This window comes from Cucumis melo, chromosome 3 (genome assembly GCF_025177605.1).
Source record: "Cucumis melo cultivar AY chromosome 3, USDA_Cmelo_AY_1.0, whole genome shotgun sequence".
Classification (NCBI taxonomy): domain Eukaryota; kingdom Viridiplantae; phylum Streptophyta; class Magnoliopsida; order Cucurbitales; family Cucurbitaceae; genus Cucumis; species Cucumis melo.
In genome coordinates, this window is record NC_066859.1 from 4,377,275 (window position 1) to 4,449,363 (window position 72,089).

At 35.3% G+C, this 72,089-nt stretch overlaps 4 protein-coding genes and 2 long non-coding RNA genes across 19 annotated transcripts in view; 3 read left to right on the forward strand and 3 right to left on the reverse strand.

Moving 5' to 3' along the window:
• LOC103485620 (uncharacterized) overlaps positions 1–658 on the reverse strand; it is an 8,140-nt gene extending 7,482 nt beyond the window's left edge. For all 5 annotated transcript variants that reach the window (XR_007819339.1, XR_007819338.1, XR_007819340.1 and 2 more), the window contains exon 1: positions 1–658. This exon is cut by the window's left edge and continues 1,477 nt beyond it. The gene's annotated coding sequence lies outside the window, so the exon portion shown is untranslated.
• A 9,422-nt stretch (positions 659–10,080) lies between these two features.
• LOC103485621 (sm-like protein LSM3B) lies at positions 10,081–12,103 on the forward strand. The gene is made up of 3 exons (XM_008443298.3): positions 10,081–10,388; positions 11,086–11,181; positions 11,712–12,103. The coding sequence occupies exons 1-3, from the start codon at positions 10,272–10,274 to the stop codon at positions 11,790–11,792; spliced, it is 294 nt and encodes a 97-aa protein (XP_008441520.1). The 5' UTR covers positions 10,081–10,271; the 3' UTR covers positions 11,793–12,103.
• A 954-nt stretch (positions 12,104–13,057) lies between these two features.
• On the reverse strand, positions 13,058–15,567 carry LOC103485622 (protein WHAT'S THIS FACTOR 1 homolog, chloroplastic). Of its 5 annotated transcripts, none has more exons than XM_051081907.1 (3): positions 15,365–15,567; positions 13,438–14,757; positions 13,058–13,159 (listed from the first exon to the last, which is right to left on the reverse strand). In XM_051081907.1, the coding sequence occupies exon 2, from the start codon at positions 14,699–14,701 to the stop codon at positions 13,445–13,447; it is 1,257 nt and encodes a 418-aa protein (XP_050937864.1). In that variant the 5' UTR covers positions 14,702–14,757; positions 15,365–15,567; the 3' UTR covers positions 13,058–13,159; positions 13,438–13,444. The 5 variants fall into 5 exon arrangements, with proteins under 5 accessions (XP_050937864.1, XP_050937863.1, XP_050937862.1 ...); XM_051081906.1 differs by having other exon boundaries at positions 13,442–14,761; XM_051081905.1 differs by having other exon boundaries at positions 13,438–14,761.
• Positions 15,568–23,309: 7,742 nt separating this feature from the next.
• On the reverse strand, positions 23,310–25,375 carry LOC127148383 (uncharacterized). 4 transcript variants are annotated; one of them, XR_007819343.1, is made up of 5 exons: positions 25,132–25,375; positions 24,941–25,025; positions 24,755–24,854; positions 24,459–24,508; positions 23,310–23,654 (listed from the first exon to the last, which is right to left on the reverse strand). It is a non-coding gene; the product is annotated as an uncharacterized LOC127148383 (long non-coding RNA). The 4 variants fall into 4 exon arrangements; XR_007819344.1 differs by having other exon boundaries at positions 24,755–24,865; XR_007819342.1 differs by having other exon boundaries at positions 24,755–25,025.
• A 4,166-nt stretch (positions 25,376–29,541) lies between these two features.
• LOC127148384 (uncharacterized) lies at positions 29,542–31,284 on the forward strand. 3 transcript variants are annotated; one of them, XR_007819347.1, is made up of 4 exons: positions 29,542–29,625; positions 29,701–29,811; positions 30,058–30,107; positions 30,940–31,284. It is a non-coding gene; the product is annotated as an uncharacterized LOC127148384 (long non-coding RNA). The 3 variants fall into 3 exon arrangements; XR_007819346.1 differs by having other exon boundaries at positions 29,570–29,625; positions 29,712–29,811; XR_007819345.1 differs by lacking the exon at positions 29,542–29,625 and having other exon boundaries at positions 29,654–29,811.
• A 1,569-nt stretch (positions 31,285–32,853) lies between these two features.
• LOC127148602 (uncharacterized) lies at positions 32,854–36,654 on the forward strand. Its single transcript, XM_051082694.1, has 8 exons — positions 32,854–33,001; positions 33,718–33,952; positions 34,313–34,367; positions 34,457–34,518; positions 34,588–34,780; positions 35,341–35,849; positions 36,120–36,379; positions 36,500–36,654. The coding sequence occupies exons 1-8, from the start codon at positions 32,854–32,856 to the stop codon at positions 36,652–36,654; spliced, it is 1,617 nt and encodes a 538-aa protein (XP_050938651.1).
• Positions 36,655–72,089: the final 35,435 nt, after the last annotated feature.

Below are 72,089 nucleotides of genomic sequence, written 5' to 3' on the forward strand. Positions count from 1 at the left end.
TCATCCCTAAGATTACAGAATGGACAAATCAAGCACACCCAAACCGAAATTTCCCCACTAGATAATAGGAAATTTCTTTCAAACAAACCCCATTTGCCCAGAACCAAGAGAAACCCCTTCAAACACAACTAAACTCAAGTATTGGACAAGAGCGATTAAACTGGAAAAAGAGGTAAGATAAGAGAAAGAACCCTTGAAAGAGCAACACAATCAACAATCAACAAAGAAGCAAAATCACTTATCTGAGCAAAATCCGCCAAGAGCTGAAAACCCAGATAGAAGGAAACAGATCCAGGCGCTTATTGGGTGAGTGTGGCGATCGAGAAGGGAAAAGGGGAAGAGAGGGATATGTGTTTTATTGTATTTTAAGAAGGAAAAATGGAAAAATGTCAAACGGGTGGGCGAAAGAACCGATCAGAGAAGCCAATACGGATGCGTAGGTTAAATGAATCGAATGGGAGGATCATTTTTAAATTCGACGTCACAAATGCTGACAAAAACTTGTTGCGTGCTATTGGGTTGTGTTTAATCATATCAATCAATACGCCATGTTTGGGCAGCATCTCCTCAATAAGTATTAACGTCCGTTTCTTTGATTATGGCTGCTTCAATTTCAAGACTTTGATTCCCATACTTTAACTTTTCATCCCTTTTTTTTCTTTCTGCACTCTCTAGATTCAACTGCGTATTGAAAGGTGATTCCTTTTTTAAGGAGTAAAGGTTCTGTTTTTTCTTTCTTTTGTTCTCAATAGGAAAATTTTTGTCCCTTTTTGAGTTAAAAGAGTTTTTGTTTTTCTTTTTTATTTCTCAGTCACATCCTTCCAAAGTTTTGGTGTAAATAATTTGTAAGACCATTCACCCTCACACTCACCCTCACACTAAGTGAGTGTACTTAAACATATCGATTAGGACATCGAGTATTTTAATTTGGTTAACCACATATAAAAAATTTCAATGGTGTGGGTTAATTTGCAAGATTTATCATTTAACACTTACTTAGGATATTTGCAATGTCAACAACGTCAAAGTAGTTGTAACCTTCAAAGTTGCACAGTGCCACTAAGAAGTTTATTTCGACCATTTTCCTTTTGGTGAAATGAGTCGAATTAGGTTGGTCTTCAAGTGTTTGATTTTTCTCTTCCGAATATGAAAACCTTATGTTTCGTACAAGGTATCTATGAGCTTTGGATTGTCCATAGGCTTGACCTTGTCTCAAACAACCCACGATAGGGTTATTGAAAGGTTTGTTTAATTACTGTTTTATTTTCCTTCTTCTAATTTTCTAAATGTATATTTCTCTTAAATTCATTATCATGGTTTTTATAATTATGAAAAGAAAACACTAAAACTATTTTTTATTTGATTTATTAGAAATGAACAGAAAGTGAATTAAAAAGAAACAATGAAATTATGTTTTATTCGGTGAGTTATTAGCTTTGAACCTTTTCCTAAATAAATAATAAAAAGAAAAAAGACCACTATCTATTTTTTTAAAAATACATGATTTCTCATAAATTTATACTTTTGTGTTGGGATAAAGATTTTAATTCATACCCAAATTTCATCAACCAACTTATTTAGTTTTCAAAATTTTTGATTGGGAGTTTGAAAATATTGATAACTGTTAATAAATTTTAAAGTTTGGCTTAGGATATTTATTGAAACTGTTATTAATATTTATTGATTTGAAATTGAGAGGGATTTGTTCCAAGTATATTAAAAAGAAATAATAATAATAACAATAATAACACCCATTTATTTTTGACAGTTATGAGAGAGAGAAGAAATGAAGAAAAATAATAAGATTTTTTATTTGTTCTAAAAGTAAATTCTCCAATGTGAAAATCATTTCTTAAGGTGACTAATACTTATGTGTGTGGCTGAAGCTAAGTTGTTGCTTTCTTAGGCAATATCCTTATAACTGTGTAAAAGCTGTCAAGAGACGACATCTTTTTATTCTCAATAATTTACTTGAATTGAAGGTCACCAACTTTTCAATAACAAAGTCCAAGTTTTTGTTTACCACATCATATGCTAGCTTTGCTTTTGTTGATGACTCCTTATGGAATCCATTTGTATTCATAATAAAATATAAAATAAAAATCGAGTTCATCACCCAACACTTTAAAATTTTCAGGAATAACAAATTAACAAGTTCAGTACAATCGAAAATTGTCTTATAGCTAAACATGCGAAACTTCGTTTGATTACCATTTGATTGTTATCGGATTGTCATCTGATTATCACTACTTTTCAATGATATCGATTGTTATTTGATTATTATTTAATTATTGTATGATTGTTATTTGATTTCTTTGATTATTATGATACCAATTTACCATCTCATTGTTATTTAATCTAATATTAGTTGCTATTTAATTGCAAATGATATCGATGGTTAATTATTAAGTAGCTTATGATAATCATTTCTTTACGTTCCATCTTTTGTCAATTATTAAGTAGTCTTAAATTATCATTATATTGTTATATGATTACCTTCCATTTTTGTCAATTGAGATTTTTTCATTGCGGTACTGTCATCTAATTATCTTTACCTTTTTATTGTAGAAAATGACCATTGGAAACTTAACCATGATGAAAAGAATATTAAGATGGTCATTTGATTAACTTTTTATTGTCATTTGATTACCTTCTATTCTTTTTTCAATTTTAGTTAGCTTTGTGAATACTTTTTTTTTTATAACTTTCTAATTGTCACCTCCTACTTTTGATTTTTTTTTAAAAAGAAAAATTATAACCTCCTAAGATAACCATTTAATTTGATTACCTTGTGATTTTGATTTGTGATTACTTTGTGATTACTTTCTAACTTTTTCTCCCTTTTCAATTTTAGTTAGTTTTTTTGTGATAACCTATAATTAGCTTCTAACTGTCATCTATTACTTTTTTTGTTGTCACAATAATTTTTATATTATTTGGTTACATTCTTGATTGTCATCTGATTAGTTTTTATTATTTAACACATCTAATTTCTATTTGATATTGATAATTGTTATCTAATTGTTATATTATCTTATAATTATTTGATTGGTGTATGATTACAATTTGATATAGTTCGTATGTTGTTGCACTTCGGTCTTCAATGCAAAAAATTGTCCAAGTCTGGCAAATAATGATGAAGGAAACGAGGCAGCAACTGAACGAATTGTTAAAAAAAAACAAAGACTGCAAAACAAAAACTGGATTAGTGAAAGACTGAGTTCCGGAACACACTCTCTTTAAGACGTTTCGCGGCTCTGCTCTGAATTGTGCAAACAGAATTATGTCTCGTCGTCCCCAGGATAAAAGAGCCCTTTTTTGTCAATTAGTTTTGCACAAAAACTAATTGGAACCGAAACACTCTAAAAAAAACAGCTCGAAAAACTTTTAAGAGAATGAGAATTTGAGAGAAGATTGTTTGTTGTGTGTTGTGAGAATGAGAACGAGGGATCTATTTATAGTGGTGGAGGATTAGTAACGGTCAAAAGAATTTAATTGTGAAACGTTACAAATTTATTATAATAAAACTTTTAACGGTCAAAAAATTAATTTTGTAATGTTTAACGGTTAAAAAATTAATTTTGTAACGTTTAACGATCAAAAAATTAATTTTGTAACATTTAACGGTCAAAAAATTAACTTGTAATAAACGTTTCATAATTCCTTATAATTTTTCATCCAATAATCCCCCACTGGAAAATTTTTAAAAACATTTCCATCGAGCAATGTCTGTCTCTATAATCCTGTGCTTAAGTAAAGGTGTCTGGTTGACTTGAACCTTTACGTAGTGACAATAGTTTAGAGTATTGTAAAGTAACTCGTAGTTTTGAACTTTACTTCTAACGTTATTGCACACACGACATTATTTGAGTGAAGTTCTAAAATAGCCCGTGCTTTATGGCCTTGCACGTATATCTCAGTTTAGCGAATGCTCTAGGAATCTGTCCAAAATTTCATAGAAATCGGCCCTCACTTTATCATTCACAAAGGTGAATCTATCAAAGGTACTCTTGTAGCTAAGTACCCTACTTGATATCAAGTATAGATTTAATTAAGAACAAAGTTCAGCCTCATCATACGCTTCAGGATGTCATGCTAATCACTAAACCATAAGAATGAGACTTTTAAATATTTAGCATGATTCTTATCATATTACTTGTGATCAGTTATTACCTATTGAACTTGTTTCTTGGGATCTTCAGTCTTTCAAGTTGGGTTTACCTCACAGTAATTTAAGTTTTAATAGGCTTGAGTCCCATTCTTTCTGAGGTTTTAAAAACCTTTTTCTAGCAAGTCCTTTCGTCAAAGGATCAGCCAAGTTATCGTCAGATCGTACATAATCCACTATTACTGCACCAGTAGTAAGCAATTATCTAATGGTACTGTGCTTACGACGTATCTGTCGTCTCTTACCATTATAGTAACGATTTTGAACTTTTGTGATAGCTGCAGTACTATCACAATGGATTAGTATGGCTGGTATCAGTCTTTCCCATTGGGAATCTCTGATAACAAGCTTTGAAGCCAGCTTGCTTCTTCACTAGCAGCAGCTAGTGCTATCATCTCTGACTCAATCGTTGACTGGGCTAAGATTGTTTGTTTCTTAGATTTCCAAGCCACAGCTCCTCCTGCTATATTAAAAATATAGCCACTTGTAGCCTTTGAGTCATCTGAGAGGGAGTTTCAATCAGCATCGCTGTAACCTTCAAGTACAGTGGGAAACTTGTTATAATGTAATCCCAGGTTTTGAGTTTTCTTAAGGTATCTCATTACTCTCTCTATCGCATTCTAATGTTCTAGACTGGGTCTGTTGGTAAACCTACATAGTAATCCTATGGCGTAAGCTATGTCTAGTCTAGTGCAATCAGCAGCATACCTCAAACTATCTATGATACTAGCGTACTCAGTTTGGTTAACACTATCACCAGTGTTCTTGAATAATTTCACACTAGGGTCATAAGGTGTATAAGCCGGTTTACTATCGAAGTAATTGTACTTCTTTAGAATCTTTTCTATGTAATGAGATTGATCTAAGAAAATTCCATTTTCAGTTCTTGTAATTTTGATGCCTAAGATTATATCAGCTTCGTCTAGGTCATTCATGACAAAATTTGCATTCAACATAGATTTTACATCATTTATGACGTGCAAGTTTGATCCAAAGATTAACATGTCATCTACATATAGGCATATGATAATACATAGTCTACCTTCAGTCTTAGAGTAGATACATTTGTCACTTTCATTTACTTTGAATCCTTTTGACATGAGTAAGTTGTCAAACTTTTCGTACCATTGCTTAGGAGCTTGTTTTGGGTCATAGATGGATTTATCTAGTTTGCAAACTTTGGATTCTTGGTCGTGAACTATGAAACCTTCAGGTTGTTCCATGTAAATCTCTTCTTCTAAATCACCATTTAGGAAAGCTGTTTTAACATCCATCTGATGGATTAAGAGATTGTTTAGGGCAACTATAGATACCAACACTCTAATAGAGGTGATTCTAGTGACCGGGGAAAAAGTATCAAAGAAGTCTATGTTTTCCCTCTGCCTAAATCCTTTTGCAACTAATCTAGCCTTATACTTATCTACTGATCCATCAGGTTTTAGTTTCTTCCTTAAAACCCATTTGCAGCCTATAGCTTTACATCCAGGGGTAAGTCAACTAGGTGCCAAGTTCTATTGGATTCAAGAGAGTCCATTTCATCATTGATAGCTTCTTGCCATAAATTGGCATCTATGGATGATAATGCTTCTGTTAGATCTTTTGGATCTTCTACGTTGTACATTTCAAAGTCTTCTCCAAAGTTTTTTACTGTTCTAGCTCTCTTGCTTTTTCTAGGTTCAGGATCTACTTCCTTGTCTTGGGTTTGGATCCTAATTGAAGGTAGACTATCGGAACTTGAGCCTCCACTAGTTTGACTATATAGGCCCCCACTATTTCTAGATTTAAAAGGAAATTTGTCCTCGAAAAAAATCTACGTCATTAGATTCTATAATTACTTTGTTTTCTAAGTAATAGAATCTATAGGCTTTACTATTTTCAGCGTATCCTATGAAGACACGTTCATAGGCTCTACTTGCTAATTTCCTTCTTTTTGGATCAAGTATTCTAACATAAGCTAGACAGCCCCAAGTTATAAGAAAAGTCAAGTTTGGTGTTTTATGTTTAAGAACTTCGTATGGTGAAGTTTTACTGTTAGATTTAGGAATCCTATTAAGAACATAATTAACAGTCTTAATTATTTCACCCCCACCAAGATGGTGCTGCTCCTGACTCAAGTAAGATAGCAACTACTAACTCAGTTAGAGTTCTATTCTTTCTTTCTGCTTTTCCATTCATTTTAGGAGAATAAGGCGCAGTAGTTTTATATATTATTCCTTTTGAGTTATAAAATTCATTAAAAGCAATTGAATCATATTCAGTTCCTCTATCACTACGAAATCTCTTAATTCTTTTGTTAAATTGGTTCTCTATTTCAGTTACAAAGACTTCGAACATTTCATAAGCATCACTTTTATTTTTAAACAGATAAATAAAAGTGTATTCAGAACAGTCATCTATAAAGGTAACTACATACCTTTTACTGTTTCTAGTTAAAATGCCATCAAATTCACATAAGTTAGAATGAATTAATTCTAAAGGCTTTGTTACTCTAATTACAAACTTATGCGAGATTTTAGTTATCTTAGCTTGACTACAACATGCACATTTCTCAAAATCATGCAGAGATAACTTAGGTATAAGATTTAACCTACTCATGTTACTAATTAATCTTTTATTAACATGACAAAGTCTAGCATGCCAAACATTAAAAGAAGTCAACATGTAAGCAGAAGATGCAATCTTATTAATTTCTAGATTCAATTTGAACATGTCATCAGTAGTGTAACCCTTCCCCACAAATACATTGTTTTTAGTTAAAGTAAACAAGTCTGATCCTTTGTGTGAATCCAGCTTTGTTGAGGAGATATCCGGAGACCAAATTCTTTCGAATTTCTGGAGTATGCAAAACTTCCTTCAGCACAAGCGTCTTACCGGATGTAAATTTCAATTCTACTTCTCCAATACCGGCCATCTTGCTTGTGTGATGATCTCCTAGAAGGATATTTTTATCCTTAACTTCATTATATTTTCTAAAAAGACTAAGGTCGTGGCAGACATGGCGGGATGCACCGGTGTCTAGCCACCAACCTTTAGACCCCCCAATCACATTAACTTCAAATATCATAGCTACTAATTCATCTTCTATTAGGTTTGCCTGCGCAGCAGGACGACTCTTGTTTCTACAATTTCTAGCTAAATGACCAGGCTTATTACAATTATAACAAACAATTTGTACCGTACTTCTAGACTGTGGGTTGTTTTGTTTGTTGGATTCTCGTTTCATCTTGTTTCCTTTCGACTTCAGGTCCGGTTTCAGTACTACAGTGGGCTTCTTTCTAGGGATAACGTTCACCTCTTCTTTTTGATCATGCTTCCTTGCTTCCTCATCTATCCTTAGCCTCGTGATTAGACTTTCCAGTGAGAACTCCTTGGTTTTGTGCCTTAGGGTGTTCTTGAAATCGTTCCGCAGTGGAGGTAATATTTATCAATAATAACAGCAACTTGAAATTGATCATCGAGTGTATACCTTCACTGATAATCTCATGAGCTATTTTGTGGATTTCATGTGACTGTGCCTCCACGGATTTGTCATCAGTCATTTGATATCTCAGGTATCGACTGACAGCGTACTTCTTCGACCCTGCTTCTTCAATATCGTACTTCTTTTGTAGTGCGTCCCATAATTCTTTTACAGTAGTCATGGTACTCTAATAATCATATAATTTATCAGTAAGACCATTAAGAATTAGGTTCTTACAGATGAAGTCAGTTTCTGTCCAGGTGGCAAGGTTCTCCAGTTTTTCTTCTATAGGATCTTTTTCTAAAACCTTCGGCTTTTCAGTAGTACAAGCAGTGATCACCTTCTTCAGCGTGAGGAAAAATAACATTTTCTGTTTCCACCTTTTGAAGTATACTCCTTCAAAACGGAATGGACAGTTGAGATCAGAAGACATCAAGTCAGATTGGATTTGTTCGGCCATCATAACAGAAAAAATTATCTTAAAGTTGTTGCACTTCGGTCTTCAATGCAAAAAATTGTCCAAGTCCGGCAAATAATGATGAAAGAAATGAGGCAGCAATTGAACGGATTGTTAAAAAAAACAAAGGCTGCAAAACAGAAACTGGATTAGTGAAAGGCTGAGTCGCGGAACACACTCTCTTTAAGACGTTTCGCGACTCTACTCTGAATCGTGCAAACAAAATTATGCCTCGTCGTCCCTAGGATAAAACAGCTCTTTTTCGTCAATTAGTTTTGCACAGAAACTAATTGGAACCGAAACACTAAAAAAAGAACAGCTCGGAAAACTTTTAAGAGAATGAGAATTTGAGAGAAGATTGTTTGTTATGTGTTGTGAGAATGAGAGTGAGGGATCTATTTGAAGGATTAGTAACGGTTAAAAGAATTTAATTGTGAAATGTTATAAATTTATTATAATAAAACTTTTAACGGTAAAAAAATTAATTTTGTAACGTTTAATGGTTAAAAAATTAATTTTGTAACGTTTAACGGTTAAAAAATTAATTTTATAACGTTTAACGGTTAAAAAATTAATTTTATAACATTTAACGGTTAAAAAATTAATTTTGTAACATTTAACGATAAAAAAATTAATTTACAAAATTAATTTGTAATAAACCTTTCATAATTCCTTATAATTTTTCATCCAATATCGTATATCTATTTTTATTTTTTTTACTTTCATGTAATTTCAATTTCTTTTGCCAACACCAAATACGAAATCACTATTCTCAAGGTTTAACTTGGAAATTTGGGGTTTTAATTAGTGTAGGAATTAAAATCCTTTAGATGTCATTTAAGATAAAATTTGTAATACGTCAAATTTTAATTTGGGATGAATTTGAGGTTTTATCAAAAACCTAAACTTGAATTTGAACCGGAGTGAACTTCTCTCATCACTCCGATTGATACTGATTTTCAATGATTCTTTAATTACTATCTACTACCGAACCAAACTCAAAGTTATTAGGGACTATTTGAGGCAAGGATTATGCAAGACTATACTAACCATCTCTAGTTACAGTGGATACTATTTAAGAATCCTCAATTAACTATAGTAAACATTATTTCAAAACTCTCAATTTGGTACGATATTTGCTATTTACTAATTATTTTTTTATTATTTACTATTGTGTTTATTATTTACTTCCCAAATTAAAATAATATAACTTAACTATAATAACCTAAGATGGTAACAACTAATTCGTTATCTCAAACATCCGCTCACACCCTAAAAAAACATTTTATATGTTGTAAACAAATAATAATAATAATAAAAAACCGAGCAATGTTAAGTTTAATGCAAAAGAAGGTTAAAGTTTATTTAGTTTAGTTTAATTTTTCCCTTAAAAAAAATATATTGTTCTTAGTTTGCAAGCCGGAGACCTCCTCTTTGTCTATTTCATCATCAACCAACGTCGCCGAGTAAAGCTATTCTTCCCTTTAAAAAATCAACGTCACTTGCTCTCCACTGCTCTGCTTGTCGCTGACCACAAATGCACAATTCGGTTGCTAGTCTCTTCGTTTTTCTCTTTCTATTAGTCGCCTTCTTCAGTTTTTTCTCTCTATCACTTGACATCGACCACCCCTCCTAGATAATTTGTTTCTAGTTAAGAATGTGAGAATGAGGGTAAGAGAGAGACTACTAGGGTTTGGGTCTCAAGAGTGTGTGGAAGGAGAAATAAATTTTGAGGGTAAAATGGGAATACATTAAAGATTTAAATGAGAAAAACTGAATCTTTTGCTATATGTGCAAAATTTTAATAACCCAAGTTACATTCTTATTTTTTAAATAGTTTCTATACTTACACTATTTTTTAAAATAATTCTATAATAACACTTAATTCAAGAACAATTTGAAACAAAAGAAACCTAAAAACTTAACCAAAACGAAATCGAAATTTACGTTTTAAGTTTAGTTTTGAGTTAAGTTTTTTTAAGCTCAATCCAAAAGTAAAACCTATTTTTGTCGAGAGAAAAGAAAAAAGGAAAAAGAATAGGAACTAAAAACAAACGTGGATCGGGTCGGGTCGGGTCAATAAAGAGAATTAGGGGATCGGCGTTGGCATTTGGTTTTGGGGATCGGAAACTCATAAACCCCAACTCCTCAGTTTGCGATTTCAGAGCTTTCCAACACAACCAAAAATGGCGACCGAAGAAGAAAGCACTGTTAAGGAGCCTTTGGATCTCATAAGGTTGAGTCTTGACGAGCGTATTTACGTCAAGCTTCGCTCTGACCGCGAACTCCGCGGCAAACTCCATGTACATCCTCCCAAATTACTTCTGTCTTTATCCCTTTTTCTTTTTTCTTTCTTTTTTCTAATTATTATGTTCTCTTTCTATCTCTCTATCCTCTTTAATTGACTACCCCCCAATTGTTATTGTTTTTTCTTTCGATCAAATTAATGCCTTGGAGAACTAGGGTTTTGTAATTGTTTGAATTTCTTGACGGGGTTCCCTAGAAATTTCATTCTGTTGAAAAAGGCGGTATTTTAGCTTCTTCCAGTAAGTAATTAACCTTTCTTCTATTCATGTTTTGCGTTTGGGATGGGGCAGAGGCTGCTTTCGAACTTCTCTATTTTTGGGGGAATGGAAGTGCCCTAATGGTGAAACGTATCGAAGTTAGAGCAGACGCGTTTCACGTAAATCTTACCTTTGGAGATCAAGTAGAAAGATGACTATTTTAGCATGGTCATTATCTACATACATGTTCTCTATTGTGAATGTGTTTAACAGAGGCTCCAAATATTACAAATATTTAACGAATATGGTCAATTGTTTTAGATTAAGATGTTGATTATGATTAGTAGCTGATCACTCTGTTGCATTTCTTTTAGTTTTGAGATGCTATTGTGAATGCAAATTTTTTAGCTTTTCATTCCTTTTATATCATTGATTGATGAGATTTTCCTTTCCTGGAGTTTTAACTGCTTTCTGTTGCGGGCTATCAATTTTGCAGGCTTATGATCAGCATCTTAATATGATTCTAGGTGATGTCGAAGAAAGTGTTACTACAGTAGAAATCGATGATGAGACATATGAAGAAATTGTTCGGGTATGCTTGTTTTCTTCATTAGGGTTGCTTGTAACTTTGTACCATTCTTGGCGTTTAATTTGAATGTAGTAGAGTTAAATAATTGACCTATGAGAACAGTTGAAGTGCATGCTAGTTGGTCAGAACGTCACGGATTAAAAAAAGACGTGTCTTGGTATTTAACTCCATTGTCATGCTATAAAAGAAATATGTACCACATACTAGAGTCCATTCCATAAGAACTTAATTTACAACCATGGCTAGAAAACTACAGCCCAGAAGATATTTGAATGCTCTCTTATTGTCAATTAAATCAGCTGAATTGACAGAAGTGAACACTGGATTACAAGTGTACATTGTGTTTTTAGAGGAAGTAGAAACCTATAGCTCAAAAGTTTGAAGTTCAATACCAAAAGAACAAAAGAAAAGAAAATCCCTGGCCCTCAAGCTGGTTCATTGAGTCTATCCCATACTTTATGTGTCTGAATCCCATATTTTCCCTGTATATACCTTAATTGAAATTTCACTTATTTGTCTATGTTCCTTTCCAGACATCCAGGCGAACGGTTCCGTTTCTCTTCGTTAGAGGAGATGGGGTCATATTGGTTTCACCTCCACTGAGGACTGTGTAACTAAGCCATCAGTCATTTGCGTGCATCTTTAAAGGGAACTTCTTATTCGCCTTCTCTACCAAACTGACTGGAGTTGGAATACTATCAAGTACTCGACCCCATTCATAGACTAGGCTTATCATTTACTTGTTATGCACATGTTCTATTACATAAACTAGTTAGTTGTTTTGATATATTTGAGTGGTAACTATAGTTTTCTGACACTTCAATTGACTGCACAAGTTTAGGGCCTTTCGATTTTGAATGCAAGGCCAAGTAAACAAAACTTGTAATTGTGCATCTATAAGCTAAGCCTTGCTTGGTTTCTTATCCGTTTTGATTTGTCTTCATTCTTATTGAAAAGCATGTTTTGTTGGATTCTTGCACTCATTTAATTTTACTAGATGAATTTGGTGTATTTGTTAATGAATATCGCCAATTGATCTCAAATGACCTCCCAGAACTGTTGTCATGACCTTCATTGTATACTAGTTTCTTTGTGTCAGATTTGTTTCAGGCACAATGGCATGAAATTATCATCCTTTGTATTTCTTTATTCCCATCATATCTTGATTTTCCTTCCCTTGGTGAAATTACGAAATGGTATATAATGAACCTGTCAAATTTTGTACTTGAATAGCTTTTCAACTCAGGCCATCACCACTTAGTAACATTGATAATAACAATTAGCTTTTCTTTATTCAAACCCAATTCCTCTGTATATCAGGTCGATAAGGCAGGTGTAGCACCGACCCTTTAAAACTGGACTCTCAATCACCTCAACCAAATTAAAATTAATTTATAAAAGATCGTCTCCATAAATATTCAGGCACCATATTCTTCATTAAATCAGAGATATCTATGGTCGCTTAATAGTAGTTTAATTTGGCTCAACTAATAACATTCACATATGATACAGCTCCCTCGTTGATGCCAAACTCATTGCTTTGAACAGTGTAAAGAAAAACCTCAATTCCATACTAAGGCAAATATTAAGTTCATGCATTCCATTGCCGTTTTCGAGTCATTTTGATCAGCCACTCAATGTTAAACAATCAATTGTAATAATCCTGAATTGGCTTAGTGTGGGTTGGTTCAATAGTATATAAAGGGTACACAATCTCAATAATCTCAATAACTAACTAAAGATTATGGATAATAACTAACTAAAGATTATGGATTTCATCTACGATGACCATTTATCTAGTAATTAATTTTTTATGAATTTTCATGACATTCAAATGTTGTAGGATCAAGTGGGTTGTCTCAAAAGATTAATCGAGATGTGCATAAACGAGTTTGGACACTCGTGGATATATATAGAAAATAACTTGATTACATTATACGGAATGATGCTGGACGCAACGATCAAATAAGCCGCACATGTTCTGCCGTACAAAAATCCACAACTTGTCATTACATTAATGGAAAAAACTAAAAGAATGTATAAGCAGTACCAATCATTTTGATGATATGAAAATTACATTTTAAAATAAAATATTAAATTAATTTTGATTTTGAGTGATTAAATATGTATTTTGAATTGATTTTGAATATGACAAATGGTTTTAACTTCCAAACATGAAACAAACAGTGGAATGAGGTGAAGTACTATGAACGCGATGACAGAAAATTAAGACTATACGAAGTTCCAGCGAGTACCCACCTACCAGTCATGCAGGACCATCATCAAAAAGAGACTGATAGAATCTTTTCCTTTCCTCTGGCTCAAGCAAACCTCCTAGATTGTTTCCTTGACCATTAGAATCATCTGTTTCAAAATCTTTCCTCTTGTTTTTTTCTGATCTGCCCAAAAGCATTCCCTTCATTCTCTTCTTTTCTAAATTCATCAAATGATGTCTCTTGTTATATTCATGAAGTCCCTCCTGCATCAATTCTCCAAACTTCTCTTTAACAACCACTAATGGATCTTTCTCAACCAGTTCTGATCCATTATACCCTTCTCTAAGAACAACAGTGTAGATCTGATACTTGTTTGAGACATAGAATATGCCAGGGTGCTTAAGCAGTAATGCATTCAACTTCAATGGCAGACCAAATTCCTTGCTGAAATGTCCAAGCTTTATAATTGATGCTTTCTTCCATAATGTCAATGACAATATCTCATGAATCAACCCCACTGTCCTCTTTTCCATCTCTCTGGTACCTTGCACCAAGCCTGCAGGGTTTACATATGGTGAAACATATGGAGAGGCATTAAATTCATTAAACTTTTCCCATGAATTTACCCAAGTTGTTGGCAGTGAGCATGAGAAAGCTGGCTCAACCCCATGCTTGCAAGCTGAAGATTCTATGCTGGAAATTGCTAGTTCTGGTTTCCAAGATATGAGTTCTATTTCCATTGAGTTCTTTTTTCCAGTATAATTTACAATCCGAAAAATATCTGAATGTTTGGGAATGATTCTTATCAAGAAGTCGTCCGGGAGCCCAAAATTCCGCCTCAATTCGCTGAGTTTTAGGACATTTAGTCTCTGATTCGAAGCCATCATCAGCAATTTTGTCAAACGCTTGACAATAGCAGGCTCCTGCATATCTTTGACAACTTCTTCCTCTTCAACCAAAGCCATCATCCTCTTTGTCAGCCGGAAGTAGTGCTCGTCATTGTTGAGATAAACTTCAAAGCAGCAAGGGTATTTTTTCAGCCAGTTAAGGGCTTTTCCTTGAAGGTCGAGGGTTTTAAACTTCTTTTGGAGAAATTTTACAGGTGCTGCCTGATCGGGGCAGCGAAGGATGATATTCTTGATTTGGTTATTGGCAATCCATCGACGATTACGAGATAGAGCTGATTCAAGGTCAGGATCTTTCTTCATTGACCATAAAGAAAAGTTCCTAAGAACGTATTTGAGGGGGCAAGGAGAAGAGAGCCCAGGATCCCAATACCTGGACTTCTGCAGTACTTTATACAACATCTTTTCCTATGGTTAGAACACCATCATACGTCTCGATTCTGGTTGTAGGGACAAGCCTGCCTGGGGGAAGACGATTAAAATGAACAAAAACAAATGAAAAGAATTTAAATGAAAGAGGCAAAGAAGAAAGAAGAACCAATTCCACGAAAGCAATTAAAATTTAAAGGGATGACCGGAATCGGTCTTAGTCATCAAGAACTGAAAACATGAATTTTCCTTATCCCGTAGATCACATTAGCCATTAAAATGGCAAAGTTAAATGGTTTGGGATCAAGTCCACCATAAAATTCAATGACAGGTCGTGCCACCAAGGTGATCCTGGAAGCAAGCCATACAATGCCTAAGTTAAGTGAGAGTTTTTCCATCTTCTTTATCTACCCCTTCCTTTTCAAATTCTAAAACCAACTGTAACTAAGCTCCAGAATTATTTGGGTAAGATCGACCTAATTTAAAAAAAAAAAAAAAAAAGAAACTCCCACAAATTAAATTTGAAGATTTGACGATCCTAATCTAAGTATTTAACTCATTCGGTCCAGTTTCTCAAATTAAACACCAGGTAACAACTCTACTTAATCCAATTGAGTTCATTTGAATTAGAAAAGATAAAATCTTAAATATGCTCAAACAGTTAAAATAGCTTTATTTGAAAACACAAGAAGTTACACAAAGCATAAAAAACGGCAGAGATTTCAAACGGCGGACGGCGAACGGAAGCTTCAACGGAGGCCGACCGGTAACCGGACGGCAGGGGCAGACTGATAAGATACAGTGAGAGTGCCGTGCGTGAGATCTGAGGAGCAGAAGAGGGGAGGGGAGGCTATATCGTGGGTGGGAGACTGGAGTTGGGAGGGAGGGTTTGATAAAAAAACAAAAAATATATTTGGTTTCTTTTATTCATTGATAGGGTTCAGGAGTTTGGGCTTGGGAGATTGGGCCTATAATAACAACAAGGGGTTTTAACTAGGGGTGAAAAAAATCGAATTGAACTGATGACCCGAATCGAACCGATTTGGTTCGGTTTGGGTTGGATCGTTTAGTAACAACACTGTTACCTAACCGAACTGAACCAAATCGAACCGAACCGATTTGGTTCGAGTTGGATCGGGTCTAAAATTAACTGATTACATTAAAATTAACCACGTCTGCATTTCATTTTCATCTGCTTCATTTCTCCGTCTCTTCATTTCTTTGTCTGCTTCATTTTTTTGTCTGCATCATTGCATCATTTCTTCGTATGCATCATTTCCTCTTCACCTCTTCGTCTGCATCATCTCTTCGTCTTCATCACTTCGTCATTTCGTCGTCACTCGCTAGGTAAGTTTCAACTGAGTTTTTGGGAGGTGGGTGTGTTTACAAGTGTTGTTTTTGCCTTCCTTTCCGGTCTTTTCTATGTTTACCTAACCATGTCGGCCTTCGATTACAGCTTCCTCAAGCTTCTTCATAACCTTTAAGATCTTCAGATTCTCAGGTATTGTTGTTATGTTTAAGATCGTTTCATTTTTCTGTTTGTTTGTTGTTATTGGATTTTGATGATGGATATAGGAACTTGGATGTTGGGTTTTTTTTTATTGGCTATAATCGGTAAACTGTGTCATTTTCCTTGTGATTTGTGGAATTAGGTTTGGTTGTGTTCTTCTTCTTGGAGTAGGAATGGAATGAATTTGCACCCACATTGGCTTGGCGCCTATGATTTGTGAAGCTTTCATTGGCTTCTCAATTTGTCATCTGGGTTTGTGTTATTGTTGTAGCTCTTCAATGATTGAGAACTTATTGAATGAGTACTAAAAGTTTTTTTAGAGATGTCTTTCAAATCATTTTTATGGTTATTGAAACTGTGAGGGGAGGTTCTTTCAAATTCAAGTGTTTGTATCAGAACTCATAGTTATTGTTTATGAGAAATCATTTAGATCTGGCTTGTTCCTTGAATAAGCCAAAATTTCTTTTTGTGACTATGGCAGTATAGTTAAATGAATCAAATAAGATTGCAAAAACACAAAGGCATGCAGATTTGTGACTCATTTCTTTTTGTGTCATTTTGTTCAAAAAATCTTCTTGTTCAATGATTATTAGTTAAAATTTGAGTGTTTTTTCTGTATGTTTTGTTTGATAATAATTATGATGACTTCATTCTCGGTAGACGAGACTTCAAGCCAGAGTTGTTCTAGTCCAGTGCTAGGAAAAAGAAAACTGGTTAAACCACCATCATCAGTATGGGAACATTTTATAAAAGTAGAAGGATGTGATCCTAAATATCCTAGGGCTGCTTGTAAACATTGTGGGACTGCATATGCTTGTGATTCCAAAAGAAATGGTACCACTAATTTAAAAAGACATTTAGAGAAATATAAGATGTATGTAAATCCATTGGAAGATAATATTGAAGGAGAGAGAGATTTCGAAAGTAGTTTGATGGCTGCATCTTTCATTCAAGAAAATTGTTGAAAAATGCTTGCTAGAATGGTTATCTTGGATGAATTGCCATTTAAGTTCGTAGAAAGTGAAGGGTTTCACCAATTTTGTCGGGCATTAAATCCAAAGTTTGTGATTCCATCAAGAGTAACTGTTGCAAAAGATTGTTTTCAAATGTATATGAGGGAGAAGAAAAAAGTTAAAAAATGCATTAAATTGAAGTGGCCAATAGAGGTGTAAATGGGTTGGGTTGAGAGATATTCCCAACCCAACCCATATTTTTGGGTTGGGTGAGTTACCAACTCGAATAACTTGAATTAAGTATCCAACCCAGGGTTGGGTTGGGTTGGGTTGTCAGGTTGATTTTTTTTTTGTTAATGTCTAAATTGCAGAGTTTATAAAGTTCAAACTTGTTCTTTTAAAAAAAAAATTGAAAAAATTGTACATTCAAATTTCAAACATAGATAAATTCAAAGTGCATACGTACATAAATTCGAATTTTCAAGTGTTACAAACATAGATAAATTCAAAGTTCTTAAACATACATAAACCGAAAGTTTCAAGAGTTACAAACATAGATAAATTCAAAGTTCTTAAAGATACATAAATCCAAACAAATTACTCATAAAAGAACATCAAGTACAACTTTAATAATAAAGGAATAAAAAAGTTCTTAAACATAAGAGAAGCCAATTATAAATTTTTAAAATCCAATAAGCATTCTAAGCAATCAAATTTGTCTTGAAAATTAAAAAAAAATACCAAGTTAGTAGTTTAAATATATAAAATAAACGAAATGACGAAATACAAGTATTCAACTTACCATGAAAATTGTCAACTCATAACTCATGTTTAAATCATGTTTGTGATGTGATGGAGGACTTGATATTATCTAAAAACACAAAATAAAATTATAAAGTGTCATATAACTATATAAGAATACAATGTTCAATAAAAGTAAAAGTTGGAGAGTACAACACACTTACTGTTCTCAAATCTCCATTTCTTCAAGCTTTGGACAAAGATCCAATAATGTTGTTTTGCCACGAATCCAATTTTGTGTACAAATCAAAGCTTCCAATGTTTTAGGTGATAAAGAACTCCTAAAAGAATCCAAAATCCTTCCTCCAGTACTAAATGCAGATTCAGAAGCCACAGTAAACACCGAAATGCCAAAAATATCTTGAGAAATTTTTGATAAAATTTGGTATTTGACCGCATTTAATTTCCATTAAGTTAGAACATCAAACTGATCATTTAGCTCCTCACAAGGGTCAGATAAATACCGATCAACATCATTCCTCAATTCTAAAGTATTTTGTTCTTGTTTTCTTCTCTTGTAGCGTTATAATACTCTACAACTCATGTCAGTTTCCATTGTAGTTCCCAAACTCAATAGTTTTAAACTATAACTTGATTCAACTTGTTCACAAACAACATCTTGACCACTTAAATCATTACGAAAGGAAAAGCCATCAATTTGTGATTTGTAACAATTATACAAATGCATCAAATAAGCTTGAATCCCATCAACAAAAACTTTAACCGTAGCATCATCATGTATACTTTCAAAGCAAAAGCCAACATAGTCCAGTTTATATCGAGGGTCAAGCACCACAGCTAGAAATACAAGCTTGTTAATTTTCTCAATTGACCCCCAATACTTGTCATACTTTGACTTCATATTTATAGCCATATTATGAAAAATAGAGTTATGTTTGTTGCTCCAACCAATTAAAAGATCATTAATCCCCCACATCTCATGAAAGAAAGAATTGGCAATCACCTATAAGGAACCACTAATCTTATTAGTGACATTATAAAACACCTTAAAAAACATGACAAACACTTCAACATTTTTGCAATCAGAATTACATGGTGGCCCAATCTTCTTCTTCCCATATTCATCTTCTACAAAATAGTCTTGATAATCTAACTCTTCTTCCTCTAATATTTGAAAATCTTTTCAAATTTAAGTGCATGCTCAAGCATAAGATATCTAGAATTCCATCTTGTTAGAAGATTCAAACAAACAAGAGCTTTGCAATCAATTTTTTCTTGTTCCACACAAGTTTTAAACTTTATCAATCTTTTAGGGGATGATCTAACATACCGTACAACATTATGAACACAAGTAATCGAATCATGCATTTCTTTCAATCCCTTATTTACAATGAAGTTAATTACGTGAGCTTAACACCTCATGCATAATAGTTCTCCATTCAAAATTAGAGTTTTCCAACTTCTAAGTCTTTTCATAATATACGAAATTGCCCCATCGTTTGAACTTGCATTATCAACAGTTATAGAAAAGACTTTATCGATCCCCCATTCCAATAAACAACTCTCTATCAGCTTTCCAATAGTCTCATCCTTGTGATTAGCAACTTAACAAAGGTTTAAAATCTTTTTATGCAAAACCCAATCTGAATCAATGAAGTGTGCAGTGAGTACCATGTAGTAAACATTTTGCAAAGAAGTCCATGTGTCAGTTGTCAAACATACCCTTTGAGAATTGCAAACTAAGAATGATTTCAACTTCTTTTTTTCACCAAGGTACAATTGATATATATCTTTAGCAATTGTAACTCTTGAAGGAGGGTCAAACTTAGGACAAGCCACTTTGCAAAAATTTCTAAGTCCCTCGTTCTCGATAAACTTGAATGGCAACTCATCAACAATTATCATCTTAGCACATGCTTCCCTACATAGTTGTTGAATAAAAAGAGTAGTCACAAAGTTACTACCACTTTTTCCACTAGTGGAAGGTTGGAGAGTCAAAATAGTTTGTCCTACTTCTACTTCCTTATATGGGTACTTCTTACACTGATTTTTTAGGTGCCTCCATAATGTGCTAGTTCCACATGATGCAGTATCACCACAATACTCTTTATCACAATAATTGCATGTGCACCTAGAACTATTCTCTTCCAACTTTGTGAAGTGAGCCCATACCGTGGAAGTTGTTTTCTTAGTGGCTCTAGCTCTCTTCTTATCGGGTAGTGGTGGTTTACTTGAACTCACAATTCCCGTTGCATTATTAGTGGAAGGGGCAGGACTAGGACTAAGACTCGGGCTAGTTTCACTATGTTGTCCACTACTTGTCTCCATGGTCTAAAAGAATATAACAACTAAAGTCAGATAACCCATACAATCAACCAACAGTATAAACAGTCAAGGCAACCGCAACCGTAATTCATATAAATATGTAATTTCTAGCAAGCACTCCATGGCAACCAACAAGAATTTATATAAATATGTTTCAATGTACAACTAATAATTTATATGAAATGTAATTTAAATTTCAAGGTTCAAATAGACAAACCTGTTACAATGGCAGTCGAAATCGAAAATCGAAAGCCAAAATGAGAAGAGGAGATCGGAAGTCAAACTGATGACAAAGCCGACTTAACGACAAAGACAGGTGACGAAGGAGAAGATGAAGCGTGAGACATTGAGATGAAGGAGAAGATGAAGATTGAAGTGTGAGACGAAGAAAGATGGAGACTGAAGTTGGGGAGTCGGACTGAAGCATGAGACGAAGGAAGATGATTAGCAATTAGCGAACTGAAGCTGAACGCCGAACAAGGACTGAAGTTAGGGAGTTGGGGATTGAAGATGGGGATTAAAGCTAAACGGGAACAAAGGAGAAGATGGGGAGTCGACCGTCGGGGATTAAAGGTGAAGTTGAACGATGGGTTTGAACTTTGTTTGAAGAGTGAATGAAAAGAAAACCTAAAAATCCGTCTTTTATTAAAAAAATAATATATATATATTAATTCGGGTTGGGTTGGGTTGACCCGAATTTTTCAACCTCCAACCTGAGATCCAACCCAACCCAAAAATTTTAAAATTTTCAACCTAACCCAACCCACATTTTAAACTAACCCAACCCAACCATATAATATGGGTTGGGTAGTCTGGATTCTCAGGTTGATTGGGTTATTCTTACACCCTTAGTGGCCAAAGAGTTTGGTTAACAACGGATACATGGAACTCTGTGCAAAATATTAATTATATGGTTATAATGGCTCATTTCATTGATGATGATTGGAACTTGCTCAAAAGAGTTTTTAACTTTTGTCAAGTAGTTCATCCTGATACAATAGGTAAAGCCATTGAAAAGTGCTTAGAAGGTTGGGGTATTGATAGGCTCTTTATTGTAACAGTTGATAATGCGAGTTCAAATGATGTAGCAATTGTCTACTTGGTTAAAAAGTTTAAAGGCAGAAATGGGTTGGTGTTGGATGGTGAATTTATTCACATTAGATGTTGTGCCCATATTCTTAATTTAATTGTTAGTGATGCCTTAAAAGATTTTCATGTGTCTATCATTCGAATCAGAAATGTTGTGAAGTATGTTAGGCCATCTCCTGCTAGATTGCAAATATTTAAAGAATTTTGCTAAAGAAGATAAGATGTCAACCAAATATTGTCTTACGATGGATGTTCCATCCGTCCAAGCCGCGCCTTCATCCTTGAGCCGCTAAGTTTTTTAAGCCATCTATTTATTTTTGGCATTTTCCCCTAATTTTGGTAGGTATTTGATGGATTTTGGTTATTTTTCCACCAAGGACTAATTTGGACCTTAAATAACTTAATTCTGGATTACTCCTTCGTGAAGGCTCAACTAACTTTAATTGGAAGGAACTGAAAACCTTGTTTCCTCATCAGTTAGGGTTGAATTGGAATTCAACCTCAACCTCGGGTAAGTTGAAATTAATGGGATTTGTGATCCTTAAACCGCAGTTTATTTAGTTACTAAATTTAGTATTTCCCTTTACTTTTAGCACTTCATTATTCGAAAAAGCTCTACTACCGCTATCGAGATTAAACCTCCTTATTTAGGCTAATCTCCAGGTAAGAGATTCTACTACTAGACTCTTGAGTTTAATTTAAAGAGACCGCATGTATGAATGGTTATGTACTGATGATGGCTAGCTACAGAACTTGAGGTTACAGATAGAAACTGGTATTGTAAATGTGACTGCTGGATGACTTTGTGGTTAGAGCTGATAATGCATTGATGTTATCACTTACGTTTTAATGATACAGTATTGTGATTGGGGATGATATGATGTGATATGATAGGATATGTATGGTATGACAAGTTATGGCATGATATGTTATGATATGATTTGATGATGTGTTATGTACATGCTATGGATAGGGTGTATGTTAGCTTTACCTATTAGAGTCGTACCCATACAAGTGTCCTTTGGGATCACCACTCTTTTTTATGACTGTGTAGTCCAATGGGATCACCAGTCTAATATTGACATTGACATAGACATGATTTGAGAGATCCGACGGGATCGCTCACGCTTATGACTACGTAGTTCGACGGGACCACTAGTTTGACATTGACATTGACATATACATGATTTGAGTGATTCGACGGGATCACTCACAACCCGATCATCTTAGGTGTTCCTTTGGGTTCACTAAAGACCAGCTTGTTCCTATGGGATCACAAATTGCACGTGTACGGGAACATGCCAGTTCAGGGGTACCACTCTTCAGGACTCTAATAGGAAGTTAACAGGCACCTAGCGGGACTAGTAGTGGGTCTCTTACTGAGTATATTTTTATACTTACTCTTTCTAATTCTATTTTTCAAGTAGAGGTAGAGGTAAGAGCAAAGGCAAGCTGGCGAATGACCAGAAGTGACTGTGGCGAGTCATAGGGACATGTTCGCTTCCGCTTACGTCATGTGTCAGATTTCAGTGTCGGTACTCTTTTCATTTTATTTTATTCTATTTATTTCCTTGTTTTTCCCTTTAAAACTAGTAAGGCCCAAGATAGAAATTCTGTTTTAATTTATTTCCGTACATTCTATTTATAATTTTAACGACAATTTGCAATTTTGTTTTATTTTCTATTTAATTCAAATAAATTTTAATTCTTTTCTTTTAAAGTAAAGTCCACAACTTAGTATAAGAGGTTGGGTCTTTACAGTTGGTATCAAAGCCTATGTTTTAGGTTCTATAGACTGACTTACAATTTAAGTCTTTGTTCTGTTTTATTACCCCTATGGCTATACGGTCCTTCGTCACTCGCCAGGTATGTTTTAAGACATTGCTAATGTCACACCCCCTCCCGGACTACCTGCTACCTTAGACCAAAAGATGGCGTGAAGCCGACGAACAACGCTTTACTGTACCTGTATCTGTCGACTCTGCTTAAAACTTTCATGTGATGAACTTGCCAATCTAGTATATAAACTATTGTACATGCCACAAAACACAGCGGATCCTAGGCTAGTCAAACACAGCTAGTCAAACACATACATGAAGTGTACCTCAAAATTTACCGATTTCACGAGTAAACCTAAAGACACCTTAATCAAAATATAACCAACAAAATTTACACAACTACAGCTCCTAAAGCTTATACAAACTGTGGAGTATCTATAACATACAAGGGTGTATATACACCACAACACAACAGACTCTATGCCCAACTCAAAACACGTACTGGCAATCGATAATGAAGCTTCCGCAGACTAAGGCAGTCTATCAGGCACCGGGAAGTCGATCTCTACCTGGAAAATGGGTAAAACATTTTGGAAAGGGTGAGCTATGAAGCTCAATGAGTGACTCAGTTTAAAACTATGAATTTAAAGATAAGAGCACGTGAAAACTTTACACATATAAATCTGTTTATACAAGTCGCAAATGTAAATGTGTAGTAGTAAGAATAGCTTCCTTAAATACTCAGCATGTTCATCATTGAAATCTAGCAAGACATATCAAGTATATCGAAGCATTTTAACTAACATGACGAATCTACGTTGTGTAGGGTACACCTAGTACAACAACGTTTACAAGCACTACGATGTAGTGGGGCCCGCCTAGCACTCCCATCATCTTTGTCGTAGTGGGGCCCGCCCAGCACTCACGACAGCATCGTTGTTACGGAGTACACTCAACGTCAACAACGGAATCTAACCAGTGTGCACACGGTAATCTCTAGCCTCAGGCTCAAGATCTCAGTCATGTAGTTAATGAAAATTTCATAAATCATCTTTAAATATTAAAACATGCCTGCTTATAAATTTTACACAAAGCTCGAACTTTACTCAGCTCTTTCGTGGAAAATTGTAGTTCTTAAAACAAAACTTCATACTAATTCATGCTTTGCTTAAAATATTGTGGTTTAAATACTTTCCAAACATTTAATATCTACGTGCTAGCATAAATTTCTTTAAGAAATCTAGTCTCCAAATGTATACTTGAAAATAGTCATGAAATTCAAATACTTTTCATGGCTTCGTAAATAAACATTTATCGCATTCAATCATAATAACAATTATGGAAAATATTTCAAAGTTGGTTTTGTCACTCACAGTCTTGGGCTAGATCCTTGGTCTATAAGCTCGGTTTAATTCTTCTCGGCCTGCCAACAACCCAACCGAGTATTAAAACTCTAAACATTCTGGTTTCCTAAAGATATACATAACATGTCGCACCGAAGATGACGCTCACGAAAACAAAGCTTAAGAAATAAAATCCTATTTCAACAATTCTCTAAATTTTCCAGATTTCTAACATAAACTTCAAAGGACTATAACTTTCTCAATACTTAACCAAAATGAGTGTTCTTTATATCAAAATCTTCATTTTGAGATCCTCTAAAACTTACCTGAAGACATATAAATCTGATTCCCCGTGCATAAACACATATAACCCTCAAAACAGAACCACTTCCAGAATCGCGCGCACACGACCTCTTTAACTTGTCCCTACAATTTAACTGATATTTAGTTGTTTTTGGTTTACAATTTCTTCATGAAAGTTGTAGTAAATGGAATAAGCTTTCCAACAATACCAAACAGAGATTCTAACTCCACCGATACACTCTGAAATACAAGAAAAACCATAGACCTCCTGATTTCGAGTGAAAACCAACTGCCCTGTTTTCTTCATCAAAAAGCACCAAATGAATATCCAAATTTGCTCCAACGTTCTTCATAAAGTTTGTTTAAAAATGAGTTAACTTTCAGTAAATATAAATCTCACCTCTTAATTCCTTTTGAAGAGTTCAAACCGAATTAAAAACCAGTGATGTGCAGAATGAACTAAAATTCAGCCATTGATACACTTTGCTTGAGTTCTCCTCCTCTTCTTCAACCTAAAAATTCTAGTAAAATTTCTCTTCTTCTTCCAAACTCTCTCTTAGAAGTTCTCTGCAAATTGAAGAAGGAAAAAGAAAAAAAAATGGAACTTGGATGTCTTCAAAATGTTGGCGGTGAAGGGAAGAGAAGAAGAAGAAGAAAAGAAAAAATGAAATTTTCTTCTCCTTTTCTTCTTTTTATCCTTTCTTTTCTTTCTTTTCTTTACTTTATTTAATAAAACTATTTAATATATATATATATATATATATATATATTTACACTTAATTTCCATTTTTTTTCTTTTTTTTTCCACATTTAAAGAAATTAAACCAAGAAAATATCGGGTTTACAGCTAATGTTACGGTTAATAAATTTGCCTGAATGAAATAATATAGATAGTATAAGTGTCATGACTGTTTTGTGGAAAGTTTCTACTGGTGAAACTTTAGGAAAGATGTCGCCACATAGAGGTGCACATCGAGGGGGTGGTAGGGGAGGTAGAGAAGCTGGACGTATCCAGCCTGAGGAGCAACCTATTGTGCAGGCAGCCAACCCTACCTTACCTGTTACTCAGGCGGATCTCGCTGTGATGGAGCAGCGACACCAGGACATGCTACGTGCTGCTTTGGCACATTTTCATGCTGCCTAGTGTCACAATCGTAACTTTCAAACACGATTGTGGGGTACTTGTTCTGCTCAATCAATAAGTCAGTCGTTCAATATTCGAAACCCGCGGACAAACTCGCAGTATGATGTAGCCTCCCTCCACGTTCTCGGGAAAATATTTTATAAAACGGGAGAGAGAAAGTAAATAGTTGAAAACATCATAAAGAAAGCATTGAAGACTATCAATTGCAAAGAAAATAGCTTAGCTTGTAAAGAGTGCAACAAGGCTTGGGCGAGGGTCGGACTACTCATGTACCCCCTATAGTACATATTGAGATTTTTGGCCTTGGCAGGCTTGCATATGAAAAAGCCAAAATGTCACACTGTGACTCGGCGACCCCAAAACGAAAGAATTAACCTAGACTACTTTCAAGACATAAAGATAAAGCGATTTAGGGGTATTGGGGCATACGACCATGGGTAAATAATACATTGGACAAGTATGCCCTTGACATTCTCCTCCACTTAAACGGTTGACGTCCTCGTCAACTGGCGAAGCTGGAGCTCTTCGGTCTTCTGCATCCATGCTTCAAGGTCTTCGACATGTCCTCGACTTGTTACCTCCACTAGGGGCTTCTTCTGCTTCACCAGGAATTTATGTATCTCCGTCGTGGGCTTTCTACCAGTCCTTACTCTGTCAGCAAGGACTTCCTCGACTTCTCTGTCTTCCTCCAGGTCCAGGTTGACAGATAAGCGTACGCCATTGTTGCACCGTTAATTGAAAGCTTGGTCATCCACTCGAACTCAAGAGGGCATCGCTTTTGATCTACCCTCTCCTCCATCGACCTTGATTCTTCTTCTAGGCACACTCGAGCGATGTCGGCCATCTGTTCCCATTCCTCTCCAACTCTGTGGACTTGAGGGCGGTCCCCTACATAAGGGCCATCAGCGAGCGACGGCAATACAAAATGCCTCTTACCTTTTATCTTAAATGGACTTCTCTTGATGTGGAAATCTGTTTGAGCATTATGACCGAATTGGGCTACCTTCAGCAGCTGAACTCAATTCTTTTGTCTGCCATCAACATAATGATGCAAATATTCTTCGAGCACACAGCTGAATTGCTCGGCTTCAACTTTAGGAGTCTTGGCCGCATCGACGACCCCAAGACTTGGCTCCTCGATCATGGCTTGCTTCGAACCATTGAAGGCGGCCTGACACTCGCGGTTCTCACTCCACTGAGTGTCTTCTTCTCTCAACAACCCACTTTGGTGGCACTCCCCCACATGATCCAGCACGTTTATCTGGCTCTACACAGAACAACACTTTCCTCCCTTGGCATCGGTAAGACTCAGTGGCACCACGGGAAACTCGTATGCTTCATGCCCAGTGACACAAGTTGTCTTGAGTCCCCTTGCCTTCGTTGTTCTTACTCGACAGTACCTCGGTCGGATGTCCGACTTCGGGAGATACTTCACCCCACGTAGGCGGTCCACCCGCCTCGTGAGCATGGGGAATGGATATTTATGCCGAACTGTGAACTTACTCTGGATACGGCGGTCAATATGCTGTTGTGGGCTTCTGTCCTTCTTCTTCAGGGAAAGGACATGGACTCTATACGAAGCTTGTATAGGTCTACTAAATCCTGTATTCAACAACATCCTCGATGGTTTCCGAAGTTTGGCTAAATCTGGCGACACTATGCGATAAGCGTTCTTCGCAGATGCTTTTGCCTTTGGCAACAATTCTATTCCATGGTCGATCGTCCTTTGCATCGACACAGATTTGGGCCAACTATTTGGCAGCACATCATGGCACTTCTCTGGGACACACAGAGTGTCTTTGGGGACTGTCTCCCCTGGAGTTTCCAATGCCCCAAGCAGGATTGCTGCGATGACGGTTCCTCTTGGGTGGGACTCTAGTCTATTTGCATGGCCGATATCATTTTAAACTCATTAGGCTGACGAATATTTGCTTGTACTACCATGGGGAAAGATCCGATAATTGTTAGACATTTGGTTGAGGGCATTAGAATGACTTGATGTTCAAGGAGGAACTCCATTCCCAGTACTACATCAAAGTCGTCCATCTTTACAACCACAAAGTCTACGGGGCCTTTCCATCCTCCAAACTTTATCGTCGTTCGCTTCACTAGTCCGACGATAGGTAGGGCAACGGAATTCACGACCTTCATCCTTCTTGAATCCTTCTCCCAACGGAGTCTTAGACGTCTAGCTTCCGCCTCAGTTATGAAGTTGTAGGTTGCACCAGAATCAACCATAGTGCTCTTAGTCTGCTTTTGGTTGATCCAGGTGTCAACATACAGTAAGCCCCCTTTTGTTGGTACGTGTCTCTCCCCTAACTTTTTCTGGAGAGATGATATGTATTTTATGGCCCTTATTTGAGTCTTTTCACCTCAATCTATCAGGCCCGCTTCATCCTCAACTTGATTTCACTTATTATCTGAATCCGCGATTAATGAGGCCTGAAACGCATGGAAGTCGACTTTATCCGGGCCTTCTCTTGCCAGATGTGGCCCCTGACATATGAAACAACTGAGGGGACGCTTGGTTGGGCTTCGATCATTCGGCCTTCGCCATGTATTTTCGGTGGTTGACTGGTAAGGTCTGCGGTCTTTACTAGAACGTTTGTCTCCCCCGATAGCTTTGGAAGAACTCGGGCGACTATTTCTCTTCCTTCCAGGTAAGGAACTTTGGTGACGTTTCACATCTTAAGAGTCACCGATCAAATCAAACAACGTTCGGCTGCTGCATACGCTGACGTGAGGTCTTGGACCCTTTGTTCATATAACTTGGTGTTGGCCTACGGTTTCAGCCCTTCGACAAAACAGAAAACTTTGTCTTTCTCTGACATATCGCAAATGTCTAACATCAGGCCGGCAAACTGTTTCACGTACTCTTGAATGTTGCCAGTGTGTTTCAAATCACGCAATTTCGCCGAGCCAGGATTTCCACATTCTCGGGGAAGAATTGCGAGCGAAGTTCTTTCTTCAGGACGTCCCAAGTATCTATTGTGTAATGCCATTCCTGTATGTCCATATATTGGGACCTCCACCACAACTTGGAATCCTCACACAGATACATCGTTGCCAATGTCACTTTGGCTTCTTCAGTGACTGTGTTTGTGGCCTTGATGTAAACCCGATATTTTCTTGGTTTAATTTCTTTAAATGTGGAAAGAAAAAAGAAAAAGAAAATGGAAATTAAGTGTAAATATATATATATATATATATATATTAAATAGTTTTATTAAATAAAGTAAAGAAAAGAAAGAAAAGAAACGATAAAAAGAAGAAAAGGAGAAGAAAATTTCATTTTTTTCTTTTCTTCTTCTTCTTCTCTTCCCTTCACCGCCAAGATTTTGAAGACATCCAAGTTCCATTTTTTTTTTCTTTTTCCTTCTTCAATTTGCAGAGAACATCTAAGAGAGAGTTTGGAAGAAGAAGAGAAATTTTACTAGAATTTTTTTAGGTTGAAGAAGAGGAGGAGAACTCAAGCAAAGTGTATCAATGGCTGAATTTTAGTTCATTCTGCACATCACTAGTTTTTAATTCGGTTTGAAATCTTCAAAAGGAATTAAGAGGTGAGATTTACATTCACTGAAAGTTAACTCATTTTTAAACAAACTTTATGAAGAACGTTGGAGCAAATTCGGATATTCATTTGGTGCTTTTGATGAAGAAAACAGAGCAGTTGGTTTTCACTCGAAATCAGAAGGTCTCTGGTTTTTCTTATATTTCAGAGTGTATCGGTGGAGTTAGAATCTCTATTTGGTATGGTTGGAAAGCTTATTCAATTTACTACAACTTGCATGAAGATATTGTAAACCAAAAACGACTAAAAATCAGTTAAATTGTAGGGACAAGTTAAAGAGGTCGTGTGCGCGCGATTCTGGAAGTGGTTCTGTTTTGAGGGTTATATGTGTTTATGCACGGGGAATCAGATTTATATGTCTTCACGTAAGTTTTAGAGGATCTCAAAATGAAGATTTTGATATAAAGAACACTCATTTTGGTTAAGTATTGAGAAAGTTATAGTCCTTTGAAGTTTATGTTAGAAATCTGGAAAATTTAGAGAATTGTTGAAATAGGATTTTATTTCTTAAGCTTTGTTTTCGTGAGCGTCATCTTTGGTGCGACATGTTATGTATATCTTTAGGAAACCATAATGCTTAGAGTTTTAATACTCGGTTGGGTTGTTGGCAGGCCGAGAAGAATTAAACCGAGCTTATAGACCAAGGATCTAGCCCAAGACTGTGAGTGACAAAACCAACTTTGAAATATTTTCCATAATTGTTATTATGATTGAATGCGATAAATGTTTATTTACGAAGCCATGAAAAGTATTTGAATTTCATGACTATTTTCAAGTATACATTTGGAGACTAGATTTCTTAAAGAAATTTATGCTAGCACGTAGATATTAAATGTTTGGAAAGTATTTAAACCACAATATTTTAAGCAAAACATGAATTAGTATGAAGTTTTGTTTTAAGAACTACAATTTTCCACGAAAGAGCTGAGTAAAGTTCGAGCTTTGTGTAAAATTTATAAGCAGGCATGTTTTAATATTTTAAGATGATTTATGAAATTTTCATTAACTACATGACTGAGATCTTGAGCTTGAGGCTAGAGATTACCATGTGCACACTGGTTAGATTCCGTTGTTGACGTTGAGTGCACTCCGTAACAACGATGCTGTCGTGAGTGCTGGGCGTGCCCCACTACGACAAAGATGATGGGAGTGCTGGGCGGGCCCCACTACATCGTAGTGCTTGTAAACGTTGTTGTACTAAGTGTATCCTACACAACGTAGATTCGTCATGTTAGTTAAAATGCTTCGATATACTTGATATGCCTTGCTAGATTTCAATGATGAACATGCTGAGTATTTAAGGAAGCTATTCTTACTACTACACATTTACATTTGCGACTTGTATAAACAGATTTATATGTTATAGATACTCCACAGTTTGTATAAGCTTTAGGAGCTGTAGTTGTGTAAATTTTGTTGGTTATAGTTTTAAACTGAGTCACTCATTGAGCTTCATAGCTCACCCTTTCCAAAATGTTTTACCCATTTTCCAGGTAGAGATCGACTTCCCGGTGCCTGATAGACTGCCTTAGTCTGTGGAAGCTTCATTATCGATTGCCAGTACGTGTTTTGAGTTGGGCATAGAGTCTGTTGTGTTGTGGTGTATATACACCCTTGTATGTTATAGATACTCCACAGTTTGTATAAGCTTTAGGAGCTGTAGTTGTGTAAATTTTGTTGGTTATATTTTGATTAAGGTGTCTTTAGGTTTACTCGTGAAATCGGTAAATTTTGAGGTACACTTCATGTATGTGTTTGACTAGCTGTGTTTGACTAGCCTAGGATCCGCTGTGTTTTGTGGCATGTACAATAGTTTATATACTAGATTGGCAAGTTCATCACATGAAAGTTTTAAGCAGAGTCGACAGATACAGGTACAGAAAAGCGTTGTTCGTCGGCTTCACGCCATCTTTCGGTCTAAGGTAGCAGGTAGTCCGGGAGGGGGTGTAACACTTGAAGTACTGTTCGAGATCAAATGTGAAGTTCTCTAAGGCCTTTGCATCCCTCACCCCATAGAAGAGTTTGGGTTCCGGAACCTTCACCTTAGTAACGAGAACTGCTCCTCCAACCAGAACTTGGTTTGCCATTTGCTCGCATTGTGAGACTCAGTCTTGTGTTCACATCTGCGATTTCATTCCTAACGACATCGAGGGTAGCTCGAAAATCCTCTGACATGCCGTTTATCATCTATAAGAGTGTCTTTTGAGAACTATTTAGCTCGTTAACACGTTCTTCCATGTGGGCGACAAAGCCCGACGAACTATCCCCATATTCATAGTTAACAGTTCTTCCAGCATTTGCTTCTAGAGTGTCGACTCTTGCCAACAACTCTTGGATCAGCAATCCTTCGACACGGCCAGCTACCGCATCGATTATATCAGTTTTCTTGAAAATTTCGTCGAGACGAGACTCCAAGTAGCGGATGGAGTCGGGGACTTTGACTAGGTAGAGCATCTGCTCTTCTTGCTCTACTAGTCGATCTTTCTGGGCTTTGCCCGATGGATTCGCAGACGACATGTTTCGGTCTTATCGTCAATTAGCCGATTTGGCTCTGATACCACTTGTCACAATCGTAACTTTCAAACACGATTGTGCGGCACTTGTTCTGCTCAGTCAACAAGTCAGCCGTTCAATATTCGAAACTCGCGGACAAACTCGCGGTATGATGTAGCCTCCCTCCACATTCTCGGGAAAATGTTTTTATAAAATGGGAGAGAGAAAGTAAATAGTTGAAAACATCATAAAGAAAGCATTGAAAAGACTGTCAATTGCAAAGAAAATAGCTTAGCTTGCAAAGAGTGCAAGGCTTGGGCGGGGGTCGAACTACTCATGTACCCCCTATAGTACATATTGAGATTTTTGGCCTTGGCAGACATGCATATGAAAGAGCCGAAATGTCACACTATGACTCGGCAACCCAAAAACGAAAGAATTAACCTAGACTACTTTCAAGACATAAAGATAAAGCGATTTAGGGGTATTCGGGCATACGGCCATGGGTAAATAATACCTTGGACAAGTATGCCCTTGAAACCTAGCAGACCCAGGCCGCCCCTGCTCAGACCCAGGCTGCCCCTGCCCAGGCCCAGTGGTACCTCAGATCGTGTCAGACCAGCTGTCAACCGAGGCTAAACACTTGAGGGACTTTAGAAAGTATAATCCTAAAACTTTTGACGAGTCCATGGACAACCCCACCAAGGCTCTGATGTGGTTGACCTCTATAGAGAAAATCTTCAGGTACATGAAATGCCCCAAATGACCAGAAGGTTCGGTGCGCAGTTTTCTTCTTGAAAGATAAAGGTACCGACTTGTGGGAGACTGCTGAGAGGATACTGGGTGGCGACGTCAGGAAGATAACCTGGGAGCAGTTCAAGGAGAGCGTCTATGCTAAGTTCTTCTCCGCCAACATGAAGTACGCTAAGCACCAAGAGTTCCTGAACCTGGAGCAAGGCGACATGACCGTGGAGCAGTATGACGCTGAGTTCGATATGCTATCCCGTTTTGCCCCTGATGTAGTGAAGGATGAGGAGGCCAAGACTGAGAAGTTCATTAGAGGTCTTAGACTAGACCACTAGGGTATCATTCGAGCTTTCAGGCCAACCACTTATGCTGATGCACTACGCCTAGCACTGGACTTAAGTCTGCATGAGAGCGCTAATCCGTCCAAGGCTACAGGCAGAGGGTCAACTGTCGATCAGAAGAGGAAGGTTGAGCCACAGATTGCCTGAGCACCGTAGTAGAACCTGAGGTCGGGAGGTGTCTTCTAGCGGCAACGTCAGGAGCTGGCGCAGCAGGAAGAACTTTGAGAGAGCTACCTGCTTGTCATAGGTGTGGGAGAGTTCATGGAGGTCACTGCTTGGTTGGGAGCGGGGTTTGCTTCAGGTGCAAGCAACCAGGGCATACTGTTGACGTTTTTCCTTAGAAACTCATTGAGACTACCCCGCACTAGCCTCCCGCTTCCCAGCAGGGAAGAGTTTTTGCCACTACTCGTCAGGAGGCCAAGCGAGCTGGTACTGTGGTGACAGGTACACTCCCAATCTTGAGGCATTATGCACTTGTATTGTTTGACTCCGGGTCATCCCATTCTTTTATATCCTCAAATTTTATTTGGCAAATGGGTTTAGAAATTGAACCGCTAGGCAGTATACTATTAGATAAAGGCATGTCAAGTAGAGGTAGCAAACCATGTGTTGGATGTGACTTTGCTAGTGTTGGACATGCGGGATTTTGATGTAATTTTAGGCATGGATTGGTTGTTAACCCACATTCAGTGGCTAGCTTTAAGTTTAAGGGGGCAGGGACTATAGTCCTATCTAAAGTCATTTCAGCTTTGAGAGCCTGTAAGCTACTAAACCAGGGTACTTGGAGTATCTTGGCCAGCGTAGTAGACACTAGAGAGTCAAAAGTTTCCTTGTCATTTGAGCCGGTGGTGAGAGAATACCCCGATGTTTTCCCTGATGAGCTTCTAGGACTTCCACCTCCCAGGGAGATAGATTTCGCCATCAAGTTAGAGCCAGACGCTGTTCCTATATAGAGAGCCCCTTACAGAATGGCTCCAACTAAGCTAAAGGAGCTGAAGGTACAGTTGTAGGAGTTGCTGGACAAGGGCTTTATTCGACCCAGTGTGTCATCTTGGGGAGCACCAGTACTGTTTGTGAAGAAGAAAGATGGGTCGATGCGCTTTTGCATTGACTACAGAGAGCTGAACAAGGTGACAGTCAAGAACCGCTATCCCTTGCCCAAGATTGATGATTTGTTCGATCAGTTGCAAGGAGCCACCGTCTTCTCGAAGATTAATTTGCGTTCAGGCTACTACTAGCTGAGGATCAGAGGTAGTGATATTCCTAAGACTGCGTTCCGTTTCAGATACGGGCATTACGAGTTCATTGTGATATCCTTTAGTTTGACTAATGCTCATGCCGTATTCATGGACTTGATGAACAGGGTGTTTAAGGATTTCTTAGACACGTTTGTTATAGTTTTTATTGACGATATCTTGTTTACTCCAAGACAGAGGTAGAGCATGAGGAATATTTGCATCAAGTTTTGGGGACTCTTCGAGCTAATAAGCTGTATGTCAAGTTTTTCAAGTGTTAGTTTTGGCTGAAGAAGGTATCCTTTCTTGGACATGTGGTGTCCAGTGATGGAGTTTCTGTAGACCCAACAATGATTGAAGCTATTACTAGTTGGCCTCGACCCTCTACTGTCAGCAAGGTTCATAGTTTTCTGGGTCTAACAGGTTATTACAGGAGGTTCGTGGAAGGCTTCTCTAGTGTAGCTAGTCCCTTGACTCAGTTGACCAGGAAGGGACTCCATTTGTTTGAAGGCCAACTTGTGAGATTAGTTTCTAGGAGCTTAAGCAGAAGCTTGTGTCTGCACCAGTCCTTACAATACCAGATGGATCTGGGATCTTTGTAATCTACAGTGATGCCTCCAAGAAAGGACTGGGTTGCGTGTTGATGCAGTAGGGAAAGGTAGTTGCTTATGCCTCTCGTCAATTGAAGAGTCACGAGCAAAACTACCCTACTCACGACTTAGAGTTGGCAGCAGTAGTTTTTACAATAAAGATATGGAGACACTACTTGTATGGTGAGAAGATACAGATTTTTACTGACTATAAGAGCTTGAAGTACTTCTTCACCCAAAAGGAGTTGAACATGAGATAGAGGAGATGGCTTGAGTTAGTGAAGGATTATGACTGTGAAATCCTGTATCACCCAGGTAAGGCGAATGTGGTAGCTGATGCGCTTAGTAGGAAGGTGTCGCATTCAGCAGCACTTATTACTGGACAAGCTCCTTTACTTAGAGATTTTGAGAGAGCTAAGATTGCAGTTTCTATGGGAGAGGTTACCTCACAGCTAGCTTAGTTGTCTGTATGGCCGACCTTGAGGCAGAGGATTATTGTTGCTCAGCTAAATGATCCTTATTTGGTCGAGAAGCATCGATTGGTAGAGGTAGGGCAAGGTGAGGATTTCTCCATATCCTCTGATGATGGACTTACGTTTGATAAGCGTTTGTGCATGCCAAAAAACAGTGCAGTCAAGACAGTGCTTTTGTCTGAGGCTCATAGTTCTCCATTTACCATGCACCCTGGAAGTATGAAGATGTACCAAGACTTGAGGCGTGTTTATTGGTGGAGAAACATGAAAAGAAAAGTGGTAGACTTCGTCAGTAGATGTTTGGTGTGCCAGCAGGTGAAGGCACCTAGACAGAAGCCAGTAGGGTTGTTGCAACCCTTGAGTGTGCCAGGATCAAAACGGGAGAGCGTGTCGATGGGCTTTATGACAGGACTACCAAGAACTTTAAAGGGTTATACAGTGATCTGGGTTGTTGTCGATAGGCTCACAAAGTCAACCCATTTCATTCTAGGGAAGTCCACTTACACTGCTAGTAAGTGGGGACAGTTATATATGACCGAGATAGTGAGACTGCATGGAGTGCCTGTGTCTATCATTTCTGACAGAGATGCTCGTTTCACATCGAAGTTCTGGAAAAGACTTCAACTTGCATTGGGCACAAGGTTAGATTTAAGTACATCCTTTCATCCTCAAACTGATGGTCAAACAGAGAGGTTGAACCAGATTTTGGAAGACATGTTGCGAGCTTGTGTGCTAGAGTTTTCAGGAAGTTGGGACTCCCATTTACATTTGATAAAGTTCATCTATAATAACAGCTATCAGGCCACCATTGGTATGGCACCGTTTGAAGCTTTGTATGGTAGGTGTTGTAGATCTCCTGTTTGTTGGGGAGAGATCGGTGAGCAGAGGCTGTTAGGCCTTGAGCTAGTGCAGACCACCAATGCAGCCATACAGAAGATTAGAGCACGCATACTGACAACACAGAGCAAACAGAAGAGTTATGTCGATGTACGACGTAAGGATATCAAGTTTGATGTGGGAGAGATGGTATTTTTGAAGGTAGCACCTATGAAGGGTGTTTTGAGGTTCGAGAAGAAGGGGAAGCTAAGTCCACATTTTGTAGGGTCGTTTGAGATACTTGAGAGGATTGACCCTGTAGCTTATCGTTTGGCGTTGCCCCCATCGTTTTCTGCAGTTCATGACGCGTTTCATATCTTTATGCTGAGGAAGTATGTAGCAGATCCGGCGCATATAGTTGACTTCGAACCATTGCAAATTGATGAGAACTTGAGTTACGAGGAGCAGCCTGTTGAGATTTTGGCAAGGGAGGTCAAGATGCTCCGTAATTGAGGAATTGCACTGGTCAAAGTTCTTTGGCAAAACCACGAAGTTGAAGAGGCCACATGGGAGAGAGAAGAAGACATGAGAGCTTTCAAGGACGAAAGTTTTTTAAAGGAGGGAAGATTGTAACGCCCCAAAAATTTGAGGAATTTAATTTTATTATCTTTAGCGTAATTTTGGAATTTTTGGTGTTATTTTAATGTTGAAGTATTTTACTTTATGGAGATTTGATTCTATTGGATATTTGAAAAATATCTAATTGTTGTTAAGTTCGAATTTATGTTTTTTTTGGTTACTTATGTTTAGGTATTATTTGGTTTATGTAACGCCTCGATTTTTTTAAGGTAAATTTTTAAAATTTATATTTATTTAAAAGGATTTAAATTTTTGGAGTAATAAAAGAAAAAAATTTGGGTTGGAAAAGAAAAGAAAAGATGAAGGAGGGTATATTTTTTTTAATTTAATATAGTATAATAATAATATAATATAAATTATATTATATTATTATTATTTTGTTTATTATTTATTTATTTATTTAATATATATTATTTAAAAAAAAAACCCTAAGACGCGTGCCAATCTTCTTCTTCATCTTCTTCAGTTCCTTCACGAAGCCGACAGCAGCCGCCCCAACTCCATCTCTATTCTTTCCCGCTCAAGCACATCGGCGACCATTGCCCAGTCGCCGACCACCCACACCTCCATCTCTTTCTTCTTCTCCCGTCCGCTCCCGAACAGTCGCCGACGTCCCCAATCTCTCCTCTTCCTTTCCGTTCAACGTCAACCAGCAGCCTTGTATCTCCTCGTCTGCCGGCCAGACCTGTCTCTATTGTGAAGTCGGTAGCCGTGTGGTGGAGCGTTTGGCATTACGTCTCCGGTTCTTCTCCTGTCACTCGTTCGTTGATCGTTGGTTGTCTTTGACCTCAGTCGAGCACCGTCGATCGCCCCCCGACCTCGTTCGACCGTGTCTACCGATCCCCAGCCACCTTCCACCGCATCGTGTAGCCAAGCAGCTGTCGACAAGCCCCCTAACGATCGTGTATCTCCTTTTTTCGCAAGCGCCTACGCAAAGCCAATCTGAGAATTGAGTCCAGCCGAGCCGAGAACTGAGCCGAGCCGAGCCGCGAGCCGAATTGAGCCGAGCCGTGAGCCGAGAATTGAGCCGAGTCGAGCCACGAGCTGAACCAAGCCAAGCCGAGCTAAGCCGCCTCCCAAGCCAAGCCAACCTCCCTGTTTTCCGAGCTATTCTAAGCCACTTTCCTTCCACGTCGGGTCACGGTGAGTCCTTGGTAAGGATTACTTAATGAGTTTCCTAACGTTGCTATAGCTGATTCGAGTATAGATATTCGAATAAAACGTGGAACTTATTAGTTGGGTTACCTTTCGTTCCTTGAAGGTGTTAGAGAAGTGGCGCTCGAGTTCTTAGGGTTTCACCGCAGACTTAGTTGGAGATAGCCTTCCTTTACTCGGGTAAGTCGGCGGATGTTGCTTTTAAACGTTTTAAATGTGGATGTTGGTAATGCCATCGTTTAAACCCTTATGTTTGTGTTTAGGTGGATTTGTGTGGACGTCGAATTGAACAAGGATTTTTAGCTACATTTCAAGTAAGGGACTTCTACTACTGGACTCAATTTTAGATTGGCACGTATTGACTGATATGAGAATTATAATATAATGACTGTACTGTTCGACTGTTTGTATAAACCAAAAAGGTATTGCCAAGTTATGTTTTCGACTGAGTATAAGCATATGACTGCTATGTATAGTCTAGTTATAATGATGGGTTGTGCCGTCGATTGAGTTTAGATGTTTGGACTGTTATGAGTGGTTTATATATATATATATCATCATCTATATTGATGGGTTATATTATTGGTAGAGTTTAAATGACTTGGCTGTTATATGCAGTTATACATACTAATGGGTTGTACTGTTAATGGAGTAGTGATGTTTGAGCGGTTATGTGTAGTTTGTGCATACGGTCAGGCTATGCTGTTGATGGAGTATGGGTTATGGACTATAGTGTATAGTTGTATATACTGATGAACTGTGCTGCAGACTGAACATAGGCGTGATGCATAGTTTACTTATCTTCTTCGAGTTAAGCAGTTAAGGGGGATAAGTAGTAACTCAAATAAAGGTTGCACAATAATGACTGCAGTTAAGTGACTGATGCACGTATGCCTAGACACACCACTAGTGTGTACTTGGTGACATGATATTAGTTGTAGCTTATATATATATGTTAATGGGTTGTTCTGCTGATGGAGTACGGACGCCCGGATGTCTCGTGTGATATAGTTATATTGATGGGTCGTGCTGTTAACCGAAATAGTAATGTCGTTGAATTATGAAAATCTTGATGTTATGTATAGTTGAAGGATGTTGTTGGTTGCTCATTATTGAGTTATGTAGTTGATGGACTAAGGTTCGGAAACCTCATGTGTAGACTGAGTATTCACTATGGAATGTACTGTAGATTGAATGGGAACGTTAAGCAAAATAGGGACGTTATGCATAATATAGTTTATTTGTAATTGTGCTAGCGTTTGGACTGAGACAAAATGATTGTCAGGTGTATTTACCTAGAGATGATTGATTCGTTGACTGGATTTAGAAAAGGTGACGGTATTGCGTGGATTGGATTTATGTATAGCGACTGATGAGACTGTTGACTAAACCTAAACAGTCTGAATGACTAAGCTTATGAACTGAACTGTTAGCTTGAACGATGTTGTGATCTGACTGTTGTAGACGGTTAAGAATGGACTGAGGGGTAACAGTTAGCTTTATCTATGGGGTAGTGTACCTTACAGGCATTGTGTCCTTTGGGATCACTAGACTGATATGTGCATCCTTCAAGATCACTAGACTGATATGTGCATCCTTCGAGATCATTAGACTGATATGTACATCCTTCGGGGTCACTAGACTGATATGTGCATCCTTCGGGGTCACTCGACTGATATGTGCATCCTTTGGGATCACTCACTGATACGTGTATCCTTCGGGATTACTAGACTGATTGATGTGTGCGTTCTACGGAACCACTAGACTGTTTATGTAGGGTACCCCTTAATAGGAAGCTAACCGTTATTACCCTAACGGGCCCAGTAGTGGGTCTCTTACTGGGTATATTTTTATACTCACCCTTTACTCTTTAACTTTTTCAGGTAAAGGTAACGCGAGAGGCAGACCGACGAGAGGCAAGAAGGATACGTGAAGGGCATATGGACATGTCTAGTTTTTTTTATGCTTCCGCTGAACATATTTACTGTTTCTGTTTTTTTTACTTATTAAATGGAGTCATGGTTAGAACAATTGTTTTCTTGTCTTGTTTTGATGACTTCATGGATTATGTGTTGGAACTTTTGGAAAGTTATTTAAAATAGGGCCCGAAACTGCTTTTCTTATGTATTGAAGGATTTTAATGATTCGTAAACAGATCTTTTTTTGAGTTTGTGCATTTTACTGTGAGTCTAGTAGTAAGTAATGATCTCAGCTTAGTCTGGAAAGTTGGGTCGTTACAGTTTAAGGAATTAATAATTGTATTATGAAATAATATAGTTATTATGAAAAGATAGTTTGATAAGATAAAGATGATTGGATTGGTTGAGGAGAGAGAATACTTGATTTTATTTGAGAAAAGATAAAAAGAGGATAAAAAGGGAGATTTGGTGAGTTTTAAATGAAGAGAGAGAAAAGATTTGTTTTATTTGGATAAGTTTGAGGAGAGAGGAAAAGGAAAAGAAAAATAATAATTAATAGTATTATTTTTGTTTAAATATGACATGGGAAGTTGTGTCATCTTCATTGGAAAAAAAAGAAAGAAAAGAAGAAAACCCTAATACATTTTCGCCTCCACCTTCTCCAACGACCACCGTCCGCAGCCATCCTCGTTCGAAGTCGATCAGTCGCATCTGCCCAAGCCGTCAGTATCGTCGTCTGTAGTTCTGCCAAGCCGTTAGCGTCTTCGTCCGTCATTCCGTTTAGCCGTCAGCGTCTTCGTTAGCGTTCTCGTCGCAAGCCGTCGATCGTTAGCTCATCGTCACGGTTCGTCGCTCGTTGTCACAGTAAGCGTGCTCCGTCATATCGAAGCGCCACCTTCTCGCGCAGCCCGAGCAGTGACTGTTTCTACCGCGTCGTCGCTTTCTGCTTCGAGCCGTGCGCGCGAGCCTACTCCAGCTGCTCGAGCCGCGACAATAGTCACTTGAGCCGCGCATGCATGTGCGCCCGAGCCCACTCCAACCGTCCGAGCTGCGCCTTCAGCCTTGAGCCGCTAAGTGTTTAAAGCCATTAATTTATTTTTGGCCTTTTTCCTTAATTTTGGTAGGTATTTAATGGATTTTTTTGTTATTTTCCCACTAAGGACTAATTTGGACCTTAAATAACTTAATTCTTGATTACTCCTTCGTGAAGGCTCAACTAACTTTAATTGTAAGGAACTGAAAACCTTGTTTCCTCGTCAGTTAGGGTTGAATTGGAATTCAACCTCAGCCTCAGGTAAGTTGAAATTAATGGGATTTTTGATCCTTAAACCGCAGTTTCTTTAGTTATTGAATTTAGTATTTCCCTTTACTTTTAGGACTTCATTATTTGGAAAAGCTTGACTACCGCTATCGGGATTAAACCTCCTTATTTAGCTAATCTCCAGGTAAGAGATTCTACTACTAGACCCTTGAGTTTAATTTAAAGAGACCGCATGTATGAATGGTTATGTACTGATAATGGCTAGCTACAGAACTTGAGGTTACAGATAGAAACTGGTATTGTAAATGTGACTGCTGGATGACTTTTTGGTTAGAGCTGATAATGCATTGATGTTATCACCTATGTTTTAATGATACAGTATTGTGATTAGGGATGATATGACATGATATGATGTGATATGATAGGATATGTATGGTATGACATGTTATGGCATGATATGTTATGATATGATTTGATGATGTGTTATCTGCATGCTATGGATAGAGTGTATGTTAGCTTTACCTATTAGAGTCGTACCCATATGAGTGTCCTTCGAGATCACCACTCTTTTTTATGACTGTGTAGTCCGACGGGATCACCAGTCTGACATTGACATTGACATAGACATGATTTGAGAGATCCGATAGGAACGTGCAAGTTCAGGGGTACCACTCTTCAGGACTCTAATAGGAAGTTAACAAGCACCTAGCGGGACTAGTAGTGGGTTCCTTATTGAGTATATTTTTATACTCACTCTTTCTATTTCTATTTTTCAGGCAGAGGTAGAGGTAAGAGCAAAGGTAAGTTGGCGGACCAAAAGTGACCGTGGCGAGCCATAGGGACATGTTTGCTTCCGCTTATGTCATGTGTCAGATTTTAGCGTCGATATTCTTTTCATTTTATTTTATTATTTATTTCCTTATTTTTTCCTTTGAAACCAGTAGGGCCCGAGATAGGAATTCTGTTTTAATTTATTTACGTACATTCTATTTATAATTTTAACGACAATGTTTTGTTTTATTTTCTATTTACTTTAAATAAATTTTAATTCTTTTCTTTTAAAGTAAAGTCCACAACTTAGTATAAGAGGTTGGGTCTTTACAAAATGTTAGCAATATTTTAAGGTTATTAAGTTTATTTGTTTTGCAGGTTATCAAATTTTGTTCATCTTCCTTCGTCTGTCCTTTGCTGGGGTTTGGCCAATTGACTTCTTCATTTTCACCTCCAACTTTATTATAAATTTTTACTTACTTCGATGGATCAATATACTATTTTAATTGTTACATGACACATCTTCAATTTTAGATATGTTATTGAGAATCTATTGTTTGATATAGTGTGTTGAAATGTTAGAATTTTATTTCGTCTCTATATGATATGAATGTCATTATATACTCTATTATTTGATATATTATATTATTATATTACACTTAATCACAACTATAACTTATTTTGTAATCATATATTTTTTATATACCATGATATGTTCTCTTGTGTATTCAATTGTCGGAATCTTTAATTCATATATATTACAAAGTATATTTTCATTTTGATTTTTTTAATAGTGTGTAGAATAATATAATATCAAATAGTCTCTGTTGAACATGTAACAGAGCAGCATTCCTCCTTTATTCCAAGCCTTAATTTACTCATATTATATCAATGCTATGCAAAGGGATATATGAAATATCATTGTATATCATTGTACTTGACTATATGAGAAAGTACTTATATGTGATATATGTTATATAACTTATCGAAAATCTATAATTGTTATAATTATATTTGATATAAACATTATATACGTTTGAAATAATTAAACTATAATAAGTGCACAAACATACAATAATTTTATAACATATTATCTTATATACCAAATAATATATGAGATGAATATTTTCAATTTTCCAATATGTTTATCAGCACAAAAAATAAACTATGATGTATTTTCAATTGCACAGAACTTGTAGAAGAAAAAGAATAAAAATGGTAAAAAAGAACATACATTTGTACAAAACTCGAGCGACTTAAAAACATAGGAGTGGAAAGAGGAAAAAACTCATGTAAAAAACCATAGAGACATTGACAATAAAAAATGAAAATAAATGAAATTTAGAGGTGAAAGAAAAAAATAAACAAATTTTTACAATTTGAAAAAATAAAATTTATTTTTTTGTAATTGCACGAGATCGTACAATTAAAAAAATAAATATTTATTATCTCATATATGCACCAAACCAAATCGAAAAATAAATATCTAAAATCAAATTTGAAATTAACTCAATCAGGAAACTATTTTCATAAGTTTTTTCGTATCTATCATTACAAATTTCTTATTTTTTAAAATAAAATAAAAAAGGTTAATTTTCATAAATATAATAAAACACCAAAATATTTATGGCCTATGTTATAAAATCGAAAAGTCCATGATATTTTCATAAATTTCAAGTTTGCCCTTGAATAATGGGATGATTTTTCACTTCTTTTTTTCTTCTTCTTTGTGATTTATTCATCTCCTTTTCATATTATTAATTTCCTTATATTATTACTTCTTCTTCTTAATTTCCCACTTGTACTTGTTCGTGATTTTTCATTTCCTCTTCTAGAATTTTTTTCCTTCTTCGTCATCTCTCATATTTTTTTTCCTTTCTTGTTTCACTTTTTCAAATTTCCATTTGGTAAACGATCTTTGTCATTTTTCATATATTTCATCTTCCAAATCTAAACGATCATGTACCAAGATCGAAATAATCTTGGTTCAAGATCGTGTACCAAATATAAAAGATCTTGGTACACGATCTTGAATAAAAATCGTTTAGATCTTGGTACACGATCGCGTACCAAGAGCTAAACTATAACACATATCCTTGATTTGAGACTGGGGATCCACCAACCTGATCGGATCGGCCCTACAGCGACCGCCCCTGCGGGTCTTTTACCAACCCTATGTAGTCTATTTGCATTGGATTTCAGAAGCCTAGTTCGTGAAATCTATGTTTGGTAATGTGTTCATAAAAGTTAACTTGCATTGTATAATGTAAATTTTGTAAGCTCGAGTTTATGCAACTAATGGGTTGGCAAGCTTTTGTACCTTAACCTATGCAAACTCAGGTTTCTTAATCTTAATCTTAGATCATGAATCAAACACTTTCTAAGGGGGTGTAATATCCTAGTCTAACATGCACGTTCCATTCTTATAGACTTTTCTCTTCCTCATCATACAACTACGAATAGTTGTTTTTATTTCTTTTTGCACTATATAATAGTCAAAATGGAACAAAGCACCCATATAATTTCATGGCCTTCTTTTTGAAAATTCTAACACTATGAAACCTTCTAAGAACTAAATGTAAGTTTCCTAGAAATACTCCTGACTTATTTCAACACTATGAAACCTTCTAAGAAGAGGTTTCATACATAATATCTTCGAACATAATTTGAATATATTCATAGGATTTTTTAACTCAACGCCATCCATATTGGTTAAAAGCAAAGCTCCTCCTAAAAACGCCTTTTTCACTACAAACGGACCTTCATAATTAGGAGTCCATTATCCTCGATGATCCTTTTGAAATGGAAGTATCATTTTTAACACCAAATCTCCTTCTCAAAAGCTTTGAGGATGCATTTTCTTATTGTATGCTTGCATTAGTATTCTTTGGTAAAGTTGTCCATGACTTAATGCTGCCAACCGTTTTTTTTCAATGAAATTCAACTGCTCATAATGACCTCATATCCATTCAACTTCTAAAGGTAGGACAACTTCCATACCATAAAAAAAAGAAAATGAAGTTGCCCCTGTTAAAGTAAATATTGACGTGCGATATCCATCCAGTGCAAACAGCAGAATTTCACGCCAATCTTTGTATGTTGTTGTCATTTTCTCAATGATTCTTTTAATATTTTTGTTGGCTGCCTTAATTGCCTCATTCATCTTTGGGTGATATGAAGTCGTATTTCGGTAATTGATCTTGAACTGCTCACAAAGTTCGTCCATCATTTTGTTATTAAGGTTCTTGGTATTATTCGTAACAATACCCTTTGGGAGACCATAACGGCAGATCGACTCTTTCTTGATAAACTTGAGCACTACTCCTCTTAGAATGTTGCAATAAGATGCTACCTTTATCCATTTAGTAAAGTAATCAATGACCACAAGAATAAAACGATGACAATTTGAGGATTTAGGATCAATGGGTCCAATAACATCCAGTCCCCACAAAGAAAATGGCCAGGGTGCTGACAAGACATGCAACGGAGATGCTGCTGCGTGGATCTTATCCATATAAATTTGACACTTTTTACATTCTTTTGCATATTTTATGCAGTCTGATTCCATCGCTGTTCAATAATAATCAGGTCTAAGTATTTGTCTAGCCATCATATGTCCATTAACATGTGTTCCACATATACTTTCATGAATTTTTATCATAATTTGTTTTGCTTCTTCCTCATCAACACACTAAAGGAGCACCATATCGTGGTTTCTTTTATAAAGAACTTCGCCACTTAAGAAAAAGTTCATGGCAACCTTCTTATTGTGCATTTATCATTCTCTGAAGCTCCATATGGATATTCTTTACACCTTATGTACTATTTGATGTCAAAATACCATGGCTTGTTATCATTTCCGACATTCATGCAATATATGTCGCCACATCTTGCTTTGTAATTTGGATTGGATGAAGTTCAAATTCAAGATTAAGATCAGACATCACTTTAAGGGTGTCTAATGCATCTACCATTCAATTATCTTCCCTATCAACATGGTTAAATGAAATTTTCTCAAAATTTTGAGATAATTTTGTAATATGTTGGCTGTAAGGCACCAATTTAGCTTCTCTTGTTTCCCATTCTTCCTTGATTTGATGTATTACTAACATTAAGTCACCCAAAACTTCTAACTTTTTAATATTCATATCGCATGCTACTTGAAGTCCCATAATACAAGCTTCATATTCAGCGATATTGTGAGTGCATTCGAAACATAACTTGACTGTTAGGGGGAATACCTTTCCTTATAGAGAAATTAGTACAACTCCAATCCCATGTCTTAACTCATTTGAGGCACCATAAAAAAGAATAATCCATGTCTCATGATTTGTAGCATCATTTTCAACTAAAAATATGGTTTCATCCGAAACTCAACCCTCATAAGCTCGTAATCTAATACTGGTTTGGCAGCTAAATGATCAGTAAGTGTGCTTCCCTTTATTGCTTTTTTAGTAACATAAACAATATCATACTCTGACAACAAAGCTTGCCATTTTGAAATCCACTCAGATAATGACGGTTTCTAAAAAATGTATTTTATTGAATCCATTTATGAAATAAGTCATGTTGTTTAGTATAACATATATTGCCCCAAACGACGAACGATCCATATCAAAGAACAACAAGTTCGCTCTAACATTTAGTATTTAAACTCATAATTGGTGAGTTTTTTGCTCAAATAATAAATGACATACTCTTTCTTTCCTGATAAATCATGTTGTCATAGAACACCATCCATATAACTTTCTAATATTGTTAAATATAAGATAAATGATCACCCTAGAGCTGAAGGTATCGGTATAGGTGGGCTCTGCAAGTACTACTTAATTTTGTTGAAAGCTTCTTCACAATTTATCCATTTTCCTGGGTTGTTTTTACGTAAGAGCTTGAAGATTGGTTTTCATGTTGGTGTCAAATGCGAGATAAATCTGAATATGTAGTTCAATCTTCTAAGTAACCTCAAATTTCTTTTTCTGTTTTAGAGGATGAATTTTCCATGATAGCCCTCACTTTATCTGGATCTACTTTAATCCCTTTTTCACTAATAATGAATCCCAATAGCTTTCCCGAGGTTGCTCCAAATGTACATTTGGATGGATTTAGTTTCAATTGATACTTTCTCAACCGATCAAATAATTTTTGGAGTGTGGTTGTATGATCTTCATTTGCTTTGGATTTTGCAATCTTATCATCGACATACACCTCTATTTCCTTATGCATCATATCATGAAAGAGTGTAACCATTGCTTGCCGATATGTTGCTCTAACATTTTTCAAACCAAAAGGCATTACTTTGTAGTAGAATGTTATTGAAAAGGTAATGAATGTCATTTTTTCTCTATCTCCTTTAACCATTTTGATTTGGTTATATCATGAAAAACCATCCATGAAAGAGAAAGTTGAGTATCCTGAAGTGTTATCCACCAACATGTTGATATGAGGTAAAAAAAAGTTATCTTTTGGACCGACTCGATTTAGATCTCTATAATCCGTACACATTCGCAGTTTTTAGTTTTTTTTAGGTACATGAACAATGTTTGCAACCCATTCAGGATATTTGGAGACTGTGAGGAACCCTGCTTCAATTTGCTTTTATACTTCCCCCTTTATTTTAATCAATATATCAAGCTTCATTTTACGTAGTTTTTGTTTCACTGAGTTACATTCTGGTTTTAAAGGAACATGCGATAGAAATGGATACATGCATAGCGGAATAAGAATCAAATTTTATCCTAATTGCAACTAAACTATATTTAGAAGTTAACATGCATATATAACTACCCTAGTTACACTAAATCAGGGTTAATGAAAATCATACCTTTGGAGACTTTTCGTTCCTTAAATTTTCTTCATGAACTCGAACCTGGGATCACCACTAGAATTGATCGCTCTTCTTTGGACTTAGAATCGGGTTGTGGGATCCATTCAGTGAAGGAAATAAAGAGAGAGAGAGATTGAAAATTAGAGGTGGAATTTAGGGTAGAATTTTTTTTCATTAAAGAGAAGGAAAGATATTTTGTATTTCAAAAATATAAAAGAAGACCAAAAGTCTTTTTAAATTTGAAAAATGGTCTATTTATAAGCAAAATTATAGGAAAAAATGCATGTAATTTGTTTATAAAAACTCAACACCTATTATTCTATTAATAATTAGTGGAATTAATCACCATTCCAATTTCTCTTAGTGGGCTTGGTGTCATCACCATGAGCTTTCATTTAGCCCATTAAGAGTTAGTGGAATTATCTAACAAAATGTTGGATTTTTTCATTAACTTTAGTTAAGGGGCAAAATGGTCATTTGATCATTCTAGTCAAAGTAAAACTTTGACTTTTTCAAGTCAAAAGTCAACATTTTGACTTTTAGCCCATTACTTTTTACAACTTTCACAATTTCCATTAATTTTGAGCTTCCGAATTTGAATCCGTATTTATATTTTTAATATTTAAATCAAATTTAAAAATAAAGCTTAATTTCAAACTTATAACCGATGGCTATATCAAATTTATTTGTTGGTTTCTCTCTTTACCTAATTTGAACAATTCGAATTATTCGAACGTGTTGTTCTAAGTTAATTTCGTATGACCTAGCAGGGGAGCCTAATAAACCTATAGGTCATGGGCTCCAACTATTCGAGATTAATCGGCTAAACCCTTTTAAATCGAGCTAATAAACATTCATTAACTTACGGGTCATTCCACTAAAGTTTCGTAGTTGCACTCCCCTCACTATAGATATATTTCTGTCCATCTGATATAACCATGATCAGTAAGTTAATCCTTCACAGGTTGTTCGTAATCTCGACTGGGTCAAAAATATATTTTTAACTCCGAGATTACATCTTGTTCCTAAGTCCCACTGATCTATTATTGAATAATTGATTTAAGATCCAACCTATAAAACGAATCCCTCTCGGGCCAATATGAGGGTGAGACCCTTTCTTGAAGACTTGAATTCAGTCCTTAAGAGAACGACCTATCTACTAACCTTAAAATAGGTAGGATTGAATTTCGACTTGCACCCTATGTCCCTAGCCATCCACCAAGTCTTATCCCTGAAATGAGAGGCTTATTGGGTCAGCGTCGTTGAGCTGACCTCACCTATGCAAATCTAAGGATAATTCTATATGAACAAAAGTTTATAGTTAGCTCAGAATTAAGATCAAGTTTCCTGAAATAGTCAGTTTTATACAGTCAACCGTGTTATAATTTAAAAGTGACTATTTCATGGTTATAGTCTTATGTCAACTCTTTACATAGGATGCCCCCACTTTCATGTCTCTACATGAACGATTTAGGATCACATCTTTTGTACTAACTACAATGTAGGCCACATCCATAGTGTTCCTAGAATAAAGCGTCCAACCTTATTCATAAACTATAGACCGTTTGGGCTATAAACTCAAACTTGATCCATGTTTATGTCTCTACATAAAGTTCAAGTCTATATTAGATAGCCTCGAGACCTTAGTTTATTGGATTCAAGATTATAGTATTCTATTTTTACTAATAAGTTCTCAATAACCACTTTATTGAATATAAAATAATTTAAACTACAAACTACGAGTTTTAGAACATAAATTCTAACAATATGGGGTACTACAATATTCATATTTAATCCCGACATATCCTGATAACTTTAAGCAAAAATATCTGAGTACTCACGTAACAAATTGATCAACTTTTTTTTCGAGATTCACTGGTCAACGATATGTTAATTTTTACCTCTTTTGATTCCTCATGGGAACCCAAATTGATTACCTCAACTAGTTCTTGGTGAGGACCTAAAACCTTATCTTATTCTTCTACCATCAACAATTCTGAGGATATTCCCACAACATCTCCGTCGTCACTTTCCATGTCAGATTCCATTGTGTATATTAAGGTATCAAGGGTAGAACTAGAATTATTAACATTTTCATTCTTATGAATATTGCCTATGAAAGGGTTTGAACTTTTGTGTTTAATTTGCAAATGCAAGAAAGAAAGTAGAAAGAAGAAGAAATTAGAAAGAATGAAATGAAAATGCGAAAATTTTATTAAATAACAAGAAAATTGTATATCCATGCTGTAAAGCAAACAAAATACTATGATCTTAGATAAAGTCGTTCGAAAAAGAGAAATTTTAACAAATAAAAGCTTAATCATAACTCTTGAAAGTCTCTTGAAAATGTAGGTAGATCTACAATATCCTTATTGTTAAGTTCAAAATCAAGTGGACATGGATAAATTGTGTTGCCTTCAAATGATGCTTCTTGTACCACTGTTGCAGTCGATAAACTCCCCATCTTCATTAACAAACCATCCTTCAAATCCGAGTTGTGTGATGAGTAACTTATACATGCACTCTTGGAAGTATCATATAATGCTGGTATAAATTTTACACTTGGATCAAACTCCCTCATCTCTTGCTTTGGCAAACGCTTTTTCTTGTTTTCTTATTGAAGCATAATCTTATCATATATGGATGGCTTATAACCCAAACCAAACCTCCCATCATTGTTTGGTGTTTTTAAAAGTGTCTCTAAGTTTTGATTCAAAAAATATCCTTCACCTCTCATTACTCTAGTTGTCAAAACTTCAACTTTAAACCTGTATGGCTTTATAATTTCATCTACAGCTGCTTCCATCAGAGTTGCATGAGCAATTTCAAAAGAGCAAAAAGAACACTCTAATGCTTCTCTGTCGCCTCAACATATGGGGTTGATATCGATTTTGTTATTATAAAATCTTTCTCTCCCATCAAACAAAACATCTTACTCCTAACAATTAATTTCAAATTTTGATGCAACGTGGATGACACCACTCCTGTAGAATGAATCGAAAGACGTCCTAATAAAAAACTGTATGTAGGTGTTATTTCCATGACTTGAATATATAGAAAGTACATTGGCCAATTTTGATTGGTAATTCAATATCACCCGTTACTTCTCTACGTGACCAAAGCTCTCACAACCATAGTACTTGATTTTATGTGTGACATGTCCACTGGAAGCTTCAATAGTGTAAATTTAGACATTATATTGAGAGCTAATTTATTATCTGCTAAAACTTTTGCTATAACTTAGTCTTCACACTTCACTTGAATATACAGTGCTTTTGTATGGCCTAAACCCTCGAGAGGAATTTCATCATTTGTGAAGACTATGGAATTTGAAGACGTAATGTTTCCAATAATTCCACTGAACTTTTCCATTGAAATGTCATGTCCAACATGTGCTTTGTTCAAAATATCTAATAGCACTTTGCAATGAGACTCTAAATTCAAAAACCAAAATAGTAAAGAAAGTCGAGCTGGAGTATGATGCATTTGCTCTATGATCTTATACTCACTTTGTTTTACTATTTTCAAGAATTTGTTTGCTTCCTCATCCATAATAGGCTTTTTGCACTCTACATCTTTTGCTATGATAGACATCTCGACATCCCACTCTTTGCAATGTTCATTTACATTTCTTTTCTCAATTGTCCTCCCTTGCCTAGTATCAAACCACTTGAAGGAGCTGTAAATTGTCAGGTTTGTAACATCTTCCACTTTGAGTTATCCCACTGATTCCTGTAATATTATCAACTAAAGGACCTGTTATGACTTGACAATCATACCGACATGACATTGCTTTTAGATCCTTAAATTTGAAAGGACTGGGCATTTGGATCGTGTGTTTTTTAGGATTATAGAAAGTTAACTCATTACGACAAATTTCTTGATAAAAGACTATCAAAGGCCTTGGTAAAAAGGAATCTTCCTTTTTTGAAACTTTATCCATTAATGTACATATTTTACTGTCTTTCATCTCATCTTTTCCTTGTCCTTTGTATACCGTGAGTATCTTTGAATCTATAAGTTGTTGTACTTTGGATCTAAATTTGCAACACTGTTGAACAACGTGACCTGAAACTTCTTGATGGAATATAAAATGTCTATGTTAAAAAATTATTGAAAATTACGTAACTCAATGAAATCAAGGTCCTCTTGAAGTCCGAGAGAGTTCTTCAATCATTTTTCTCATTTCTTCCATATGTCGAGATTGTGCTTCTATCAAATGAGCACTCTCTTCGTGCTTCTTGTTACTATATTTTTCTACTACCTCAAGATGAGTTTTTAGCTCGTTAACTTCCCTGGCGTGCGCCAACTTTTGCTCGTCAGATGTAGATAAAGAATTGCTAGCAGAGTGTCGGGACGTTGGCTTGGAGCCCCAACCAAGACCTTTTTTTGAGTAGCCCAGTAGTCTACCCAAAACTGTCTAGCATATCTCATCCCTAGAGAGTGGTCAAGAACCCTCTGGGTAGGCTAGGTCTGGAGTTTCAATATTTGATTCTATAAATAAAATTTTTATTAATAAAGTAAAAAGTGTAAATTAATTGGTGTGTAAAATAAGACAAATGACAACTTCTAAACTTACATGCACATCCGCAGTCGCCTGTAAAATGAATAGGCCACCTCGAGCGTATATTTCCTTGAATAACTTTATATGGTCGATCAGATGATCCCGTTGTTCAATGAGCTCTTGCTGTTATTGTAGAAACGACTTGGCGCCGCCGCTGTGGTTGTAGGGCTGCTTCACTCTAGCAGCCTTGTTCATCGACGATTGCTCCTACATGTGTAAACAATCAAAATGTTACATAAAAAAATGAAGTACCATTTTGAGAACAATAAAAGTTATAAATCACCAAAAATTGTCGAGTGAGGTAGTGGTCGCAAAGGAAGTGCCAATCTTGCACTCGATTCCTCAATCTATGGGTTGGCATTAGCCTATTCAGGATCATCAAACTTCTTGAAATGGCGGTGGTTGTGGCCTTTGAACTCCTTCCATACGATGAACATTTAATGCTCAACAAACCGAGTAAGTACTGTATTAGTGAAATCAAACACGAGCAATTGCTGTAAAAGAAAAGTACACGTGGATTAGGATTAAGTCTATGTACATACGTATAGGTAACATATGTGTACGGGTGATTTAAAAACTTACTTGTAAATCGTCCTTAATGAGCTCAATGTACTCCGATGTCACATCAGCCAACTTAAGAAAGCAAACTAGAAAAGTGTCTCGTGTTAACACGCCGATGGTATTGCTAAACCGTATAACATGTGGCGAGATAGGCTTGTCCTGACCTGGAGCGCTAGATATAAGGATATTTCCATTTTGTGCAACATATCTATATATCCAACTCGAGGTTCTTGGAGTGCTCACGTCTTCTAAGAGTACGAGCAGAAGGTTGAGAGGCATATATGAAAATAAAATAATTTCATAAACATAATAAAAAGACTTATGCAAATAATTGTTTATGTAACGGTGACTAACCAGATGTATCACCAACCGATGATGTGCCTGAAACTGTATTAAACTCCTTGGCGTTAAAATCAAATAGATCATTGCTCTCATCGAAATCGGCGAGAAAGTTAGACATAGTACCTGAGGACATATAAACCAAAATTGATTAAACATACAAGAGTACTGGAAACTGAATATATAAAAAAACGAAAAAACTGTGAATACGTGATTCGCGAGTTATTGTTCTTCATCATCTGTTGATCTGCTTTGAACGTATAATTATTCATCATGATCGTTTATAAAGTCGTCAATGACATGACACACAATCGGTCTTTCCACCATTGTAGGATCAACGTCGACTATGCACATGGTGTCGTCCTCAACGTGATCAGCAATAAGATTATCGACAACAATTTCGGATACATTCAGTTGTTGATCCTCAATATCATCCACTTTGGGTACATCTCATGTACATTTATTTTGAACCACCTGAACAACCTTTCAATTAGCACCATTTTTGGATCGTCAATGTAAAAAACTTGATGTGCCTAGATTGCAGAATGACTGGTTCTTCATGAAACAAAAAATGGGATGTGTTGATAGATTTGTACCAAAATTCCATGTGTGTTTTATGACTTTTGTTCTTGTCCGTATCAAAACATCTACACTTCAATAGCCAAACACGGTGTACCATAGGATATGCCATAGAAAGAACTTCATCTAATACATCGTAAAAATTATTGTCGTCACTTCCACTTGCATTACTTTTACTGCCTACCATGACTCCACTATTTTGTGTTGTGCATAAAAAATCATGATCTATCGTGTAAAATAGTATCCCACCCACTATGCATCCATTGTAGGATCGAATGTCAAGTGAAGATTCCATCACAAGTGAGAAGAAATCATACGAAAGGTTGTCCCTCTCACGTGTTTTGATGACCTGAAATTGTTTTGTCAATGAATATATATTTGAAATAAGCCTAGGAACATTTCAAATGAATTTATGTACTCAACATAGATACCTAATCTTTAAACCAATCAATAAATATTCGTTGATGTCTTTTAAATAAGTCGACAGTGCTGCTTGCCTGACGACGTATCAACCTCAAGTGTTTCTTAAAGTTTATTGTTAGGAGTTTGTGACGACTACAACTTAAGTAAACATAAAGCACTAGTGAAGTATTTAAAGTTGGAAGTACGTACTTGCGGTACTCCGCAATTTTATCTATATTGTTTAAGATGTACCAATAGATCTGGCGTTTCTCTTATTGTGATAGAGATCTTGAACTTGTTGCGCCTAATGCTTATACCTTCTGTATGAACACTTCAAACTCACTAACTATCTCGTCCTTAAGAATGCTATCATCATTTCATTCATCCCGAGAATACTGAGCTTCAATTCCACTTAAATATCTCGAACAGAAGGTACTTGATTCATTCATGACATATGCTTCGACAATAGATCCTTCAGGACATACTTTGTTTCAGATGTATTGCTTCAGCATGCGTAGGCTTCTCTCAATGGGATACATCCAACTATAATTAATCAGACCAGTGACCTTTGCTTCATACGGTAAGTAAACAGTAAGATGTACCATTATGCTGAAAAAGGCAGGGGAAAATATTCTTTCCAGTTTACAAAGTCTGATAATGATATCTTTTTGCAATCGATCCAAATCACTTATTCTTATCGCCCTCGCGCATAGGTCATAAAAAAACTACAAAGCTTAGTAATAGCGGTGTACACATTTTTCGATAAGTATGCTTAAATACCAATAGGTAGAAGCTGATGAAGCAAAACATGACAGTCGTGGGTCTTAAGACCTAACATTTTTCCGTCTTTCTCATTCACATATCGTAAAATATTAGAAACAAACCCATCGAGAAACTTAACTGATTTCAAGAAGTTACAAAATGAAACTTGTTCGCTGCTAGTCAACGTGTAACTTACATGGGGCTTCACCAATCTGTTACCGACTTCTATTAGGTGTAAATCTTTTCTTATTTTCAAATCTTGAAGGTTCAACCGAGTATTCGTAATATCCTTTGTTTTCCCTTCAATATTCAATAATGGACCTACCAAGTTGTCACAAATGTTCTTTTCAATATGCATTACATCCAATTTATGACGTATTAGTAGACTTGGCCAGTAAGGCAGATTAAAGAAGATACCTTTTTTCATTCAATTTAGAGCTCTCTTTTTTTTTTTTTATCTTTTAATGAGATGAATGTTTACTCACCACTGGAAACTCAAGAAAATTTACTTATTCCAAAATATCATGCCCATTCAGAACAACTGGAGGAGACCTACGCTCTACACTTCCATCATGTAACTTACTTCTACGTAAAACATGATTATTTGGAAGATAATGCTGGTTTCTCATGAAAGCTATTTTTTCTCTTATCTCGAATGATGATTTATCTCCCATGCAAATGGGACATGCTTGATACCCTTTCGTACTTCCATCTGGATAAGTCACTATACGTCGGAAAGTCATTAATAGTCCACAACAAAGCTACGTACAACTGAAAAACTGATCGATAAGAGAATCCTACATACAACTGAAAAACTGATCGATAAGAGAATCATATGTACAAACACCAAGACTCCATAACTGTTTCAGTTCCTCAATAAATGGTTGGAGGTAAACATCAATTTCTGTATTGGAAGATCTTGGACCGAGTATTAGCAATGACATGAAGAAGTTGGACTCTTTCATGTATTTTCAAGGTGGCAAATTGTAAGGAATTAACACCACATGCCACATATCGTAAGCGTTACTCATATGCCCAAAAGGATTGAACTCATAAGAAGCTAATCCCAAACGAACGTTTCATGGATCTGAAGCAAACTCAGAAAATTCAAAATCAAAATGCTTCCATCCCCCTGCATCAGCTGGATGTCTCAACACATCATCTATTTCGACTCGTTTATCCTTATGTCATCTCATTTAAGACGAGCCCTTATGCGATACAAATAATCTCTGTAATCTCGGTATCAAAGAAAAGTGTCGTAATACCTTATGCAGAATCTTTTTCCCTCTGTTAGGATTAGCCTTGTATCGAGACTCACCCCAAAGTTGGACAATGTTTCAAATCGACAAACTCCTTCTAATACAACACACAATCATACTTACACGCATGAATAGTGTCGTATCCCAAGCCTAAGTCACGTAGTTTTTGTTTCGCTTCATAGAAAGAACTTAGGGACAATAGTACTACACATTGGAAATGCACGTTTTAATAGTGGTAATAACATGTCGAAGGACTTGTTACTCCAACCGCGGAGAACCTTGACATACATCAACATAACCAAAAAGTTGAGGGATGAAAATTCCAAACAGTTTGGGTATAGCTCAGGACAAGCTTGATTTAATAACTTCTAAAATATATTCGTCGTCTCCTATTCTATACCACTATTGAACAACATGTCATTTTCCAAACCTTCCTCCGCTGTTTCTTCTTTGTATTCAATCCGAGCTTGCAAATCATGCAGCATTTCCAACATTTCATTGTCTTCAAAAAATATATTATTATTGGTTCATTCAATATGGCAATATGGAAGGGGTCACTGCTAGTTTCTTCATGGAAATGGTCACTACTAGTTCTTTCATCAAAATTTTCTATACCTCTATACAAATTCACTGGCTCTCCATGATACACCTATTATGTGTAAGAGGGGCACATTCCAATGGTTAATAAATGTCTCTCCACACCCACTAATGAGTCCCAATTCGAGTTCATACATCTCTTGCATGGACACCTTATATGTCCGTACTCATCAACGTGATACTTCTCAATGTTTAAAAATTTGAAAACCCCTTCTCTATACTTAACCAATAACTTATTCATAATGTTCATCCAACTCTTGTCCATCTTTAAAGACATAAATCATAAATACATGTAATTATCTTGCACTGAGGGCAACCATAATTCTAACTAAATAAACACTACCTTACTTCTAATAAACAACTCGTGAAGACAAATAATAAACTACTAGCTACCATAACTGCACGATAGCCACACACATCAATAAAAAGTTTCAAATTCTTCAATTTCATCAATTTCATAAATTTAAAATTTTCAATATAGTTAATAACAATCATAATCACAATTTCAATAATTATTATCACAATTTCAATAATAATTATTCCCTAACATATTACTATTGTTAAAGTTTCATTCATACATATAATTTGGTTCTTAAACAATTAAATATACAATATAACTAAAAAACTCTAACAATTCAATTTACATTTTAAATTACAATGATAATTTACTTATTCAATCTACAATGTACATTATTCCTTAACATACACATACAATATTTGTACAATTTACAATATACAATTTATACATACAATCTAATGATACAATATTATATATATATATATATATATATATATATATATATATATATATATATATATATATATATATATATATATATATATATTAGAAACGAAAAAAAGAATGAAATACACTATTTTTACAGGTAGAGATGACGAACCAAATGAATGATGACATGAGGATGGTGGGCGGTGGACAAGAAAGCAGCGAACGACGGTTTCGCTTTCCTCTCTTTTCTTTCTTTCTCTTTTCTCTTTTCTTTGTGTGGTTATGTGTTTTGTGAAACACATAACTAAATGAGAGGGGATCTCTCAATGTAGCCCAAAAACATCGAGAGAACCCCTTCACTCACGTTGTCGTCACTTATGGCGTCGTCGATTCTCCAAGAACTACCGATACAATCAGTTATGGCGTCATCGGTTCTTTAAGAACTGTGAACGCAGTCATTTATAGAGTCGTGAGACCTTGTTAAAAGTAGTCAAAATGTCACATAATCCCGACTTTAACTACCCTGCATCGGTAAAGGTTCGACCTCTCACGATGCCATGCACTTTGGCGTCATGAAATGGTTGTTAGAATTTTTTAAATGTTCAACCTTTTCCGACACAGTCAAAGCAACGTCGGTAAAAAGTCAACCTCTCATGATGTCTTGCATTCAACGTCGGCAGTTGTTGGGACAACAGTGATGTGTACATGCATTTTGTCGTGAAGTCTATATTATTATTTAAATTAAATATTTTTGCGACGTCTCCTCGTTCGGCGTCGTGGAAGCCTCATCCTCTGTTGACTTCATTTATATGACGTCGCTAAAGCTTTACACTTTCTACGGCTTCTTCACGACATCGCAAAAAGGTTCTTCTTATTACGTCTGTTATCTCAACGCCTTTTTTGCGTCGGTAGAGCTTCGGGTTTTTTGTAGTGTAGGCCTTACAGGCCTACCAAAAGAAAATTGGACCCAAGAACAATTAGCTACTATTTTGTTGGGCATTTTTAGCATTTTGAGGGTTTCAAGATTCCACTTCATGATCATTTTTTTTAGACTGGAAATGCCAGATTCCTTAAGGATGTTGAGTTTGAAGGGGAAGATAACATAAAAAAAGTTGTCATTGAAGAGGAATTAGTTTCTGTTCTTAATATGGTCATATATGATGTTCAGACTCCAATTCCTAACTTCACTATGGAACCAATTATAGAACAAGACAACAACGAAGTCCCTGAAGTCCAAAGTCAACAATCTCAAGAAGTGCCTTTAATGAGGTCCACTAGAGAAAAAAGAATTGCAATTTTAGATGATTATATTGTGTTTCTTTAAGAACATCAAGATGACATTGGCATAGTGGAAGATGACCCAATCAACTTCCAACAAGCTCTACAAAGTTCTAATTCTCAAAAGTGGATAAATACTATGGAAGAAGAAATAAAATCCATGAAAGACAATGATGTTTGGGAACTTGTTGAATTGCCATAAGGAGTGAAACCCATATATTGTAAATGAATATTTAAAACCAAAAGGGATTCACAAGACAATGAAAGATATAAAGCTTGTCTTGTCGCAAAGGGTTTTACTCAAAAGGAAGGTACTGATGACAAAGAGACTTTCTCTCCGGTTTCATCGAAAGACTCTTTCAAGGTAATCATGGCATTAGTAGCTCACTTCGATTTAGAGCTTCACCAGATGGATGTGAAAATTGTGTTTCTCAATGGAAACCTTGTTGAGACAATTTATATGGTGTACATATTTGTAGAAATTCATCTATGGTCTCAAACAAGCCTATCGTTAATGGTATCACAAATTTCATGAGGTAATTACCTCTTTTGATTTTGAGGTGAATATAGTGGAAGATTATGTATATCACAAGATCAATGAGAGTAAATCTATTTTCTTGGTGTTATATGTTGATGGCATACTCATAGCAAGTAATAATGTAGGTTTATTGCGTGACACTAAGAGGTTTCTCAAAAGGAATTTTAAGATGAAAGATCTTGGTGATGCTTCTTTTGTATTAGGAATTAAAACACTGCGAGATCACTCTCAAGGTATTTTGAGATTATCACAAAATAAATATATTATAATTTTTTAAGTATATTTGGCTTGAAAAATTGTGCACCAAGAGATACCCTTGTTGCAAGAGGTGTTAAATTTCATTTAGGTCAATGTCCCAACACCACACTCGATATTAAGAAGATGTAGAAGATTGCCTATGCATCGGTGGTTGGAAGCCTAATGTATGCTCAAATTTGCATGTGTCCAGATATTACGTTCGTAGTTAGAGTGTTAGACAGATATTTGAGCTACCCGGGGATGGATCATTGGAAAGCAGCCAAACGGATTATGAGGTATTTATAGAGAACAAAAGATTATATGCTCACTTGTCGAAGATCAGAAATTTTGGAGATCGTTTGGTATTCTGATTTCGATTATGTTGGATATCAATACACTTTGTGATCTACTTCAAGCTATAACTTCATGTTAGTTGAAGGAGTTATATTTTGGAAGAGTATTAAACACACTTATGGCTTCTTCTACTATAGATGTGAAGTTTATAGCATGTTATGAGGCATCTAGTCATGGAATATGGTTGCGAAATTTTGTCACTATGCTGCAAATAGTAGTTGGCAAAGACCAATAAAATTATTTTGTCACAATAATTTAGCAGTAATGTATTCCAAGAACAACTGAAGCAATACAAAGTCAAAGCATATAGATGTAACGCTTTTAGTTGTAAAAGAAAGAGTTCAAAGTGGTCAAATTTTGATAGAACACACAAAGCACAAACTCGATGGTGACAGACCATTGACTAAAAGTACACCACTAAAGTTTTCCATGAGCATGTTGATTATATTGGTGTTAGTCAATTTTCTGATTCTTTGGTTTAGTGGGAGTTTGTTATTAAGGATGTTCTTTGACCTTAATTTGTTTGTTTTCTATATAGAATAAAGTTGATGCTTTATGTTTTATTATCTGAACTTATTTATCATGCATGCTATTTTGCAAATGCGGTTTAGCATAAAGTTTTTTAAGAATGATCTCACTAAAGAATTTGGATCAGTTGGAAACATACATGATCTAGATCACTTTGCATGTAGTTTCCATGTTATCCATCCATACTTGATCTGTGTCATTGAATGTATTGGAATTGGTGATCAATGAAGGTTTAGTTACAAGGATAGTGACAAAAGCCGCCATGGTTCTATTCTGATGCAAGAGATAGACCAGATTGAACTAAAGAGGAATTCTATTATTAAAATAACCGTTTATGCTTAAGGGTTATGTGATTTAATTATATTAGAAATACAAACATAGCCCAAGAGAGAGATTGTTAGATATATTTAAATAATATGTATAATTAAAGTATGGGTTATGCATGAAAATTAATAATTTATCACATTGGGTTATTTTATTTAATTAGGTCTATTATATGATATATTTAACTAAGGGTCAAGATTCCTAATTGAGTATGGACTAAATGGGTAGAAGCCTATTCCTAGATTGATTAGGATTTAGACGGATCCTAATTGAACTAGTATATAAAGAAACTTAGGGCTATAGTCTCCAATATATCAAAACAATAAACATTCAGGCCTTCTCGTATCCCATCAAAAGAAAGATCCCACTAAGGGCATTCGGAGTTTTGGTTGAGGAAGACAATAACCATTTTATAGCCACCGTAAATTACTTAGAGATGGAATCTAGTATGCAACTTATTATGACAATGGAATCTGGTACGTAACTTATTCTTTACAATTTGGTATGAATGATCTTGGGTTAATCTATTATATAGATTTAAAGAATTTATTCTAACAATGATATCCATAGAATTTCATGGATCTCTATTGAAAGTTACAATCTGAAAAAACATATTATACTTTGTAATCAATCATTACTTATAAAGATATATCATTGTTGAGATTCCAACTTTTAAAGTTTGACCGAAAGTATATGATCTTAACTATACTTAGGGTGATCAAGATGAAAAGCAAACAAAATGCAAAAACAATCATAACTCCATGAATATTATTCAGCACCTAAAAGAACATAAGGCAAAAAATGAAGTTCAACAGATAGTAATAGTCAAATACAAGGGAAAAGAAGACATCGAAAACTCAAACATAGATCCGACACACTTGAAAGAACACATTAAAACAGGGTTCGGAATCCCCCAAAGGGAGAAACACATAAAACACAATCAAAATACACAATATAAGAGATCAGTGAAAATATTAATTCTGACAAAAGAAAGAATCATCTCATATTACTTCCACCTCCGCTGAACTATGTCTCAGTTCTATTGTTGCTTTGCTAGTGCTTTTTTAAACAATTAGAACGTCAATCCAAAACATGCACCAAATATTTTTTTTTCTTTTAACATAGCACTAAAGCAGTTAACTACAAACATCTAGTAGGAAAGTTTTGTAGTACATAAAGTAAAATAAATAACAAAACTTAATTAGCTAGGGACCCAAAAACCGTCAAGAAAAAAAAAAAGCAACCGTAAAAAAAGCCTCTTTTTCTAGTAGTGAAATGTGGAATTATTTTTGTCTCATATGAAGAATGTAGGTTAATTACAGTTGAGATCCACTCAATTTAATTAAATACTTGTATGGTTAATGTAACAATAATCATGTATTTAATTTATTTATTTTTTTATTCTAACATAGAAAAGTTAATTAAGATGTGTTAATTAAAAACAATAGACCAAATATTAGTAAAGATTTTTAACACATCATAAATTTAAACATCCGACATAAAAACGCAAAACCAAAAGTGGCACTGGTTTTCAAGAAATAATTATAGGAGAGATATAAGAAAAAGATTTGATAAGTAAAGTAGTTTGTTTATTTTAATCCTTAATTAAAGAACCAAAGCAATCAATTTGAATGATAAAAGCCAAAGAGAAAACAACCAAAGCCAAAAAAAAAAAAAAAAAGAAAGAAAGAAAGAAAGAAAGAAAGAAAATCTTGAAATTAATTAAAATAATCTCATTTTTTTAGTAGTGTAAATTTAATTAATATTAGTTCCAAGCAAAGAATTTTGAAAAAACCCAAAGGAAAACCACCTCTGTGAACATTGATTTATTTATATGAAAATAAATAAATCAAATGCATTATATATATTACATAATGTAAAATTTGTCAAATAATCGATTAATTGATTACTCTTTTTAATTGCCACATTATACATTAGTCAATTAACGACTTAAGTAGGTTAAAGGGATTATTTCGTAACTTTAGAAATCAAATATATATATATATATATATATATATATATATATATATATATCGGAATGACCCGTTAGTTAATGAATGTTAATTAGCTCGGTCTAAAAGGGTTTAGCCACTTAATCTCGGATCATTAGAGCCCATGATCTATAGGTCAATTAGGTTTCCTTGCTAGCTCACACAAAATTAACTTAGAACATTATGTTGGAATAATTCGAATTGTTCGAATTAGGTAAAAAGAGAGAAACCGACAAATATATTTGATATAGTCATCGGTTATATATGTTTGATAGAGCTTTATATTTAAATGTGATTTAAATATTAAAAATATGAATACGGATTCATATTCGGAAACTCAGAATTGATGGAAATGTTCAAAGTTGTAAAAAGTTAAAATGTTGACTTTTGACTTTGAAAAATCAAACTTTGACCAACTTTATATTCAAATGTAATTTGAATTTCAGAAAAAGGGAGGTAGAAGTTAGTCAAGATGGAAAAAAATGATAAAAGTCAAAATGTTGCTTTTGACTTTTAAAAAAGTCAAAGTTTGACTTTGACTTTAATGATCAAATGACCAAAATGCCTTTAGACTAAGTTAGTGAGAAATCCAATATTTTGTTGCATAATCCCACTAAAACTTAATGGGATAAGTGGCTACATGAGATGTAGACACCTAGCCTACTAAGTTTCACTAATGGTTAATGGAATGTTAAATGTTGAGATTTGGCCAACTAATTACATGCAATTTTGATGTAATTAGGTTATAAATAGGCCTCTTTTCAAATTGAAAAAAACTTTTAGACATTTTCATTTTTTTTTATTTAAAAAATATTTATTTTTCCTCTCTCCAAAATTAAATATCTCAACCTAATTCTCTCCAAATTTCCACATCTCTCTCTAATTCCTTCAATTAACAAGCCCCACAACCCAATTCTAAGTTTGGAGATTAGCAAGTCAACTTTAGTGGTAGTTCCAAGGATCGGAGAAACTACAAAGGTATAATTTCAATAATCCCTAATTTCGTTTAATTAGGGTAGATTATGCATGTTAATCACTAATTAGTTAGTTGCAATTAGGATAAAATTTAGATCTTAATTCTACTGTGCATATACCGTATTCCATCAGTCAGAAATTATTATGGCCTTGGACTTTGAGTCAAGTGAATTTGAATTTTTCGGTCGTTTGTTACTGTTTTGATCATTCTTTGGAGGTTTCTTTTGTTTTCTGCTCTTCTTCTCCACTGGTATAACCACAAATCCCATAAAAGAGTACTTTTCAGCTTCAAAATCGAACTCATCAAACTCTAGTGTAGCTTGTCTAGTGAAGGAACCATGGATATTTGCATTTCTCTCCTTGAACCAACTTCCTTCATAATAAGAGACTATATGAATTGTAAAAATGTTACCTTTATCATCCGTGATGTTATCTGGCTGGAATAAAGCTGGTATAATTGTGTCTGATCTTCAAATGAGCTTCTACTAAATCAATTTTCCTCATTGTTGATTTTGAGACTTCAACTAACCCTCCACAGGTATCCCTTATCTGTTTAAAGGAGTTCATATTCCAGGCAGCCAATGGAAGGCCTCTATAACTAGTCCATCCTCCATAGTTGGGGACTAATTTTGGGCAGACATGTAATTCTTCTGTCCATACTTCAAATTTGACATAAAACTTTCCAAAAGTAGTTCAATCTCTATTGCTACATAAGAGTCTAACCTATGATGGCTTTTTCAGCATGGAAGGGATGGTACGTGAACTTTGCTTCAATTTGCTTTGTCAATTTCTCAAAGATACGATCCCATTTATCATGTAGGTATCTTCTAGTGATTATCACCATTTTTCGCAGTCAATGTGTGCTTCTTCATATAGGCCAATTCTTGATCTTTCACTTTCAATGGAGCTATCATCACTTGTGTTTTCTAATAAGAGGACTCCAACATATGACTCTTTCTTATGTTTTTGCCATTAGTATAGGAATCAAATAAGAAGGTGTTGGTGTATAGTTCTTTACTGGTTTGGCCTTTATGAGAAACGTATTTTTTAGCTGCCTCCTTGTAGTTAAACATATCGTAAAAAGTTCTCCATCCTGATAACTCTATGCTCTCTAGGACCAGGAAACATCCCTTTCTACCTTTATCATCCATCTTAAATATCTCAGCAAGGTGTCCTTTCTTGTTTTGAGTTCTTATTAGCCATAGGCATTGTCCACTTCCTCTGTTTTCCATGAAAAATCTGTTGTTTTTAAGGATGTCAGATCAGAGCATTGACTACTTTTTTCAACCATGAGAACTCATCTAGGGATATGAGTATAATATAGGTTTTGTGAGCACTATACTCAGTGATCAGGAATCTTGTACTTGTCTTTTTGTCCAGCTCGAGTATAAATTCTTTTTTTTCCACTTGAAATTATCTAAGGAAGATTTTAGAAAGCAACATTGGTGGGGTTGGGGAAGAAGAGTATTCAGAAAAATTTAAAGAAAGGAGGAGATGCTTCTAATGAAGGAAAAAACCAATATAAAAAGAGAAAAGAGGAAGGATCGTGAGTGAAAGAAGTTAAAGCTAAATGAATGAAGCACTGAATGGTAAAGAATATGGGTTAAATACTAGCCGACGACCATTGATCATTCGTTGGAAAGTGGAAAAGCTTCTCTCTCTTCATTCTCTCTCTTCCCATATTTTTCTAACTTGAACACGATATAATGTATATTTTGAAAATTATTATGTTTCTGAATGAGGTCAGTATTAAAATTGTTTACCATGAACAATAATTTTTAGGTTTAGCTAAATACATGTCACACTCAATAATATTTATTGTACATAATTTAAAATTTACATTATATTATTTATTAAATTAGTTATTTTAAAGTTGTAAATATTTCATGAAATAATTTTTAATAAACTATTCTCCCTAATAAATACATAATCTTTCATGCTCTTTTCTTCATCTTCGTCTCTAAATCCTCATCTCTTTTCAATCTTAGATATGGCTTCATCAATAATACTCATTTGTAATGGCCCAACTCTTTACACTAAGCTGAGATCATTACTACTTAAAGGAAAATAAAACTTTCTTTAATCAAAATGGAAAATAAAACAAATGTTCATAATTAAAACCTTAAGTACCCATTAAAGCCATAAATAAATTAATGTAAGTAGAAATAAATCTCAAAATAAAATCCTAGGTCGAGCTTTATCTAGTTTTAAAAAGTAATAATGAAAATGCATAAATACTGAAGTCAAACTAATAACATAAAGGTGGAAGCAAAACGTTTCCTTATGGCACGTCATGGTCACTTCTTGTCATTCGCCAGCTTTCCTCTGCCCTTATCTCTACCTCTGCCTGAAAAATTAATCATTAAAGAGTGAGTATAAAAATATACTCAATAAGGGACCTACTACTAGTCTCGCTATGTGTCTGTTAACTTCCTATTAGAATTTTGTAAAGTGGTACCCTTAATCTGGCACGTTCCCAAAAACGCGCAATCTGTGATCCCCTAAGAATATCTCTAGTCTACGGTGAACCCAAAGGAACACCTAGGATAAAACTGGTCTTCGATGAACATAAGGAACACCTACGACAAAATTGGTCGTTAGTGAACTCAAAAGAAACACTAAAACAATTGGGCTGAGTGATTCTGTAAACCCGATATTTTCTTGGTTTAATTTCTTTAAATGTGGAAAGAATAAAAAAAGAAAAAGAAAATGGAAATTATGGAAATTAAGTGTATATATATATATATATATATATATATATAAATAGTTTTATTAAATAAAGTAAAGAAAAGAAAGAAAAGAAAGGATAAAAAGAAGAAAAGGAGAAAAAAATTTCATTTTTTTCTTTTCTTCTTCTTCTTCTCTTCCCTTCACCGCCAAGATTTTGAAGACATCCAAGTTCCATTTTTTTTTTCTTTTTCCTTCTTCAATTTGCAGAGAACTTCTAAGAGAGAGTTTGGAAGAAGAAGAGAAATTTTACTAGAATTTTTAGGTTGAAGAAGAGGAGGAAACTCAAGCAAAGTGTATCAATGGCTGAATTTTAGTTCATTCTGCACATCACTGGTTTTTAATTCGGTTTGAACTCTTCAAAAAGAATTAAGAGGTGAGATTTACATTTACTGAAAGTTAACTCATTTTTAAACAAACTTTATGAAGAACGTTGGAGCAAATTCGGATATTCATTTGGTGCTTTTTGATGAAGAAAACAGGGCAGTTGGTTTTCACTCGAAATCAGAAGGTCTCTGGTTTTTCTTGTATTTCAGAGTGTATCGGTGGAGTTAGAATCTCTATTTGGTATGGTTTCAAAGCTTATGCAATTTACTACAACTTTCATGAAGAAATTGTAAACCAAAAACGACTAAAAATCAGTTAAATTGTAGGGACAAGTTAAAGAGGTCGTGTGCGCGCGATTCTGGAAGTGGTTCTGTTTTGAGGGTTATATGTATTTATGCACGGGGAATCAGATTTATATGTCTTCAGATAAGTTTTAGAGGATCTCAAAATGAAGATTTTAATATAAAGAACACTCATTTTGGTTAAGTATTGAGAAAGTTATAGTCCTTTGAAGTTTATGTTAGAAATCTGGAAATTTTAGAGAATTGTTGAAATAGGATTTTATTTCTTAAGCTTTGTTTTCGTGAGCGTCATCTTTGGTGCGACATGTTATGTATATCTTTAGGAAACCAGAATGTTTAGAGTTTTAATACTCGGTTGGGTTGTTGGCAAGCCGAGAAGAATTAAACCGAGCTTATAGACCAAGGATCTAGCCCAAGACTGTGAGTGACAAAACCAACTTTGAAATATTTTCCATAATTGTTATTATGATTGAATGCGATAAATGTTTATTTACGAAGCCATGAAAAGTATTTGAATTTCATGACTATTTTCAAGTATACATTTGGAGACTAGATTTCTTAAAGAAATTTATGCTAGCACTTAGATATTAAATGTTTGGAAAGTATTTAAACCACAATATTTTAAGCAAAGCATGAATTAGTATGAAGTTTTGTTTTAAGAACTACAATTTTCCACGAAAGAGCTGAGTAAAGTTCGAGCTTTGTGTAAAATTTATAAGCAGGCATGTTTTAATATTTAAAGATGATTTATGAAATTTTCATTAACTACATGACTGAGATCTTGAGCCTGAGGCTAGAGATTACCGTGTGCACACTGGTTAGATTCCGTTGTTGACGTTGAGTGTACTCCGTAACAACGATGCTGTCGTGAGTGCTGGGCGGGCCCCACTACGACAAAGATGATGGGAGTGCTGGGCGGGCCCCACTACATCGTAGTGCTTGTAAACGTTGTTGTACTAGGTGTACCCTACACAACGTAGATTCGTCATGTTAGTTAAAATGCTTCGATATACTTGATATGTCTTGCTAGATTTCAATGATGAACATGCTGAGTATTTAAGGAAGCTATTCTTACTACTACACATTTACATTTGCGACTTGTATAAACAGATTTATATGTGTAAAGTTTTCACGTGCTCTTATCTTTAAATTCATAGTTTTAAACTGAGTCACTCATTGAGCTTCATAGCTCACCCTTTCCAAAATGTTTTACCCATTTTCCAGGTAGAGATCGACTTCCCGGTGCCTGATAGACTGCCTTAGTCTGTGGAAGCTTCATTATCGATTGCCAGTACGTGTTTTGAGTTGGGCATAGAGTCTGTTGTGTTGTGGTGTATATACACCCTTGTATGTTATAGATACTCCACAGTTTGTATAAGCTTTAGGAGCTGTAGTTGTGTAAATTTTGTTGGTTATATTTTGATTAAGGTGTCTTTAGGTTTACTCGTGAAATCGGTAAATTTTGAGGTACACTTCATGTATGTGTTTGACTAGCTGTGTTTGACTAGCCTAGGATCCGCTGTGTTTTGTGGCATGTATAATAGTTTATATACTAGATTGGCAAGTTCATCACATGAAAGTTTTAAGCAGAGTCGACAGATACAGGTACAGAAAAGCGTTGTTCGTCGGCGTCGCCATCTTTCGGTCTAAGGTAGCAGGTAGTCCGGGAGGGGGTGTGACAGATCCCGTCGAACTACACAGTCATAAAAAGGTGGTGATCCTGATGGACACCCATGTGGGTCGACTCTAATAGATAAAGCTAACAATACACTCTATCCATAGCATGTAGCATAACATAACATCATAAGCATGACATGAATATTAATCATAGCATTCATAATCATGAGATTAATATTTCATGCATAAACATCAACATCATCAAATATCATCAACATATCTCAGTCACAACTATCAGTCATCATAAACATAAACTCATTATGCATTTTAGCTACATCAATGCATAATGGAAAATTACATGCAAGTTTTTAACTCCAGTTCAGAGGTCTAGTAAGAGAACTCTTACCTGGAGGTTAGCTTAATCCAAAAATATAATCATGACGGCAAGGTTAAGCTTCCCAAGAAAAATCCTAAACAATAAGGGTAAAATATAAGATAATAAATTTAGTGGTTGCTTAAAGACCCAAAAATCTATTTAATTCAACTTACCCAAAGTTGAGGTCGAATCCAACTTATCCTTGGTTGGAAAAAATTTCACAGCTCAAACTTCTAGTTAAAATTTAACCAAATTAATCAAAAATTAAATTATTTAGAATCCAAAATTAATCTTTGTTGGGCATTAATCAAAACCCAATCAAACTTACTAAAACTTACCAAAAATAAATGAAAATGATAAAAAATAAGCTTGACGGCTCAAAATGGCTTAGCTAGAGAGGGTACCGACTATGCGGCTCGACTGCAGAAGGAGAAGTCGGCTTAGGTAGATGAGTCGATTGAGGACGGCTCACGCAGGGGCGGCTCGGGTGCTTGGCTGACGCTTACAGCTTGGAAAAAGTCACGTGCAGCTTGGTTTGGGCTCGAGTTGCATAGACGATCAGTTGGATAACGACTGATGATACGCGGCAGAAGGTAGACGACGCACAACGGAGAGCCGGTATGATCAACGGACCACGGAGATGTAGCAGTTTGCAGACAGCATGGGATTCGCGTGTGGCTCGACATGAAGATCGACTCGGACGTGCGGACGATCGACGACTGAAAGCAGCTGGCTCGGATGGTTGATGGCACGCGATTTGGCTTTGAAGACGAGGCTAGGCAGCAGTGGCAACGAAGTAAGGGGGTGGCTAGGGTTTTGAAGGTTAGGATTTCTTTAAGGAAAAAGACAATGAATAGTTACGACATGTATCCCGATGTCCTATTTAAAGAAAAATAATAACAATATAATTATTCTTATTTTTTTTTATTTTTACTTATTCTATCTCCAAATAAAATTTAATACCCCCTCTCTTTATTTAAAACCCATCAAATCCCTCTTTTAACTCAAATCTTCTCTCCCTTCAACTTCTCTCACCAAATCTTCTTTTTATCTTCCCAAAACAATATATATCCTTAAATAATTATACAATATTCATAATATAATTATTTTAATTTCAAATTTAATTAATTATATGATCACATATGTAATTAATCATAATTTCGTCAAATACAATTCACTTAAAACAACCAATTTCAATCGTAAAATTCTAAATTTCAATTAATTAGATATTTTCCCAAAATATCTAATAAATTCTAATTTCTACAAATCAAAGATTTCAACAATTAAATCAAGTAACACCCAAAATAATTTCAACATTAGTAAAAATTAAGCTTAAGATAATTAAGATTAAAATTACCTTAATTTGGGACGTTACATCATTGTTGCGTTTTTTGTCCTAATGTTTTTGAAACCCTCTAATTCCTCCTCTGATAGCATTTTATTTTAGTTGGTCAATACGACAAAAACAAATTTATAGTTAGAACATTTATTTTTAATTATGTAAATGATATAACTTTTTTAATTGTCATTTACATATTCCAATATATATAATATATAATACGTCAATAACAAAAATATACATACATACATACATACATACATACATACATATATATATATGAAAAATCATATAATATAGTTTTTAAGACATATAATATGCATATAGATATACATATATAGATATATATGAATTTCAATACATATGTTATGTATATATAAAAAATTATGTATATATATTATGTATATATGATGTATATATTACGTTTTTATTATATATATGTATATATAAAATAATAGTTATAAAATTATTCGAATAGTAGTTTTTAAGAAATATTTTATGTATATTAAACTATATATACATCATGCATTATATGTATCCATAATATACGTATACATACATAATTAGTTTTTAATGGCATTTGAATAGTAGTTATTAACTCATTAGAAATATGTTTTTAGTTCTAATAGAGTGGTTAACTTTTATTTTAAAATTTTCTAATGAATATATTTTTGAAGGCTTTTTAATGGTTAGCAAAAAAAAAAAAAAAAAAAAACTCAATATAAGCAAAAAAAATTTAAATAGATCAAAGAGAAAGAAAATGCTTTCAATATTTTCTTATTTCATAAAATTTTCCTAAATATTCTGTAGGGAATAATAATATTTGATAGTTTCAATATTTTCTTTTTCTTTGCATTATTAAATGCACAATCTCTCTACTACATTTTATATCTAACTTTTAAGATCTAATAGACACCCATTTTTTTCTTTTGCCGTTTTAATAATTGGTTATAAGGTTATATGTTAGTAATTTAAAGTTTAATAAATTATATATTTATTGGATTTATGTCTTAAAATTCATAGTTTCTAATCATATTCTATTCAATAAATTTGTTATTGGGTACTTATTAATGAATTTTAATAGTATAATCTTAAATTTAATAAATTAAGACCCCGAGTCTATTTTTAGTAACAAATTTATAGATGTGATCCGTTTTGTAGTTAGTACAAACAATGTGATCTTAAATCATTAATGTAAATACATTGTTGAGGCAAATATCGATTCGTTTAAATATAGTTTATTCTCAATCCATATCATGCATATGTTCATTATTTTGATATTTTATGTAGAATATGAAAGAAGACTCCAATACAAACCCAACACAATAAAATCACTTAAAACAGATTTTAAACGAAGGAAAACAGTCGATTTGAAGTTTAAGGAAAAATTGGTAAATATCAAAAAGCCGTGAGATGCGTCTTAAACGTCATTAATTCAAATTCTACCCAATGCAAAATAAAATCAAAATTATTCAAATTCGTTTCTGCTTCATATTTCTACCTCTCTCCTTAAGCCATATATCGCCTACTGGTCGCGTGCCTCTCCCACCACCTGAGTTCGATCTTTAGCTACCGTAATTTTTTTTAGAAGTATTTCAATATCAATTTGGTAAATATTTTGCAACTATTCGAAATTTTTTCATTTTTCTGGCAAAATCATGTGCTAGGCCTAGAGG

What these genes read in the sequence shown, in the direction of transcription:
- LOC103485621 (XM_008443298.3), top strand. Translation starts at nt 10,272, where the DNA reads ATGGCGACCGAAGAAGAAAGCACTGTTAAGGAGCCTTTGGATCTCATA. An exon ending in AACTCCGCGGCAAACTCCAT is followed by an intron (nt 10,389 to 11,085) that starts GTACATCCTCCC and finishes TCAATTTTGCAG; the next exon opens with GCTTATGATCAGCATCTTAA. An exon ending in CATATGAAGAAATTGTTCGG is followed by an intron (nt 11,182 to 11,711) that starts GTATGCTTGTTT and finishes GTTCCTTTCCAG; the next exon opens with ACATCCAGGCGAACGGTTCC.
- LOC103485622 (XM_051081907.1), bottom strand. Translation starts at nt 14,701, where the DNA reads ATGTTGTATAAAGTACTGCAGAAGTCCAGGTATTGGGATCCTGGGCTC.
- LOC127148602 (XM_051082694.1), top strand. Translation starts at nt 32,854, where the DNA reads ATGAAGTACGCTAAGCACCAAGAGTTCCTGAACCTGGAGCAAGGCGAC. An exon ending in GACTGAGAAGTTCATTAGAG is followed by an intron (nt 33,002 to 33,717) that starts GTCTTAGACTAG and finishes ACCCACATTCAG; the next exon opens with TGGCTAGCTTTAAGTTTAAG. An exon ending in ACTGCTAGTAAGTGGGGACA is followed by an intron (nt 35,850 to 36,119) that starts GTTATATATGAC and finishes CTATAATAACAG; the next exon opens with CTATCAGGCCACCATTGGTA.